The sequence below is a fragment of the Ornithodoros turicata genome, chromosome 1 (genome assembly GCF_037126465.1).
Source record: "Ornithodoros turicata isolate Travis chromosome 1, ASM3712646v1, whole genome shotgun sequence".
Classification (NCBI taxonomy): Eukaryota; Metazoa; Arthropoda; class Arachnida; order Ixodida; family Argasidae; genus Ornithodoros; species Ornithodoros turicata.
Genome location: NC_088201.1, coordinates 28,729,030 through 28,796,431, shown reverse-complemented (window position 1 = coordinate 28,796,431; position 67,402 = coordinate 28,729,030). Strand labels below are relative to the sequence as shown.

Sequence of the window (67,402 nt, the reverse complement as noted above, 5' to 3'; positions counted from 1 at the left end):
TCAAGGAGTTCTTTTGAAAGCAACAGCTGCAGATATGTGCAGTGCTGGAGTGCAACAATAGCAGAAAGAGTGACTGTTTTGCTGTGATTGGTATGTGGTTTCCTTTCTTCTGATTTTCTGGCTGTGTGACTTGTATTTCTGGGAATAGTGCTGTGTGAGATAGCAGTTATTCAGGGAGGGCATCCCTTTTATGCCATGCACTTACAAACTATACCCACTGTGCAAAGCCTCACGTAGAAAATTTTAATTGCATGAAAGCGAATGCTGAGATCCATCTCTGTAGCATAGTGAAAGGTAATGTTTGTGTACCTGAGTGACAGAATTTTTTGTAACAGTGAAACACCCCCTCTTGAAAAAGCTTTCTGGCTGCAGTTAATTGCTTATTCTCTCATGTGTGGCTATTTTACAGCTCTGCTGTATCCATTCAGATTTAGAAGAATTTTTCAACAAATTGCAATAGCTTTGTGTGCACGTGTGGAGTGGGAAGTTGTGGTTATTTCGTTGACCGCCTTGATTGATTGCAAGCAACCATATCTATATTCTGTAGGAGGTAACTCCAGGTTACTTCCAATAATAAGCAGATAAAGTTTTTGCGTGTTTATCTATCAAAGTTTATTAGAGGCACCTTTTGTAATTCTTTTTTGTACAAGTGAGCAAGTTTCAACTGATTTTGCTTTTAAGTCTGTGTGAGCTGTTACATTACATATACAGATTACGATAATACATAATACACACATGCAAAATCAGTACTTTTGAGAATGAATGATTTTTCTGTAAATAGCATTGACATATTAAAACTTTGATGCTAAAATATTGGTTCCAGCTCTTTTTGGCATGTTGCAAAATGCAAAGTACACAATTTGAAATGTACTTAAAGCTAATTGCAACTACCTAGACAGTACTTGAGTACTTGGTACTTCAAGTACTACCTGTCTCTGTGGATGCCCAGTCGCCATGAGAAAATAAGTATGAAGCCCTCAAGTGCCTCATTGACAGGAGAAACGTTAATTTGATGGTTTGGACTGCATGTTCAAGTGCCAGTGATACCAGGCTCAAAAGATGCACAAGAACACACACTTCCCCCTGATGTAGTACAGTTCAGTTGAATTGTTCACAAAACAACACCTGACACTGATAGATGAATGGCCAGTTCTAGGTGAGTTCAGCGTCACACAACTGTTTGTACAGGTTCTTATCCTGACCGCAGCTTGTTGTGAAACGTTATATGCATGTTTGGTACATACTTTTGCCACTGTGTAATACAATGCAATGCAAGCTCAAAAGCTGTTGACACCACGTGTTGGAACAGTACAGTACTCAAAGCACATGGTATAGTTCGTGATAGCGTTGCTGCACACTCACCATACAGATTATTGTAAGCATGTTTGAAGCAAGCACTGTTGAAACTTCACATTTAATTTCCATAGGCATTGAGATATTCTTCCTTATGGTAATATTTCATCCTACTTCTGGCATATACACAAGTTATGTTTGCAAGCAGATGTTCTCGAGGATGTGTATGTGTCTTGTAGTCATTTAGAGATCAACCACACTGTAATCTGCCCTTCATACAGGATGGAAAACTGGTTTTATAGAGGGAACTGTTATTTCATGAATGACCTCTATTTATGAGGGGTGCTGGAAAATTTCTAACCCCACCAAGGAGGATAAGGCCCAGAGTCACAACATATTCACCTCAAACTTGGCACATCATTTTCGTAGTTACCGTAACGCTTCAAAAATTGTTTTTAAAGAGATGTCCGGTCACTAAAATACTACTGCTACACACTGGCTGAGTGGATACAGCATCTGGTCCATGGGTGTTTCCAGAATTTTTTCCAGGGGAAGGCAAACCGTGCAACCAATAGACACTTGAAGGAGGAGGAACCTGAGACACGGAGGAGATTGGGACGGACACTACGGACGGACACAATAGACACTACAGGTTTTCCCGCTCATTTTAATCCATTGGTTACTCAATTTAATCCAGTGGTCAACCAAATTAATCCAAACACCAACAAATTTAATCCAAGCAAGAATATTCATAATGCAGTGTGTCAGACTGAAATTCGCATTAAAATTTGTGGCATTCTTATCATTGGGGGGGGGGGGGGGGGGGGGGGGGGAGACTACAGATTTGATAACTATTGCTATCTGCAATATTCTACACAAGTATTCATGACTACTGCTTGTCATTATGACATTTCATGACTGTTTCCGAGATACAGGTAATAACTCAACTTTGCGCGATTACAGCTGGTTCAAACAGTGTCAGGTGATGATTTCTATTTTAATGATTTCTATTTGATGATTGACTATTTGGTCATTCGGGTCATAACTCGACTTTGCGCAACTACAGCTGGTTGAAAGAGCGTCTTGCGATCATTCATGATTACTGCTTTTCATTATGACATTTCATGACTATTTTGAATGGTCATAACTTGACTTTGCGTGACTACGGCTGGTTCCAACAGTGTCAAGCGATGAATTCTGACTACTGCTTGTGATTATGACGTTTCATGACTGTTTTGGACATACGGCTCATAACTCGACTTCGTGCGACTACAGCTGCTTCGAACTGTCAAGTGATGATTTATGACTACTGCTTGTCATTATGACATTTCATGAGATGCACCATGAATCAATTTAATTGGACTACCACATTTCCAAACAGTGTCATGCAGTGTTTTTATTTATTTTTTATTTACTTATAATACTTCTGGCATGGGGTATGCCGTAGAAGGAGGGGCAGTACATAGCCAAAAACAAATCACCCACACAAAATCAAATCACACCATGCGCGATGAGCATCATCAGTATGTCAAGAACACACAACACGTCGACATTTAAAAAAAAAGTATAAGTGAGACATTAAGCTGAAATGTAGGAGAGAAATGAAGACAGAGTGTCACACATGACAGGCTCATTGGATAATCGATTCCAGTCTGTGATCCCAGTGAGGAAAAAAGAATCTCTTAAACAGTTAGTGCAAAAATGGTATTGTTCTATGTGTTTGGAATGTTTATTGCGAGGTGAACCTTTATACGACATATTGGTGTCATCACTGGGAAGGATACATGTAAGATTATGCAAGATTAACCACAATGTTTTCAGAGGTTGAACTCTAACTCTACGTGCCAGTGCTCGAATTTGAGCCATTTCTAACATACGTGTCGGGGAATCCAACCAGGAATACTTGCTAAACACAAAATGAATGGCTTTTCTTTCTACCTGCTTTATTTGTTTAATTTTTGTAACTCCATCAGGAAACCAAATTATCGAACTATAGTCTACAATGGAACGGACAAGGATTTTATATGCGGTTAACTTAGTTTTGAAATTGGCATCTTTTAAAGTTATCCTTAAAGTAGCATAGAAGTCATTTTTAACACCCTGTTTTCTTCCTATAAAACTGTTAAGTAGGTCACTAAGATGCACCATGAGAAGTAATTCACACCACCGAGTCATAATGATCGCAGAAATTGAATTTAAAGTACACCACAAAAAGCGACCGTGCCCGACGGCGGTGGAGAGCAGTACCGGCCTGTGATCTTCCTGGGACCTCACGCTGACGCTACAGGGGTAACGCTTGCTGATTGGTCCAGAGGAATGCTGTTTGCTACTCGGCTGTTCGGGGTTCTGAAAAAGCATTGCTCATGGCTCGGTCATTATTCGGCCGCTCCTTCTATCCCCAATACTCCGGGAGAACTGGCAAAACTCGTTTACGGCGGGAAAAAAAAAAGGGACAGGGCTCTGACCCCCACTAACCAGCGAATCAGAACGAGTTGCCCCTGTAACGTCATTGGTGACGTGGCATCATATCTTCTCCTCCTGGTTATACTCGGAGTGGCGAGTTAAGGGTGAATGCGCGGAGCCATGTTTATGCCAGTTTTTCTTCTGGGAAACAAATTGCACACATGAAAAACTTTCGCTATTCGGTAAAATGACACACACACTTTCATCAGACGTCTTCATCTGAAAAATTTTTGGATGGCCCTCTGTACTCCTTTAAGTAATATAGACGGCTATTAGCCTTAGCCAAAACATTCTTAATATGGTCGTCCTATTTAAGACAGTCTCTGAAGAGCAAACGTAGGTATTTAAAATGCTTTACCCGAGTGAGACGTCTGCTATTAATCTTGTAATCAAAATCAAACAAGTTTTTCTTTTTTTGAGTAACCGTCATGACAACGCTCTTTTGATCGCTCACAACCATTTGCCATTTGTGGCACCAACCAACAACAGCATCAAGGGACTTTTGTAAATAGATCTGGTCAAATGATGAGCTAATTTCCTTGTACAAAACGCAATCGTCAGCGAAGAGTTTAATATTTACATTTATATTGTCCACAATATCATTTATATATAGCAAGAACAATAATGGTCCCAGAACTGAGCCTTGGAGGACACCCGAAGATACCGGTAGCCGCAAACTGGAACCGATTATTCAGGTACGACGCAAGACAAGCTATTAAATTTCCATTTTCAAATATGCATTGCAGCTTGTACAATAACTTTGAATGAGACACCATGTCAAATGCTTTTTTAAGTCTAAAAATACTACATTTTTTTATGACTATCAGCGGTCAGTATGACATTCCATGACAATTTTCATTGTATGTGCCATGAATCGATTTTATGGGACTACCGCTGCTTCAAACACTGTCATATAGTGTTTTATGACTAGCGATGGCCATTATCACATTCTATGACTATTTTCATGATACAGGTCATGACTCGACTTTATGCAGCTACCAGTGCTTCACACAGTGCCATGCACTGTTTTATGACTGTCGGCGGTCATTATGGTATTAGTCAGAGTTCGAGGTAACTCGTTACTGTAACTAAGTTCCTGTTTTTGGTAACTTGTAACTTAACTCGGTACTTTTGCGCCGTGGTAACTTTCAGAGGAACTCTTTCCTTTTACAGGTAACTTTGCCAAAGTAACTTAAGTTCCAAGTTACTTTTAACTCGCTTTTCACTCACGTCCACATATTTTCTTGCTTTCTCTCCGGTTCCTTCATGGCATTTTTTGCCATAAAACGTGATATTCAATCAATGACAGTATATTTTTTTCAGGAGGTAAGAACCGCTGCCATTGAAATCAAGCTGAACCATTGTGCGCCCACAGGGGGTAAGATGCAAAGCGTTCGAAGAGACCTCTACCAGAGAAACGTCATCATGACATTGGTCGACAGACTGAAACCGAAACAAATCGGAAGGAAGGCTGGGTTCCACGAGTGGGCACTTGTTCGCTGTCTCCCATTGAAAGAAAAGTAGGACCGAGGGTCGCGTCCTTTTAAGGGACCATGTCGTAATCCCCTCAAGACCGTAGCTTTCAGGCGCGACCTTGTTCACCTCTAGCTTCGAGCGTAGTTCAATTCTACCAAATTTTGGCGCTGTCGAACACTATTATGTCATTTATTTACAAGCAGGGAGAAGTCTATTGTTGGACATAAACGAAAACGATCTAAGCGTGTTGCACTCCTCCGCAGGCAACTCACCTGCGTAATGCTATTTTGTGTCAGTAACTTAGAAGTAACTCGTTCTTTATTTAAGTAACTGCGAGTTACATTTCACGCTGAAGAACTCCGTTATTAACTTAGTTACATTTTGCACACGGTAACTTAACTTGTAACGAGTTCTTTTTGACAGGTAACTTCTCAATCTATGGTATTATAGTAGATAGTCAAAAATACTGTATGAAATAATCTGTATGAAGCAGCTGAGTTGCATCAAGTTGGGTCATGGTAGATATCATGAAAATATAATGGAATGTTATAATGACTGTCGGTAGTCATAAAGCACTATATGACACTGTGAAGCAGCGGTAGTTGCATAAAGCCGAGTCATGGCACATATGAAAATAGTCATGGAATGCCATAATGACCGTCGGTATAGTCACAAAAAAGTGTATGACACTGTTTGAAGCAGCGGTAGTTCCATAAAATCGATTCATGACACGTATCATGAAAATATTCATGGAATGTCATATGACCATCGGCAGTCACAAAACACTGTATGACATATTTGAAGCAGCGGTAGTCCCACAAAAGTGACTCATATGGCACATATCATGTAAAGTCATGGAATGTCTATTGGGAAGGCTTCGAAAAAATCGTGCAACGCATGGCTACTTACCAATCAGGCGCACGGAATAAATGTGCGATAAATCCACGTCCAGGAAACTGTTGTTGTGAGCCTGAATTATGAGATCACTACTGAATACTGACGTGTCTCTTTTTAACCTGCCCTGTCTCAAAAGGGCCTAGGCGAACCTGAACCCATGACCGTCGGCAGTCATAAAACACTGTATGACACTATTTGAAGCAGCGATAGTCCCAAAAATCGACTCGTGGCATATATCATGAAAATAGTCATGGAATGTCATCTATGACCAAGATACATGCCCTGTCTCAAAAGGGCCTAGGCGAACCTGAACCCATGACTGTCGACAGTCATACAGTCATAAAACACTGTATGACACTATTTGAAGCAGCCACTGATCTCATAGTATAGGCTGGATCGCGCATAGGGTGCTCCACAGCGTAGTCACCGGCAGCCATATTGGTGGGCCCAACGCATTCTGTCGTCTGCATTTAGTTAAAGCGGGGCTGCCCGTATTTTTAAAAATTTACTTTAAAAGAAAGGGCATGTCATGCCAGTTTGTTGCAGCTTTGAGTACACTTCACACGGACAGAGAAAGAGGGATAATTTTTCACAGGTAAGCTCTTTATTTTGAGGAAAAATCTGTTTATCCGTATGCATCTGACAACTCGGACTTGTTTGCATTGCTACTTCGCTGGTGCCATTACGTACTAAGAAAGTATGTGTGGCTGTTCCTATAAGTCTCAAAACCATGTATTTTCTATCAACAATGCGCTTGTGCTTGCAGGTTCCCGTCACAGTCGCTCAGCTGTGCCGAAGAAGCGGATGCAGAACCTGCGCCAATTTGTTCCACTGTTCTTTTAATTTGTAAGGTACGGTGGAAGTAAATAAACTGCTGTGTTAACCTCGTATGTGCAGTCGCTCCTACAGCGTGTGAAGTCATGCATGTGCATGCTCTTCGTGCACAGCTCTTCGAATTTCTGTAATGAAATACGCTGACAACGCACTCGTGACAATAACGTTATTTTAAGATGAGGAGTGGGGAGTTTCATCGCCAGGGTCACTCCACCCCACTGCTGGTGGTGAGCCCCCTCAGAATAAGGATCGAGGTCTTATTGTAGAATTAACACACACATACACTCGTAGAACATAATACGATAACCACATAATAAAGAACGAGAGCCATACGGAACACAACACGAAAACCGAACAACAAACGAAAACAAACAAAAAAATAGAAAAACGGAAGTACCTTACAATAACAAACAGTGTGAAACCTTTCTGAGCAAAAAGAATTAATTTTATAAGTTGACATTCACCTTCGTGCGTGTGCGCCTTGTGCACGACAGTTAATTACGACCCCCTATTCGGAATACAGGCAGCGGAGAAGAAAAAGAAGGCAATTACCATTAAAACCTACAGGAACACGACTGAAGCACGTTTGGAATACGTCAGCACACTGATTCCTAAGAAAAATGCGTGCTAATCAGCAATGAGGAGCGTTTAAAGCGCAATAAATACTCCAAATCAAACGCTTCCCATTGTTTCCTATGGGAGTAGCCGGCGCCAGTGGGCCCTCCAACATGGCGGCCGGTTGCCGCACCTCTCTCCCACGCGCCCCTCTCCTATGCGCGATCCAGCCTTTATACATAGAGATCAGCGGAAGCAGCCGTGTTCCAAAAAATCGACTCGTTGCACATGGGTGATGACTCAGCTGAAGCCTAGCGTCCCGCGTTTCGTAGTGAAGACAGTGGCTCCCAGTGCCCCTCCATGGTCTCTGTCAAGTCCAGTCACCCGCCTAACTGTTCCTGGCCTGCATGGAAGGAAAAGGGATACAGCCCCGTGTGTCGCCAAGCAGCCCTGGGCATGATGAACGACAACTACACGGCGTCAACGTCAGTTTTCACTGACGGGTCATCTACTTGGGGTGGATCGTCCTCGGCATTTGTCATTCCATCTCAGTCAGCCTCCTGTGGTCACCGTCTTCCTCACAGAACATCGTCTACGTGTGCCGAGCTTTACGCCATTCTATTTGCTATGCAAAAAATATCAGCCAGTCCAGCTCAGTCCTGGGTCGTCTTTACAGACTCAAGACCCGCGCTCCAGTGTGTGGCCAACTTGGGGATACGTGGATTCCTCGGTCCTGTTGTCTTTGACATCCTGCAAGCTTATAAGAAGGCGACCATTGCAGGGCACACTGTAGTATTGCAGTGGATCCCCGGACATGTCGGTATCAGCGGCAACGAAGAAGCAGACAGAGCCGCATTGAGCGCCCATCAGCACGCAGCTTTCCCCGATAATGATGTCGTCGGGCGACCGAAGACACCTCCTCTCGGCACTCACCGGCCCCAAGATGCAGGCTCAGTGGGAACACGACATAGCTCACTCCCTTCTCTCTGATGTAGACCCCACGCTTTCTCTCGTCCTTCCTCCGCGACTACCGCGCCCCTTAAGCTCTCTTCCACCGCATGAGGCTCAACGTTGCCTTTAAACCTGCCTTTCAACACCGTCTCGGCTCCACCTCGTCTTCCCTCTGCCCCACTTGTGGAGTATACGGCGACCTCAGCCACGTCATCCTGGCTTGTGGGCAATACCACCACGAGCGTGCCCTAATGGAAGTATCTATGCAACGCATTGACAAGCGGCCGTTCAACCTAGCGAAGATCCTCAGTCCGTGTCGAACGCTGCCCACCAGACGCAGGGCCTTCGTCTTCTGGCGGAGTACTTGTGCTCCACCGGTCTGGCGACGGCTCTTTGAAAGCCCCCATCACCATCCCTTCATCCTCTCCCAACGCGAAATAGGGCAGTGTACCTCAGTGGGCCTCAGCGGCGGTGAATCGCCCACCCCATCACCATCCAATGTATGTGTGTGTGTGTGGTTGACAAAACGTCTAGAGAAAATGTGGCCGATGAACGGATATCAACATGGACCGCCGTCTACTCCATAGCGCCTTAAGCTACATAAACGAGTAAACATAAGAGAAAACGAGTAGTAAAAGCTTTCTGCTCGGCGACGTAATGCTCTAAGGTGATTAATAGCGGGGGAATGGCCGATATGGCCTGTTACCCTTTTAGACATGACCACCGCGTCCTGAATACCGCGGGTAATTGCTTGAGAGAGAGCCTCTGGGGACATACCGGTGTGCACAGATGTTCTGAGGCCCGCACGAAAACGTCTCCAGTTTGTGAAAGAAATCAGTCCAGCAGTTGCTGAGAGGGGCAGTCTGTCGTGCGAAATATATAGAGGAAAATGATCGCTACCTCTAGTGTCGACGTCCGTAGCGCACGACAAGTGGCTAAATATGTCGGTTGAGGACCACGAGAGGTCCAATACATCAAGTGACATTGGGGATCGCATGTAAGTGGGCTCGCGGTTGTTCAGCAGGCACATGTTATTATTCTCCATTGCCTCTAACAACCTCCTTCCCCTACTGTCCGTCCTTCGGCTTCCCCAGGCCGAGTGATGTGCATTGAAGTCCCCTAGCACAAGCGCCGGGGCTTCCAGAGAACCAAGTAAGCGTTCGAGGTCACTCCACGGGACCTGTACCGCGGGACGGATATAGATACTGACGACCGTTAACAGCATGGGGCCAAGGCGGATCCTGCATGTGACGTAATCATAAGAGCGATGACAAACTGAGCCGATGGGTGCAGCAACGAGGTCATTGCGAACGTATAGCGCTGCTCTACTCTCAGGGGAATGATGAGAGCGATAGATTGTGTATCCACTAACACGATGTGTACAATCCATGCCGTGTTCGCATATAGCTATGAAAGGGAACTTGTACTGTTGGAGATGTAATTTAAAATCTGGGAGCTTGTTACGCAGGCTTCGAGGATTCCACTGCATGGCCAGGGCGCTTTTATACAATTCCGTCATGCTGATGCGAAGATAATGCCTCCAGTGCCAGAAGCGCTTGAACCTCGGGCAGTTGCGACGCACCAGGAAAAGCAGAGACAATGGCCTTAAGGGCAGCGAGTACCGCTGAGAAGAGTCCCAGAGGAGGCATATATTGGGGGGCTGATGAGGGTGCTGGTTCCGTCACACTGGCGTAAGTGTTTGTAATCTGTCTTGATGGACGAGGAGGCGGTGCGCTTGTGATAGGCGTAGCCGCGACTGTGTTCAGCGACCCTCGTTTACCTGGTGCAGATCGAGGGGGTAGTGCAGGAAATTCTTGTGCATTTGTACGAGACGGGAGTGTGGCACTAGCTTCCCTAGGAGCGTCAGACGGAAGTCGTAGGGTTCGGTCTTGGTGCCTCTTGGTGGCGGCGGTCTTGACAGGACATAAAGAAAATGATGCGGGATGGCTGGATTTGCAGTTAGCACACTTTGGCTCTCTTTTATTGTTGCAGTCTGATCTCCGGTGAGGTCCGGCGCAGATGCCACACCGTGTAGAACCTCGGCAATTTCGTGCAATATGGCCAAATCGTTGGCAGTTATAACACTGTATGGGGCCTTCTATGTACTCTTGGACTGTGAAGGTCTGAAACCCAAGGGCAATTCGAGGAGGAAGATGGATTGTAGGTTCAAAAGTCAGGATAACGCTCCGTAACGGGGTGAACACATCACTGCCATCTTCTGCTAGGGAATGCCGAACCTGTCGCCGTGCTGATAAAACCCCTGCGTCTTTAAGATAGAGCACGAGGTCGTCGTTCGAATACTCTCTTGGAACATCATATATCTTGCCCATATTTCTGGCGTACGATTGGGGTATGGATGGTATCACCGGAATGCCAGCTAAGCACTTAGCAGACAAAAGGTTCCGGGCGGCTGCTTCGGACCGTACGGAGACGAAGAGAGAACCATCTCGGTGGAAACGGTGGTGCATAACCTGTTGTTGGGTTAGCAGGCGTATCTCACTAGCGAGCGCATTAGGATTCACCTTCCAGAAGGAGTAGTCAGTAGTTGCTGGTCGAAACAGTATGGGAATACCGCCGGCTCGGTTCTTCTTGTAGGTGACAGTGGTGAACGGGTCATGAAGTGAAGTGGCAAGGTTGCTATCGTTCATCGCATCTGTCTGCTGAGGAGCTGGCGGTGCCGAAGTGTCCATGGTGTTATCGGGAACATTCACGATCTGTGGAATGTTGGGATCACCAGAGGAAGGGCTCCCTACCCGTTGGCGTTTGGCAGGGCTGACGGGGACCTGTTGACCTGTGGTAAGTGTCATAGAGACGTTGGACCTCCCGTCCAGATTACGGCGGGAGGTCCGTGATGGTTCGATTTCTTTTTCGATTTCGGCAATACCTCCGTTTGCGTGCTCACATTCCCCGCCACCCGCTACTCAGGAAAATTCGATACCGCCCTGGAAGCGACTTCTATCGAGTAGTGCAGAGGACACGCCAGACTCTCACTGGCTTCATAACTAAGGACACTATACCGCCGGAAGCCCCCTGGTCTCTACCGGTACCGCCCACTTTTGTACGCCTCCCAAACCTTCTGCAAAGAAGAGATCAGGTCCCCCCTCAAGTCCTCCGAGCCCATTTTCATGCTCTGGTAGACGAGAAGTTTTCTACGTTTACGGCAGCATATACTGATGGCGCATCCCGAAACAACAAGTCCGCCTCAGCCTTCGTCATTCTATCCGAAGGCGTCGTGCACGGAAGACGCCTTTCACATCCAACCTCCTCCACAGCTGCGGAACTCTATGCCATCCTTTTCTTTCTACAACACATCGCTGATTTTCCACCCCGGGAATGGGCAGTCTTTACAGACTCCAAATCTGCACTTCAAGCAATTGAAACTTCCGGCATACGAGGCCCATCCGCACCCCTAGTCACAGACGTGTTAATGGCTTACCACACTATCTACGCCGCAGGGCACAGGCTAGTTCTCCAGTGGGTTCCAGCCCATTGTGGTGTTGTGGGGAACGAGCAGGCCGACAGCGCCGCAGAAGCAGCACTCTCGTCTCGGAACCGGACCCGTATTGTTCTGCTCAGAGGAGACCGCCGTTCAATTCTGCGACGTCTAGTGACACCCCTGGCTTCCCGCCAACGGACAACCGACATTCTTCCCCCCTCTATGTTGAACAGAGTTGATCCCACGCTCGCTTTCCGCATGCCACGAAACACATCTCGTCAGGATGCTGCATTAATCCACCGCATGCGCCTCGATGTGGCCTTTACAGCTCAGTGGCGTTACCGCTTGAGACAAATTGATTCTTCCACCTGCTGCCACTGTGGTGCTCTTGAGGATCTGGAGCACATTCTTCTTCATTGCCCTCACTACGAACCTTCCCGAACCACACTCTCCGAGTCTCTTCGTCAGCTGGACTCTCGCCCCCTCTCCCTACCGAAATTGCTTGGTCCCTGGCCCAATCCAGCCCAGCAACGCTCTGCGCTCAAAGCTCTTCTGACATTTCTGGACACCATCGGACTTCGATCGTTATTGTAAAGGGGCTCGTTATTTTATTCCCCCCATTCCACCAAGCACTGGGGTAGAGTATCGCCTGTTGCGATGAAACTCCCCACTCTCCAAGACCGGAAATAAAGTTGTTGTTGTTTGAGTAGTAAAAATAAACTGAAGAAATAACATTAAACTGAATACATGTTAGAGAATCAACGATAAGACGCAGTGAGCTTGAACTATAGCGGTGCAGGAAGGAGGCTTGACGCTGCACAGCGTCGCAGTCAGGCACTGGCGTCATCGAATGGTTCTGTAGCATTCGCTACAGTTCCACAGTATAAATTCTGCGTCGTGAAGCGTACATTAGAAGTAATTTTGGCATGTGCTACAACGTGTCTGTTTTTGCATGTTCTTGCATGTTTAGGTGTTTTTGGGGGTCTACTATACCTGTCTATTTTCATGGTTCTAGCACGTAAATTTCCGAGTTCTACTTATAAAAGGAAGTAACGTTGTTCTTGAATGCCTAAAACGGTGGGCAAACAGAAATGAGTTGAAAACCAATCATCCAAAGAACCAAGCCAGTCATCTTCCAGACCGAAGATAGAATAACTATAGGAGCGAGAATGTGTCGAGCATGTTGGATGGAGTTCCAGAAAAAAAAATAGTCCCGGAAAAGTTCGTCCCGGGAAAATTGGTCCCTGGTCGCGTGGCGGAAGAAATGGTCCCATGCGGCTCCGTGCGCCCAAAAATACAGCAGCGTCGTTGTGGACATCTGATGAACCGGATCATAGCCAATCAAGTGCTATCATTCTCACTCCTCATTTGTTCGAAATTTGAAGACATGCTTTTTTTAGTTAACATTAATCTTAATGAACAATAAATACTGCACGCCATTTAATGAGGAACATAAAAGCGGTTCCATTTGCAGCACCGCTTGTATTGTACAAATTGCGTCTGTTCTTTCTGTTCCTCTCTTTATTTTGCCGAGTACAGACAACCAAACCAGGTACCAAACGTACCAAACGACAACCAGGTACCAAAACGTTCAGGACACATTTTAGAAGAAAATGGATTGTCTTTTTCTGCTATTCGCTTCAGAAGTCCAAGGTCAATTTTTGGCTATTTTCCACACGTTCTATAACGTCTCAACGAAAAATCCAAGCGAAAATTGAAAATTTGAAAAATCCATTTTCTCATAATTGTTAAAAGCTATCAAATGAGACCGATATCATGAAGATCGGACGAGTATTTATCGAGAAAAATGGAAAAGTTTGCCCCATAGAAAGTACATGGGGCCGCGACGGGTGATATCCCCTCTTAACGTGACTTCAGACCTCTTCAGGTGACTTCAGACGTCTTTAGGTGACTCCGTGTGCCTTCAGGTGACTCCAGACGTCTTCAGGTGAGTTAAGGTGACTTCAGACGTCTTCAGGTAGCTTGACGTGACTTCAGACCTATTCGGGTGACTAGACGTCTTCACATGACTTCCGGTGACTCCGGACGTCTTCAGGTGATTTAAGGTGACGTCATGTGACACCAGACATCGTCAGGTGAATTCAGGGGCCGAAGACGTCTTTATGTAACTCCAGACGTCTTTTGGTGACTTAAGGTGACGGGAGACGTCTTCAGGTGACTCAAGACGCTTCGAGTGATTCCATACGTCTTCACGTGGCTTCAAGTGACTCTAGACGTCTTCAGGTGACTCCAGATGACTCCAGACGTCTTCAGATGAGTTAACGTGACTTCAGACCTCCTCATGTGAGCCTAAACGTCTTCACATGACTTCAGGTGAATCCATACGACTTCATGTGACTCCATATGTTTTCAGATGACTTCAGGTGACCCTAGACGTTTTCCGGTGACTTAAGGTGACGTCATGTGATACCAGACGTCTTCAGCTGATTTCATTTGACTCAAGACATCTTCAGGTCATTCCAGGTGATTTCGGACGTCTTCAGTTGACTTCGGGTTAGTTCAGACATGTTTGGGTGACTCCATGTGACTCCAGACGTCTTCAGGTCACTCTAGACCCCGTCAGGTGACTCCAGGTGACTCAGACACCTTCAGAAAACTTTAGGCGAGTCCAGACGTCTTCACATGAGTGGAGACACATGGAGTCACCCGAAGCGTCTAGAGTCACCTGACGTCACCGGAAGACGTATTGAGTCACCTTAAGTGACTTGAAGATGACTAGAATCACCTTAAGTCTTCAGAAGACTTAAGGTGATTCTAGTCATCTTCAAGTCACTTAAGGTGACTCAATACGTCTTCCGGTGACGTCAGGTGACTCTAGACGCTTCGGGTGACTCCATGTGTCTCCAGACGTCTTGAGGTGATTTCAGGTGACCTCAGTCGTCTTCACATGACTTCAGATGACTCCAGTCGACTTCAGGTGACTCCAAACGTCTTCAGATGACTTCGGGTGACTTCAGACGTCTTCAGGTGACTTAACGTGACTTCAGACATCTCGAGGTGACTCTAGACGTCTTCACGTGACTTCAGGTGACTCCTGACGGGTTCAGGTGACTTCAGCTGACTCAAGACGTCTTCAGGTTACTTCGGGTGACTCCAGACGCCTTCAGGTGAGTTAAGGTGACTTAACGTGGCTTCAGACTCTTCATGTGACTGTAGACGTCTTCAGATGACTTCAGGTGACTCCAGACGTCTTTAGGTGACTTCAGGTGACTTCAAACATTCAAACCACAGACACCTTCAGATGACTTCAAGTCTTCACATGACTCCAGACGTCTTCAGGTGATTTCAGCTGAAAAGACGTCTTCGTGTGACTTAAGGTGACTCTAGATGTCTTCTGGTGACTACAGATGACTCTAGACGTCTTTAGGTGACTTCACACGTCTTCAAGTGACATACGGTGACTTCAGTTGGCTCAAGACGTCTTCAGGTCACTTCAGGTGACTTCAGACGCCTTCACGTCACTTCAGGTGACTCCAGACGGCTTCAGACGTCTTCGGGTGACCACCTGACTCCAGACGTCATCACGTGACTTAAGGTTAGTTGAAACGTCTTCAGGTGACTTACGGTGACTTGAGACGTCTTCAGGTGGCTTAACGTGACTTCAGACCTCTTCGGGTGACTCTAGACGTCTTCAAGTGACATCAGGTGACCCATGACGTCGTCAGGTCACTCCAAAAGTCTTCAGATGACTTCAGGTGAGTTCAGACGTCTTCACATGACTCCAGACGTATTCAGGTGACTCAACGTTACAACAGACGTCTTCAGGTGACTCTAGACTGCTTCAGGTGACTTCAGACCTCTTCATGCCTCTTCAGGTGACTCCAGACGTCTTCAGGTGACTTTAAGTAACTCCAGACGTCCTCAGGTGACTCCAAACATCTTCAGATGACTTCAGGTGACTCCAGACGTCTTCATGGGGCTTCAGGTGACTCTAGACGTCCTCAGGTGACTCCAGGCTTCTTCAGGTGACTCCATACTTCAAGTGACTTCAGACCTCTCCAGGTGACTTCAGGTAACTTCAAGAGACCTCAGACGTCTTCAGGTGGCCCCATGTGACTGCAGACCTCTTCAGGTGACTCTAGACGTCTTCACGTGACTTCGAGTGACTTCAGACGACTTTAGGTGACTTCAGACGTCTTCACGTGACCTCAGGTTACTCCAGATCTCTTCAGATGACTTAAGGCGACTTTAGGTGTCTTCAGGTGACTTCAGGTGACTCCAGAGTTCTTCATGTGACTTCAAACTGCTTCAGGTGACTTCACCTAACTTCAAGAGACTTTAGACGCCTTCAGGTGACTCCAGACGTATCCAGACGTCGTCAGGTGATTCCAGACATCTTCAGGAGACTCCAGACATCCTCAGGTGACTCCACATAACTTCAACAGACTTCAGACGACTTCGGGTGACTCCAAACGTGTTCACGTGACTTGACACGTCTTCAGAGGACTTCAGACGTCTTTAGGTGACTCCGGACGTCTTCATGTGATTAAGGTGGCTCTAGATGTCTTCTGGTGACTCCAGACCTCTACAGGTGACTTCATGTAACTTCAAGAGATTTCAGAGGGTTTTGGGTGGCTCCAGTTCACTTCAGACGCCTTCATGTGATGCCAGACGTCTTCAGGTGACTTCAAGTGACGCGAAACCTCCTCGGGTGAGTCCAGACGTCTTTAGGTGACTTCAGGTGACTCCAAACATTTTCAGGTGACTTGAGACGTCTTTAGGTGACTACAGACGTCTTCAGGTGACTTCAAGTCTTCACAAGCCTTCAGGTGACTTGAGGTGACTTCATGTGACTGCAGACGTCTTCAGGTGACTTCATGTGACTGCAGACGTCTTCAGGTGACTTCAGCTGAAAGGTGTCATCATGTGACCTAAAGTTACTCTAGATGTCTTCAGGTGACTTCATGTGACTTTAAACGACCCCAGACGTCTTCAGGTGACCCCAAACATCTTCAGATGACTTCAAGTTACGTCTGACGTCTTCACGTGGCTCCAGACGCCTTCAGATGACTCCAGAGTTCTTCAAATGACTTCAGACCTCTTCAGGTGACTTCAAGAGACTTCAGACGTCTTTAGGTGGCTCCAGGTGTCTTGAGACGCATTCAGATGAACTCAGGCGACTTCAAGTGACTCCAAATGTCTGCAGGTGACTTGAGGTGACTTCATATCTCTTCAGGTGACTTCAAACATCTTCACGGGACTCCAGGTGTGTTTGGGTGACTCCAGACGTCTTTAGGTGACTTCATGTGACTCCAGACGTCTTCAGGTGACTTCAGGAAACTCCAGACGTCAGACGTCTTCACGGGACTTCAGACGTCTTCATGGGACCTAAGGTGAATGTAGACGTCTTCAGGTGACTCCAGACTTCTTCAGGTGACTCGAGACTGCTTCAAGTGACTTCAGACGTCTTCAGGTGATTTCAGGTAACTTGAAGAGACTTTAGGCGTCTTCAGGTGGCTCCAGGTGAATTTAGACGCCTTCAGGTGACTCCAAACGTCTTCAAATGACTTGAGGTGACTTCAGACGTCTTCAGGTGACCTCAAGTTACTTCAGGCGCCTTCAAGTGACTCCAGACATATTTGGGTAACTCCATGTGACTCTAGACGTCTTCAGGTGACTTTAGATGTCTTCAGATGACTTCAGGTGGCTCCAAACTTCTTCAAGTGATTTCACTTCAAGAGTCTTCAGACGTCATCAGGTGACTCCAGGTGACTTTAGACGCCTTCAGGTGACTTCAGGCGACTCCAAACGTCTCAGATGACTTCAAGTGACTTCAGACGTCTTCAGGTGACTCCAGACGTCTTTGGGTGACTCCATGTGACTTCAGACGTCTTCAGGTGGCTCCAGGTGACTTTAGACGCCTTCAGGTGACTTCAAGTGACTTCAGACGGCTTCAGCTGACTCCAGACGTCTTTGGGTGACTCCATGTGACTCCAGACGTCTTCAGAGGACTTCAAGTGACTCCAAACGTTTTCAGGTGACTTCAGATGTCTTCAGGTAACTCCAGACGTTTTCAGGTGACTCCAGACGTCAGACATCTTCACGTGACTCGAGACATTTTCTTGTGACTTAAGGTGACTCCAGACGTCAGACGTCTTCGTTTGATTCCAGACGTTTTCAGGTGGTATCACGTGACTCTAGACGTCTTAAGGTGGCTTCACTTGACTCCAGACGTCTTCAGGTGACTTTTAGGTGTCTCGAGACGTCTTCAGGCGGCCTAACGTGACCTTAAACCTGTTCGGGTGGCTCTGGACGTTTTCACGTGATTTCAGGTGACAGCAGACGACTTCAGGTGACTTCAAACTTCTTCAGACGATTTCACGTGACCTAACATGACTTCAAACCTCTTGAGGTGACTCCAGACCTAATGACCTCCTGGCCTAATGTGACTTCAGACGTCTTCAGGTGGCTTGACGTGATTTCAGAAGTCTTCAGGTAACTCTAGACGTCTTCACGTGACTTCAGATGACTTCATGCGACTCCAGACGTCTTCGTGTGACTTAAGGTGACTCAATACCTCTTCAGGTGGCTTAACGTGACTTCATACCTCTTCGGATGACTCTAGACGTCTTCACTTGACTTCAGGTGACACCAAACGACTTCAGGTGACTCCAGACATTTTCAGGTGATTCCAAACGTCTTCAGATGACTTCAGGCAACTACAGATGTTTTTTCAGGTGACTTAAGGTTACCTCAGGTGACTCCAGATGACTCCAGACGCCTTCAGGTGACTGCAGACCACTTCAGGTGATTTCAGGCAACTTCAAGCGTCTTCAGACGTCTTCACGTGGCTCAAGGTGAATTCAGACGTCTTCTGATGACTCTAAACGTCTTCGGGTGACGTCTTTTTGTGACTTCATAGTCATAAGGTGACTCCAGACGTCTTCAGGTGATTTTCCAGTGACTCCAAACCTGTTTAGCTGACTCTAGCCATCTTCATGTGACTTCAGGTGACTCCAGACGTGTTCAGGTGGCTTAAGGTGACTTCATGTGACTCCAGACGTCTTCAGGTGGCTTCAGGTGACTCCAAACGTCTTCAAATGACTTGAGGTGAACCAGAAGTCTTCAGGTGACCCCAGACGTCTCTGGGTGGCCTAAGGTGACTTCAGACGTCTTCAGGTGGCCTGACGTGACTTCAGACGTCTTTAGTTGACTCTAGACGTCCTCACGTGACTTCAGATGACTTCATGCGACTCCAGACGTTTTCATGTCACTTAAGGTGGCTGGAGATGTCTTCGGGTGACTCTGTGTGACTCCAAACGTCTTCAGGTGACTTCAAGTGGCTCCAGGTGATTTCAAGTGACTCCAAACCTGTTTAGCTGACTCCAGCCATCTTCATATGACTTCAGGTGACTCCAGACGTGTTCAGGTGACATCAGACGTGTTCAGGTGACATCAGACGTCTTCAGGTGAAATCAGGCGTCTTCAGGTAATTGTAAACTTCTTCAGATGACTTCAAGTGACTCCAGACATCTTCATGTGACTGAAGGTGACTCAAGACCTCTTCAGGTGACTCTGTGTGACTCCAGACGTCTTTGGGTGACTCCAGATGATTCCAGACGTCTTTAGGTGACTCCAGACGTTTACAGGTTACTTAAGGTGACTTCATGTGATTCCAGACATGTTCAGGTGACTGAAGGTAACTGAAGACCTCTTCAGGTGACTCCAGACGTCTTCGGGTGACTCCATGTGACCCAAGACGTCTTCAAGTGACCTCAGGTGACTCTAGACGTCTCCAGGTGCCTCCAGATGACTCTAAACGTCTTAAGGTGGCTTAATGTGACTTGAGACCTCTTCAGGTGACTCTAGACGTCTTCACGTGGCTTCAGGTGACTCAAGACGACTTCAGGTGACTCAAGACGTCTTCAGGTAGCTGCAGGTTACTCCAGACGTCTTCAGGTGGCTTCAGTTGACTCCAGACGTCTTCAGGTGTGTTAAGGTGACTTCAGACCAGTTGGCTTAACGTGCCCTCAGACCTCTTCGGGTAGCTGTGGAAGTCACTGACTTCAGGTGACACCAGACGACTTCAGGTGACTCCAGAGATCTTCAGGTGACTCTAAACGTCTTCAGACGACTTCAGGTGACTTAAGACGTCTTCAGGTCACTTCAGGAGACTCTAGACGTCTTCAGGTGACTCCACATGACTCCAGATGTCTTCAGGTACTCCAGATGTCTTCAGGTACTCCAGATGACTCCAGAATTCTTCAGGTGACTTAAGGTGACTTTAGACGTCTTCAGGTGCCTTAACGTGACTTCAGACCTCTTCAGGTGACTGTAGACGTCTTCACGTGACTTCAGGTGACCCCAGCCGGCTTAAGATGACTTCAGGTGATTTCAGTTTTCTTCAGGTTACTTAAGGGGACTTTATGTGACTCCAGACGTGCTGATGTCTCCACACGTCTTCAAGTCACTTCAGGTGACTTCAGACGTCTTCACGTGACTTAAGGAGACGCTAGACATCTTCAGGTGACTTTAGGTGACTCCAGACGTCTTCAGGTGACTTCAGACCTTTTTAGGTGTCTTCAGGTAACTCCAAGAGACTTCAGACGTCTTCAGGTGACTACAAACATTTTTGGATGACTTGAGGTGAATTCACGTGACTTCAGACGTTTTCAAGCAACTTCAGACGTCTTCGGGTGGCTCCATGTGACTCCAGACGTATTCAGGTGTCTTCAGACGTCTTCAGGTGACTCCACCTTGTTAGCTAGAATCTTACACGTATAAGCTATGTGGATTTAGCCGGTTGGTTGCTATCGGTTTATTACTCACCGAGTTATCGCGTCATGAAATTTTGCATAATTTCGTTGCATCGTAAATTTTGACCTGGCTACCAAACCGAACTTACAGACGTTTTCACGTCAAAAAGAGATAGAAAGAGAACTGAAGGTGCCTCCGTGATGCTTAATACAACCGGTGCAGCGAATGTAATCGCTTTTATGTTCCTCATTGAACGTTGAGTGGCGTGCAGCTTTTATTGTTCATTAACATCAATGTAGATTAAAAAGCCTATGTCTCCTAATATCAACAAATCAGCCGAATGGCACTTGGTCGGCTATAATCCGTTTCATCGTCTGTCTACAACGACGCTCCTGTATTTTAGGGCGCACGGAACCCCGCGGGACAACTATTTCCGCCCGCGCAACCAGGGACAATTTGTTTCCGGGACGAAATTTTCCGGGACCTTTTTTCTGGAACCCTGTCGTAAACGCAAGCAAGCTGGTGAATCACATCCATGATGAATAGAGCATGAGTGTGGGAAACGAAGAAACACGACACACAGACGAGAGCTCAAACCTGCAATGATTTATTGGACACGGAAAACAAACATAAATATTCACAACGAACCCCAAAACCGAGTCTGGTTCCAAGAAAAGGCTAAAAGAAGGCTTATTTACAACACGTGAGAAACAGGTCAAGCCGAGTCCACCAGCCATTTTAAGGACGGGTAAAGTCTTGCACGACAGCCCAAGAAGAACCGCACATATTAAGGCGCGAATTTTTAAATGCAACTTTTCTTTAGGATCCCTCTTTCTCTTCGAAAGAGAATACGAAAGATCAGCTCCCAGCGTACAACGAGTGCGCAATGCAACACTGTGATTTCTTAATATTGTCTATTCAATCGTACGTTCAGAAGCACACGTAATAAAGGTATAAATTACTTTTACGTTCAAAATTAAGGACGGTAGCTTGTCTTTATGATATAGTTTTGTAGTTAGACTCTGTACGCTCGCTAACAGACGCGCTGCTGGAAGCACTCAGGTTAGGAAAGCATGAGCCGCGTTCAAAACTGCTAAAGAAGGCGACCTTCTGACGAGCTTTGTGAGTTCCTAAGGAAAGGAACGAAACCAGCGGAAGGAAAGTCGCATTCAAAATTCTGGGCTTAGTTCATTGAGAAGATGTCGTGCCGCGAGTACATTTGCTTGCGTTGACACGGACTCGAGGAGTTTCGCCTTCGCAGTTCCACACCTTTTACCTTGCAGTGCAGTGGCTTTTTAGCGACTACACGACGCGTTTCTGTCGAGCGTGCAACTCGATGGCATGTGGCCGGCAGGCGTCGCGACTAAATAATAAAAAGTCAGTGGCGATTTAGCGGTAAATGCGAGAGAAATGCGTTAGCATTAAGCGCCTTTTTCCGGCCCATACTTGACTTCAGGGAATCCACTTTCGGTTTAAACCCGACTTCCGGTTGTCCAACTCCGGTCTATACTTGACTTCCGGTTCGACACTTTCAATTATTATATGTAAGTCCATTTAATATACCTTTAATTAGCCTCAGTTACTTTCAATTACCCTGTAATTACCTTTAATTATCGAAGGTAACCGCAGGTTAGACGTGAAGTGGAGAACCGGAAGTCGAGTTGTACCGGAAGTGGATACCGGAAGTCAAGTATAGACGGGAAGTGGACAACCGGAAGTCGGGTTTAGACCGGAAGTGGATACCCGGAAGTCAAGTATGGACCGGAAAAGGGGTTTAATGCTCACGCATTTCTCTCGCATTTACCGCTAAATCGCTACTGACTTTTTATTATTTCTTCGAAACGCCTGCCGGCCACACGCCGTCGAGTTGCGGGAATTTTTAGTGTACCGCACGCTATCGCCTTTGCGTACGTAAGGGATAGCGTTGATGGCTCTGCGCACGCCCATAACAGACAGAGATCTTCGCGCAGTGCGCAGAACCACCAATGCTATCTGTTACGTACGCTATCGCCTTTGCGTACCATGTAATAAAACACTCTAATGAGAAGCAAACAGGAATGTGCTAGCGAGTTCTGTTATGTCGAGTGACAACAATGTAGCTGTGTCTTTGAAATCCAGAGAATGACTCATGCGTCATGGCCCCTTTTGCTTCACCCCCCCCCCTCCCCGTACAGAGGACGCCCACGAGCTGCCTTCAGCGTTTTCGTATGAGGAGGAACTGGTCATTTGGGTCATAAAATCAGAACAGGCGATAAATCCATTTTCACTGTTACTGGAGGACAGTGGTGTAACCAGGGGGGTTCGGGGATTCAGGCCCCACCTCGCGCCGAGCTTGTACATTCGGTAGTGCATCTGGAAAGAGTAAAGGGGTGATACTCTCTTCCCCGTGCAAAATTCCCATACCTCTCCCAAAATATTTTTCTTTCTACGCTGCTGCTGGAGAAGTAAGGTCTACTTAACTCATAGCTTGACTAGGACAAGCCATGGGACCAAACCTCTCGTAAATAGGAATAGAACTCTTTTTGACACTCGCGGTGGAAACAAACAAAAAGCATAAAGCTGAACTGAACCTACCTACGCGCCAGGCATGAAACAAGACAAATGCGAATGAAACGCGCAAAGCACCTCGGTACAGAACACCAGAACGGCACAGGCGGCGCACATGTAACTGGAAGAAAGTTCGATGTCGGACGGGAACATAAACTGCCATTAACTATCAGTGGCAAGGTTTCAGTTAACAAATATAATGCCTTTACATCAAAACACTGCTCCAACATAGCGCACTAAATATGCAAGAATGCCAGAAATGTGAAAAAAAAAGTCTATTAGGAAAAAAAAAACTTTGTAAACTGGGCATGCGGCAGTTTCACTAATTGCAACTCGTGAGGAGAATGCGGATCTTGCGATTACGTCTTAGTGAATGACGTTGCATGTGATATCTCTTCGTTGTTAACGCACGTGTCTGAAGCAAACGAAGGAAAATTACGAGGAAACGCATTATCCACTCACGCTAAAAACGTCACGAGGTGCGCTTCCGACGCGACGGTTATTTTACAAATCTGAAACAATTGCACGTAAGCTGTGCCAAGAAGGAACAACGTCTCGTGGGACGTCTGTCGTCATCCATTCTAAACCAACGACGAGGTGCAACAATTCCCGGGATGCTATACCACATCCAGAACTTAGTTTTGAGAAACGAGATTATCCTTCGCGTGGTCTCACAACATGTTCTAAGTGCACACAAAATATCCTACGTAGCTGTCAGAGAATTCATGAAAGCGATTTATCCGAACAGTTGTCCACCGTTCTTTTCTGACAATGATATATTGTATGTATATATGGTTCTCTTTATTCTGTGTTAGCGCCGCGAAGCAACTGTGGGTATGGGCGGCGAACAGACGTGGACGTGGGCTGGAATACGGGTTAGTGTGCGTCCTGGGCCGACTTCAGGGGGAAATGTGCCGACAATCGTCTGAAAAGTATGCAGTAAGCTCAGGGAAAACTTCCTGCACCAGAGAGTCGAACCGAACCCGAACCTGAACCGAAAACCGTTATTAAACATTAATTTTAGCGGAACCGGAACTGAACCGAAGCGAACCTATTGGCGCCATCTTAGAGCTGAACCTGAACTGAACCGTTAAAAAATTTGGTAACCGGTTCAAATAATGATTCACACCTACCCAAATTACCCACTGTGGGAGAATTTTAAATTATGCTACGTAGAGTGTCGCCAATGTATGCCAACGATTTCATATGCCACACTATAAGAAAAAAATGAGTTGTAGCATCACAAAGGAGCGTCGAAAAGGACGATGCACAAAGGACTAAATTTACTCTGTGCGAGAAAATTTATAGTCCTTTTGAATTGCCACAACCATAATTAGTCCATTTCTGGACTAAATGCATGGGGTTAACTGAATGTCACAGAGTGGGAACTGCATGTCACGATTTGTCCTCACAGTCCTTACATAATCCATGTGCATGAGTGAAAATACTTTTAATTAAACAGTGAAATTTTATCTAGCAAGATAAAATCTTGTGACATGCAAAAGACACAATTTGCCAAGGAAGAACCATCAAATTCACAAAGAGACGTAATCTGTTGCATTTGCAAAGTTCAGTAACTATTTGATTCCTGGGGAGTACATTTCAGGGCCAGAAGACTAAAACGGGGAGTAACTGTAATGTATGGGGAACTAGAAGCTGCAATTACTCCCCAGTTTAGTCCTTTTTTTCTTAGTTCTGTTTTTCTGACTCTCTCAATTCACACGTGATGGTGGTGCTGATTTTAAGCAGATGGTGGTGGTCTTTGCCATTGGTTGGTTCATGGGCACAGCCTCACCGCTTAGTACGCCCAGGACCGATCACTACGGAGGTGAAAGTTACATGTTATGAGGGTGCCAGCGCAAATTGAAAGGATCAAAGTTATGTTTGCGATTTGCTACAAAAACAGAGCATACGCTTTTCACTCACAATTAAAATACATGCAAAATGTCAAATAATGGTACAGCCCCTGTTCTCAACCTCACAGATGAAATTCTAATTGGCACTTAAACCTGATCGTGGTAGAGAACATCTGATTTAATAGTGAACGTTCCTCGTCCTCCGTGTAACACCATCCCAAAAATCCGCGATCGCCCCCGAGCAACATGGCGCCAAGCAGGTAGGCAGACCGTTCGGCTATAACACGCTACCACCACCATCAAAAATCCGCCGTGAGCATTGCAATGTCATGTCCAAGACCAAACATGGTGCTGCGCAATCCACGTATATACCGCGGATAATTTTGCGACATTCCGATGGAACCGGTTCTAAAGAATCCAAGTTATGTAGCTTAAGAATTCTACAATATTCATAATAGTACCGTCTCCCTATAGGTACCTATCAAAGTAAATACGGATAAACCTCAGTTGCACATTTTTAATGCGCGAAGAGAGAACGTATCCAATACTATTCCTAGCCACATAGCAATATTCAAGCCTAGAAACACACCCTTGAAGCGCACCAGGCCCTGGGATCCATGAGAGCGAATCCAGAATACGGCTGTCATTCTCAATAGCCTTGGTAGCGCTTCCTGCTGGCACAGCGAGCACGTACTCCACGTACTCGTACAGCCGGCAAACGCACGTACAGTGCCACGGCGTACAGTGCCGTACAGCCGGCAAAGGGACGGAGGGAACCTTGATCCTATACAAAAAAAATACAGGTGTACAAATACAAATTGAATGATTTTAATGGATACTCCATGCACTGGGTTCAATGTGCGAGAAAATATACCTTGCTAGTTCTTTCATTGTGATCTTGTTGCCATGAACATCCGAGCAAGGTCCCTGACGAGATGCTACAGGGAGCATTTCCGTGGAAGATACAGAAAGGTGATGGCATATTACAGCGCGTGCTTGACTTTCGATGGATGTTTTAAATCAATTAAGTGGGAAACACGGACGTCACCTTGGTTGTAACCTAATACTCGAAGGAATTCGTCACTGCAGTGTTGCTTATACATGAATTTGAATGAAACTTAGGTACCTCACTCTTCGTTTTGACTGAGATGCTAGGAGGACTCCCACATGCCGGAGTTTGCAAGACAAACAATATATAGTAAGAAGGGAGTTGCCTCAGGACAGAAGCCGCCGATATTTCGAACAGAGACTGTTCTTCTTCTGGGCACCGTCCTCATCATTGGCATGGTATTTAAAGGGTTAGGTGTGACGTGTTTAAAGGTTCATGCGAATTGTTGACCCACAATTCGCATGACACAGCGAGCATGTGCTCAATGCACAGCCGAGACTGTTGAGAGGGTTTCTTGAAGCGCACTAGGCTCTATAGCGATCACGGAGCGCGGAGTCAGAACCCGGTGGTCCTTCTCATTAGCCTTGATATCGCTTCCTTCATGTGTAGCGAGCGTGTGTTCAATGCACAGCCGATGTTATTGCGAGGGTTCCTTGAAGAGCACTGGGCTCTAGGAATCCCTGAGGACGAAGCCAGATTATCCCTCTTCTTCTCAGTAGCCATGGTAGCGCTTCCTGCTGGCACAGCGAGCACGTGCTCAATGCACTAGTGAGACTGTTGAGAGGGCTCCTTGAGCACACTAGGCTCTAGGGATTCCTGAGGACGAAGCCAGAATACCGCTCTTCTTTTCAGTAGCCTTGGTAGCGCTTCCTGCTGGCACAGCGAGCACGTACTCAATGCACTGTCGAGGCTGTTGAGTGGTCTTCTTGGAGCGCTCTAGGCTCTAAGGATCCCTGAGGGCGGATCCAGAATACGGCTGTTCTTCTCAACAACTTTGGTAGCGCCTCCTGCACGTGCAACGCAGAGCCATTTATAGGGAGAGTTTGGCCATTCTTTGATCTTTTGCCGCCTCATGGGAGGAGCTTATTTTGACGTCAGAGTCGTCGTTGCGCCGCCCTAAAAGCCTGAATCCGAGCGGAATCCGCTTACCAGCCATCTAGTCCGCGCCATATTGATGCTGTCCGCCAGCTGGTCGGCAGCTTCGTGGTCGCGTTGAATGTAATCTACAGGAATAACCGGCTTATGACCCACCGGCCCCGGTAGTAGCTCATAAGCACCAAATGCTCATAACCTCCAAACGCTCAAAACCTCCAAACGCTCATATGCACCGAAAAAAAGTTGGTGGTTTTGAGCGTTTGGTGGAAATGAGCAGGAGGGGAGAAGCTGCTCATAAGCACCAAACGTCCAGAACATCCGAATGCTCATATGCACCGAAAGGCGGGAGACCACAAAGGCCGGGTCTTCCTCTCCCGCATTTGGAACAAGGTCATAGGGTGAGAAAGGTGGAATGAATGGCGATTACCAAGGCCGCTTAATCTGTCAGTTTGAAGTTTATGTAACAGCTTGGTCCTGCTTGTATGTAGTCAGAAAGAATTTTTATGGAAGTTTATTTTTATCTATCGTGAGTCAATGGGTGTTTGAACGCCGTAGTGTCCGCCCATTTGGTCGAACGCCGTTTGGTCAAATGACGTTTGATCGAAGGCGTTTGATCGAACGCCGCTTGGTCGAAAACCGTTTGATCGAAAGCCGGTTGATCGACGCCGTTTGTTCGAAAGACGTTTGTTCGAAGGGAGTTCAAAACTGCATCCACTGTGTTATCCGCACCTCTTTTTCTGTAACTTTTGACTCGAGCATACGGAGCTGGCAAACAGGGTACTCTGCTTTTTTTTTTTTTTCATTTTTATATTTCTTATTTCTTTTTCTTTCCTTTTTTTTTTCTTTTTTTGCAGGGAGACCGCTGGTTACTTGCAGACGTTTGTAATTTACGAACCAGTCCGACACATGTTGAAGAAAGTTGCCCCAGGTTGGGAGCAGCCGATAGTCTGTGTTTCTTCTGAGCACCCTTCTCATTGCTGGTGACATATTTAAAGGGAACGGTCTGAAACGGGATAGCCATATGTGCGCGAAAGCCACTCGAAGTTTGTGGATGCTAAGAAGGAAATTTCGCCATGGCACAACGAAAGATATTAAATTAACAGCATATAAAACCTTAGTTCAACCTCGTTTAGTGTATGCATCTGCAATCTGGGTCACTACACATGCACGCTATCCGAAAAAATAGAGAAAGTACAAAGATCTGCTGCCCTGCTTATCTTGTCTAGGTTTCGAAGGACTTCTTCGGTTACATGTCTGTTGCAAGAACTAAATTTAGATTCACCTGCACATAGGCGAAAAGTAAATAAACTAAAACTGTTCTTTCTCCTATACAATGGTCAGTTGATTGTCAGAAACAATAATACATTGTTAAAATTTATTCACATTCAACAGGAATAAATAATCGAAAAATGTCATTAATTTATTTTTTATTTATTTGCCAAGAATGTTTAATACTTGAAATCAATTATTATTTGACAAAGTGGGTTAGCATGAGGAATGTGTTTACGAGCAAACGGGTTACACGCAGTTAAATGTTGCTTAGGATAACGGCATTTAGAACTCCGGCGCTCAACACTCCAAGTGAACCAATAAAAAATCGATCAAACGACCGCTGCCGTTTCGATCTTCGATGAAATGTCTTTCGACCAAATCATATGTTGGCACAGTTCCTATAGAAGTCGACCAGGATGCACATTCCCCCAGGCCGTCAGTCGTGACGTTGCCCACCTCTGTGAGGCCAACAACGGCGAGACCTTTCATCGTCACCACAGTGAATTAAATTCGCCTACCTGAGGTAGAGTGTGGTTGACAAAACGTGTAAGAGAAAATGTGGCCGATGAACGGATATCAACATGGAACGCCGTCTACTCCATAGCGCCTTAAGCTACATAAACGAGTAAACACAAGAGAAAACTAGTAGTAAAAATAAACTGAAGAAATAACATTAAACTGAATATATGTTAGAGGTTCAACGATAACACCCAGTGAGCTTGAACTAGCGGTGCAGAAAGGAGGATTGACGCTGCACAGCGTCGCAGTCAGGCTCTGGCGTCATCGAATGGTTCTGTAGCATTCGCTACAGTTCCACAGTATAAAGTCTGCGTCGTGAAGCGTACATTAGAAGTAGTTTTGGCATGTGCTACAACGTGTCTGTTTTTGCATGTTCTTGCCTGTTTAGGTATTTTTTGGGGGGTCTAAATATCTGTCTATTTTCATGGTTTTGGCACGTAAATTTCCGAGTTCTACTTATAAGAGGAAGTAATGTTGTTCTTGAATGCCTAAAACGGTGGGCAAACAGAAATGAGTTGAAAACCAATCATCCAAAGAACCAAGCCTTCCATCTTCCAGACCGAAGGTAGAATAACTATATAGGAGCGAGAATGTGTAGAGCATGTTGGATGGAGTTTCGGAAAAAAATAGTCCCGGAAAAGTTCGTCCCGGAAAAATTGGTCCCTGGTTGCGTGGCGGAAGAAATGGTCCCGCGCGGTTCCGTGCGCCCAAAAATACAGGAGCGTCGTTGTGGAAACCTGATAAACCGAGTCATAGCCAATCAAGTGCTATCATTCGCACTCCTCATTTGTTCGAAATTGGAAGACATGCTTTTTTAAATTAACATTAATCTTAATGAACAATAAATGCTGCACGCCATTTAATGAGGAACATAAAAGCGGTTCCATTTGCTGCACCGCTTGTATTGTACAAATTGCGTCTGTTCTTTCTGTTCCTCTCTTTATTTTGCGGAGTACAGACAACGCAACAAGATCATGAAGCAGTTCTGCAATGTCTGCTACCTTCTCCAAAAAGTGAAAAATAAATAAATAAATAAATAGTAAATAAAAAGGAAGAGTCGTCTTTCTGCAGAACGAAAATTCAAATCTTAGTTCTTTCTTATTCTCCCTGATCAGGCCATATCTTGTGTTTTGTCGACCAACTCGTGGAGTGGTAAAAGTTTTTGGATTTCTGTAAAACGCTAACAACTTGGGGCAGTGTCAATGGGAACTTGAACTGGAGAATCGCAGCAAAAATTTTGAAGTAAAAATGGTAGACATCGATGCCAGCGAACTTATAATGGAATATCCTTTTGTGTCATTGAGAAAAAGAGAGGACGCCAAACAATTTTTAACGTACACATACAAGAAAGCCTCCAGGAGATATATCTGGATCCTTGCATTTGCGTCAGCATTCTATTTTCTGACCACACCAGCTACTGTCGCTGATGCTGAAAGAAGTCTCAGCACAATGAAACTGACCGATCAAGAATATCCTGCGCTCAATTAACCATAAGAGATGTCAGGCTTTCTGAGTTCGTAGTCAACCGAAAACATGATTACCATATCTCTGGACTATGACGCATTGATTAACCAACTTGCGAAGAACAAGGCTTGAAAGAAGGGTTTTGCGCAAATGTTCACTGCAGGCCTAACCCTATATAAATATCGTATTCCAGCTTCTGCACCGTAAGTGAACCCGGACATATGTTCGGAGGGGACCACGCTCTTTGTTGCTATAGCCCTGGAAGTCGAGTGCCTTTCGGGCTAGAATCAAGTCTTTTGTCCTAGGCTGCCTCCATGTCTATGAAAATAAAGCTCAAATTGAAATCCATAAACGAGAAGGCGCTATTCGTTCTGGCTACATACAAGCTGGACCAAGCTGTTACATAAACTTCAAACTGACAGATTAAGCGGCCTTGGTAATCGCCATTCATTCCACCTTTCTCACCCTATGACCTTGTTCCAAATGCGGGAGAGGAAGACCCGGCCTTTGTGGTCGCCCGCCTTTCGGTGCATATGAGCATTCGGATGTTCTGGACGTTTGGTGCTTATGAGCAGCTTCTCCCCTCCTGCTCATTTACACCAAACGCTCAAAACCACCAAATTTTTTTCGGTGCATATGAGCGTTTGGAGGTTTTGAGCGTTTGGAGGTTATGAGCATTTGGTGCATATGAGGCACAACCACCGGCCCCGGCCCCAGGGATAAGGGGGGGCTTTGTTGTCGAACTGAAAGAGTTCAAGGACGAAAGGCTTTCGAAGCAAGTACGCACGTGTCTTCTCTCCTTGGATTGTAAACAAGGATCAGCATCAATATGGCGTCGGCGACCGGTTGACGACTGAATAACAATGGAGCACGACGAGGGAGGTCTTTCAGCCGTGACGTCGCATGACGCGCTTCAAGTTAGGCTCCTCCTAATGGCCAAACTCTCTCTATAAACGGCTCTGGTGCAACGAAAGTGTGTTCAATGCACATCCGAGGCCATTAAGAGGACTCCTTGAAGCGCACTAGGTTCTAGGGATCCTTAAGGGCGGATTCAGAATACGGCGGTCCTTCTCAAGGGCCTTGGTAACGAATCCTGCACGTGCAGCGAGCGTCTGTTCAACGCACAGCCGAGGCTATATACGAGCTCCTTGAAGCGCACTAGGTTCTAGGGATCCCTGAGAGCGGAGACAGAATACGGCGGTACTTCTCAACAGCCATGGTCACGAATCCTGCACAAGCAGCGAGCGTCTGTTCCACGCACAGCCGAGGTTATATAAGGGCTCCTTGAGGCGCACTAGGTTCTAATAATACCTGAGAGCGGAGACAGAATACGGCGGTCCTTCTCAACAGCCTTGGTAGCGGCTCCTGCACGTGCAGCGAGCGTGTGTTCAATGCACAGCCGACGTTTTTGAGAGGGCTCCTTGAAGCGCACTAGGCTCCTATAGGGGTCCCTGAGGGCGGAGCCAGAATACGGGGTTCATTCTCAATAAACTTGGTAGCGCTTCCTGGACGTGCAGCGAGCGTGTGTTCAATGCAAGGCCGAGGCTATTAAGAGGGCTCCTTGAAGCGCACTAGGTTCGAGGGATCTTTGAGGGCGGACCCAGAATACTGCAGTCTTTCTCAAGAGCCTGGGTAACGCTTCCTGCACGTGCAGCGAGCGCGTGTTCAATGCACAGCCGAGGCTATTGAGGTGGACCCTTGAAGCGCACTAGGTCCTAAGGATCCTTAAAGTGACTATCGCGTCCATGCCGATCGATTCCGAAATATCAGTACCATGATATTCCTCGGTGATCGCTGACAACATCAGCGAAAGCCCCAAAAGTGAACAGGTTGCATACCGTATTACCGCGTATTATCCGGCATGCCGGATTAAAGCGAGGTTGACCTGCATGCCGGGAAACCCCGTATTTCCCTGCATGCCGGCAAATGCGAGAATCGGGGACGTAGTCTTCCAGGAGTCAACCGAGGTCCTTCACAACAGTTCAATGACACACGCGGGGAAAGTCCAGGGAAGGATGACGTCACGGAACGAACCCTGGTTCTTGCTCTACTGTTCCCTCCGGAGGATGAAAGCCCATTCATTGTGCTAATATTATCTTCACTGGACAATCTTGACCTGCTTACGGCCGCTTGGGTCTTGCTCTGGCATTACTGAGCCTGCCACCATGGATGAAGGTCCGACTCCGGCTCGTACGCACACGCGTAGTTACACGATCTCGTTCAAACTGGACGTGCTGAAGAAGCTGTCCAAACTTCATGGTAACATCAGCGCAACAGCACGATTTTTCTGCATTCCTCGTTCGTGTGTGCAGGACTGGTTGAGGCAGCAGGACAAGCTCGAAGCGTGCAGGACCGACGACGACTTGGTCATCAGGAAACGTAGGTGCATACCTTCTTCCGAGGACACCGCAAAGAAACGTGCAAGGTACCCTGCGATGGAGGAAAGCCTTGCTAGCTGGATATCCGAAGAACGAAAACAAGGTATTCCTGTTTCTGCATCCCACATCAAGGCGCGGGCCGAAGACTTACTAAGCAAGAGCGACGGTGCAACGAACTTCAAGGCAAGCAATGGTTGGTTGGAAAGGTTCACCAAAAGGTACAAAGTTGTCAACAGGTCAGTCACCAGTGTTGGGCAAAAGGTTCCGGACAATGCGCGTGAGCTGTGCCATTGTTTTTTCAAGTTTCACGAATCAGTAATTGGAGGAATTGAACTGAAGAACATTGGAAACATGGACGAGACGCCGATGTATTTTGACTTGCCACAGAATAAGACGTACGACTTTAAGGGAGTCAAGCACGTAACATGCAGGACAACCGGCAAGGACAAGCTTCGATACACTGTTGTTCTCAGCGCAATGGCCGATGGTACAAAACTGAAGCCGATGATAATATTCAAAGGACTCAAGAACGTGCCAAAGGTTGACTTCCCTAAAGAAATTGTTGTTTCCGTGGCAATGAAAGGGAGCATGACTGCTGAGCTTATGAACACCTACAAGCAAAAGGTCTGGGCTGCACGACCGGGTGCCTTCTTCAAACCCAAATCAGTGCTGGTGATGGACAGTGCGCCAGCGCATCTGAAGACTACAACAAAATCAAGCTTCAAGCAGCATTACGCCACCTGCCTCTCGATTATTCCTGGTGGACTCACACCACTTCTTCAGCCTGCCGACGTAGCTTGGAATCGCAACTTCAAGACAGCGATGAGGAGCCTGTGGACGGAATGGTTGAGGAATGGAGAAGTGGAGCACACGAAGTCGGGAAAACGCCGCTCCGCTTCATATGCCACCATTGCACAATGGGTCAAAGAGGCATGGAGTCAAGTTCCCGAGGAGCTGATTCGTCAATCTTTTATCAAGTGTGGACTTGTGGCAGAAGCAGACTCCAGTAGTCTACATGGACGTTTAGCTGATGTTCTGACGACGGGCACGATGGAGCCCAGCCCGATCCACGACGAAGAAAACGGGTCTGGACTCACTGACGCGGAAAGTTGCGATTCTTCTGATGACGAGGACATAAATGCCTTATAAGTTTGTTGTACTATTGCATATAGCCTTCTGTTTGTGATAGCATGTCGTTGTACAATAAAGGTTTTGTAAGAATTACTTGTCTCAGTCATTCTGTACCACGTGCCGGCGACCTCGTTTAATCCGGCATGCCGGGATAGACCAGGCAGGCAGATCGCGAAAGTTGGTCGACCTCGGAAAATCCGGCATGCCGGATAATACGCGGTAATACGGTACGTACTGAGCAATCTGATGAAATGCATCGCAAGAGCAGACGACGGATTGCGGAAGTCCCTCTCCACAAAAAAACCGAAAACGTCACGCGTAATTGCACCAATGAGAGCACGTCTTCTCGCACAGCTGATCGGCGGGCGTCAGAAAGGCGAACGAGCCGGCAAGTGGCGGTTATGTCGGGATCGTCGGAATCGGAAGGCGGCGGCGCTTCGCTTGCAAGCAATTCTGAGGAGTACAGCAGTGATGGAATTGTGCTAGATGATGAAAATTACTCCATACACCCTCTGCTACTCCATCCTGTCGCATGTGAAGGTGCAGGTACTACGAACGAACAGTTCCGATGACACTTTCGTGTGCGCTTCACATTTGATCGTTCAGCCAATCGGTTTACCGTTACTTGAACGTGAAAGATGCCTCTGTGCCCCAGTAGAACCTGACGAACACCTATGCTGTAGTTCTGCTAGCTAGGTGTCAGCTGTATTTGACGTGTGTCTGTGGACGGAGCTCCTGCTGACTTACGCTACGCACCTATCTTTTGTCGCGGTGAGCGTAGCATGTGTCTTCTTGAACCACATGGCAGCGATTTTGAATATCGCAACAAGCGTTACGGGGCTGTCCCCAAACATTTACGTGCGCGGTGTTTGGTGGAAGTGGGATGGTATGAGGATTGTAGATAAATCAGCTGGTGTTCTACCTGCCCAACATGCCGTGCATGCATTCCTGTTTCCAGACACGAATGATGAACAAAATCCTACTGGAAAGCGTGGCGTAGTGGACTGTCGTATATCCTTTTGCGGGGACTTCGTTCGGGATAAACCTAAAACAAACGCCCACACGCATGTGGTACGTGTGGTTTCCATTAGCTCTTGGAACAATGCGGGCATAGTCGGGCTTCAGCCACTTTCTTTTTGCAGTCAGCCCCATACGGCTTTGCAGTAAATCCGCTTGCACACACGCTTCGTTGGTAAAATACGAGGTATACAAAGATGCCGAACGCGCAATCATTCTGCATCGACAGGAAGCCTGGCGGCGATTGCTGCTTCCCGTTTTCGCTGGTGTCCCTGTTTTTGGGTCCGTGAAATGTCAATTCTTGGTTAGCCACAGACGATTTTTGCAGTCAGGGTACAACTGCGTTCCTCCGTTCCGCCTCATGTCGCAATTTCACTATTGAGCGAAACTCACAGCAATTTCGAGGAAACAGGTTCTTTCATACACGAAGTCATGCACGACGTCATGCTCGGAGAGAAAATGGGGGAGCACAGCGCTGCCCTCGCATTGGTCGAATTATATCATGCGTCACGATTATGTCATCGCTCCTTTTCTCAGGGGTTGCGCAGACCGAAAAAACTCGTATTAGATACCCAAGCATTTCTCAGCAGAAAAAAATTTATCGCAGCTCTTGAGGTTAAGTTATGCACCACTGTTTTTATTTTCCACACATAGTACTTCCTTCAGGTAGCACTCCTATCCGGGTTCGTGAAGTCGTTGCGAAGTCTTTGTGAAATCGTTGTCCCTTTGCTGAGGCACAGCCCGGTTAAGTCTGTAGCGCGACTCAATGCCACGTATACCAACTTTTGCGGATGACACTTGGCATAGGAGTACACTACTTTTCATACGTGTGATTTTGCGGCCAGTTTTTGGCCACGGTTCCAGTCGCAAATTTGGAGCCAAGCTCACCGAACTGCAACCAAATGCGTTCCGGCTTCCCATGAAGGAACGAAAGAGAGGAGGAGTCCTATTGCTCTGAGAAGCGAACCCGAGACTGGGGGCCACTCCAGTGACATCACCGCTCGCTTTCCGATCCCTATGGGAGCCCCCAACGCATAGTTTCGGAATACTTGGAGAAGTGTTGTGGTAGCGCGCCAAAGTGGCCCCAAAGTGGCGCGTGCAAAGCGACCTCATTGGGCTATTCATGTAACGTGACCCCCGCGTGGCTCCAAAGAAGCTGCAGCTCATCCTATCCTTACGTCACTTGCCCCACGCTTCTCTCTTCTGTCCTTCTGTCGAAGATCCGTTGGGGCGCCTCCTTTTCTTCTTTCCTCCATGCAGCTCCCCAAGAGTGCCCTCCTTCTTCGCTTTCCTCCTTGCGCCCTCTTCATTCTCGCCGTACGCTTCCCCTCTGCTAGCCACACCCACATCACAATCTATGCAGATGACATTTGTATTTGGACCTCTGCTCTTCGTCGTGATGTGATCCAACGTCGTCTACAACGCTCCTTGGACACAATCTCCCACTATCTTGCCGACCGCGGCCTAGCCATCTCACCCGCCAAAACTGTCGCCATGGCCTTTTCGCGGCGATCGTTCCACAAATATCCACTCTTCATCGACGGTTCGCCCTTAACCTTTGTCAAAACCTGCCGTTACCTGGGCTTCACAATTGACCAAGGCCTCACATGGTCATATCTCACGTGAACACGCTTGCTACGAAAGCCTCCGGCCAGGTCAATGTCCTCCAACGTATCGCATGTGCGTCCTGGGGCCCGTGTTGCCAGGACCTCCACCGAGTTCATACGGCTCTTGTTTTGGGCACACTGCGATACAGCCTCCCGATCCTTCATGCCCTCAGCTGCACCCGAGAGCAGGAGCTCCTCAACCTCCAAGCCCGCAGTCTCCGTGTTTGTCTTGGTGTCCCTCGAACAACGGAGACATATTCCGTACTCGCCGAAGCTCGGGAGCAGCCTATACCCATTCTGCGGGACTCAGCCACCCTTCGCGTCTACGCCCGCTGTCTGACGCAACCCTCTCATCCTCTTCGCCGCATTGCTGTGAGCTGCCCTGCATCCGCTTTTGCCAAAGCAGTTGCCCGCTTACGAGACTGTCTCCCGTCCTCGACACCTGCCACTTCCTTTGCGCCAGTAATGTGGACCTTAAAACGGCATCGCATTCACGCCACTATACCAGACTTTCCCCGAAAACAGGCAATCAGCCCTGTGGTAGCCCAACAACTCGCTTTGGCCCATCTCACCTCTACCCATCCCCATTGCCGACAAATCTTCACCGATGCTTCCGTAATGTCTGACGCATCGGGCGCGGCCTTTTACGTTGCCGATACAGATCATGAACAGGCCTACAAACTGCCCTACCCCATGTCGTCTACCGAGGCTGAACTGTTCGCCATTCTTGCCGGCATACAATACATTACTGACTTGCCACCTGGGAAATGGGTCATCCTCATCGACAGCAAGGCGTCCCTCCTCCGCTTGATGTCGGCCCGCCCCAACCTCATACAGGATATACCCAGCATGATCATTCAGATGTATAACAGACCCCGTGCCAATGGTCATGCTTTGTCCCTTTAGTGGGTGCCCGGTCATGTGGGCCTGACCGGTAACACACGCGCAGACGCGGCTGCAAGACCAGCCGCCGTAGCTGCTACTCCTGCCACTGCACGTCCACCACTTACACTTTCGGCTTGCCATTTAGCTATTCGCCGCCGGTGTGCAGCCCGTGCCCAAGCATTTAGATCTCAGGCCGTCGCCACAACAGCCACGTGCAGTCCATCGACCCCTCGGTTACCTTTTTCTTTGCGTGTCGCTGCAGTCGTCAGGAGGAATCATTGCTGCACCGCCTCCGTCTCAACGTTGCCCGCACCCCATTGCTTCTGTACAAAATGGGCCAATCCAGCTCCCCCTTGTGTTCCAGCTGTGGCGAGGTGGGCGACATTCCTCATTGTCTTCTGCACTGCCAGCAGCACATTCCCCAACGGCAAGCCCTCCATCGCCGTCTAATACAGCTGGGCTGCAACACATTGTCCATGGTCACCCTCCTCGGTCCCGTCCCTCGGCCTACTCAGTGGGCCATCACCACAGCCCTGCTCCGCTTCTTAAATGACTCTGGCCTTGCGTCTGCCCTCTGACTGGACATTCTTGGAACTTCCTTCGTGCCTGTACTGCAGTGCACTGCGTGCCTGTTTTTCTTTCATCTTTTCCTTTCCTTTATTTCTTTTGTTTATTCCCAGTTCATTTCTTCATCTTTTTATTTGTTTATCTTCTTTGTTTATCTCTATTTGTTTCTATTTGTTCATCCTTCTATTGTTCCTTTCTTTTTCTTTCCTTTAGTTTCTTTTGCGGAATACGGAATTTGACAATAGCCTGGCTGACATTTCCGTTTTCTTTTTTTTTTCACTCTATTAAACATATCCCCCCCCCTTCTGCTTTACTGTTCACGCTCTCCTGTACTTTCGTCCTTCGCTTCGCTCCTCGTTCGCTCTGCCTGTTACATCGCCGACACTGCTCAACGCAGGAACAGGCGCCTAAGAGCTGCACTCTAAAGATGGCGAAATGGAATATCCAATGGTGCAAAGTGGTCTCTAACTGTTTCCTACCCATTTGTCCGGATGCGATTCATGCACGTGCAGCGAGCGTGCCTTCAGTGCACAACCGAGGCTATTTAGGTGGCTCCTTGAGCACACTAGGCTCTAGGGATCCCTGAGGACGAAGCAAGAATACCGCTCTTGAAGGGCGGATTCAGAATACGGCGGTCCTGGTCCACACGTTCCTGCTGGCAGAGCGAGCATGTGCTCAACGCACTGCCAAGACTGTTGAGAGGGCTTCTTGAAGCGCACTAGACTCTATAGGAATCCCTGAGGGCGGAACCAGAATACGGCGGTCCCAATAGCCTTGGTATCACTTCCTCCACGTGCAGTGAGCGTGTGTTCAATGCACAGCCGAGGCTATTGAGAGGGCTCATTGAAGCGCACTAGGTTCTAGAGACCCTGAGGGTGGAGACAGAATATGCGGTACTTCTCAATTGCCTTGGTAGCGCTTCCTGCACGTGCAGCGAGGGTGTGTTCAATGTACAGCCGAGGCTATATTTCGAGGGCTCCTTGAAGCGCTCTAGGGATCCCTGAGGGTGGAGCCAGAATACGGCAGTCTTTCTCAAGAGCCTAGGTAATGCTTCCTGCACGTACAGCGAGCGTGCACAACCGTGGCTATTTAGATGGCTCCTTGAAGCGCACTAGTGAGGGAGGAGGCAGATTACGGCTGTCCTTCTCCATAGCCTTGGTAGCGCTTCCCGCACGTGCACCTGGCGTGTGTTCAAAGCACAGCCGAGCCTATTGAGAGGCCTCGTCGAAGCGCACTAGGTTCTAGGGATCCGGGCGGAGTCAGAATACGGCGGTCCTTCTCAATAGCCTTGGTAGTGCTTCCTGCACGTGCAGCGACCGCGCGTTTAATGCATTGTCTAGGCTATTGTGAGGGCTCCTTGTTGCGACGATCAAAGTTGATCTGGCTCCCTGAGGGTGATGCCAGTATACAGCTGTCACAGCCGTATTCTGGCTTCGCCCTCAGGGATCCCTATGGCGTAGTGCGCTTCAAAGAGCCCTCTCAATAGCCTCGGCAATTCATTGAACATACGCTCAGTGCACGGCGGGAAGCGCTACCACGATCTGTTGCGAATGACAGCCGTATTCTGTCTTCACACTGAGGGACTCCTAGGGCCTAGTGTGCGTCAAGGGGCCATCTCAGTAGCCTCGGCAATGCATTGAACACGCGCTCGGTGCACGTACAGAAAGTGCTACCATGGCTGTTGAGGAGGACCGCCGTGATCTGGCTTCCCCCCCCCAGGGATCCATAGCGCTTAGTGCACTTCAAGATGCCCTCTCAACAGTCTCGGCAGTGCATTGAGCACGTGCTCCAGCAGGAAGCGCTGCCAAGGCTATTGAGAATGACCGCCATATTCTCGGTCCGTCCTCAGGGATCCCCAGAGCCTAGTCTGCTTCAAGGGGCCCTCCCTATAGCCTCAGCAGTGCATTGCAAGTGCAGAAAGCGCCGCCAAGGCTATTCACCGCTCTATTCTCAGTCCGCCCTAAGGGATCCCTAGAACCTAGTGCTCTTCAATGGGCCTTCTCAACAGTTTCGACAATGCGTTGCACGTGCAGGAAGAGCTGCTAAGGCTATTGAGAATTAATTGAGACCGCCGTGTTCTGAGTCCGCCCTCGGGGATTCCTAGAGCCCACTGCTCTTAAAGGGGCATTTTCAATAGCCTCGGTAGTGCATTGGACACACACTCGCAGTTCGTGCAGCTCGTGTAGGGATCCCTAAAGTGCAGTGCACACGAAGCGGCCCTCTCAATAGCCTGTGTAATGCATTGTGCATGTTCTTGCTGGGCGTACAGGAAGCGCTGCCAAAACTATTGGGAGGGCCAGGGGTATTGATGGGTGATCCGAATGAACTATTCCGAAGTGCGGCGGGTCGGCGAGCGCGCAGAACGGCCGGAGTGAAACAGCACTTTTCTTTGTGAATTTCATGTAGTCTGCAATCCGGAACGCACGTGCTGCCGCAGTGAGACAGGTTATGGAAGACACAAGGCACTCACCTACCAGTGCGGAAGGAAAGTAATAGGTCGCGTGAAAATTAAACAATACTGACGTAAAGTATGACAAATCCGTTTCTCTTCAGCCAGCAGGATAATTCAAGCTATATCTCTCTCGGTTTGGAGCGACTGCTACAGTTGTATTCACATATCGGATTGTCAATTTGGATTTGATAAGGCTCCCTTTCAGTACGTCCGGTGAACCGAAATTCTAACCCAGCAAAAACAACGAAGTCGGACCCATATTATATTGGTACCCGGAAATCCTAACCAGAACACTAAACGCTACGGCACCTCAAGCATCCTCTCGGAGGACTGGTGGTATCACAACCATGTGTCCTACAGTGAGGTCCTAACGCACGAATTAACGGACATCATCGGCACGTACGACTATCAAGCGTCGAATGAATTGAGACGCTCCCAGTGGGCCGCAAGAGATCCTGCAAGATGGCTACATGTTTCTCTCTCCAAAAGGCATCCGGTTTGGCAGGTTCCTTTCCAGAAAGTCACTTGACCCCCTCCCCCTTTACGTTTCCTCCTGCATGGTCGAACGCGTGCGCACGCACTGCTCGACTTCCTCGGGCCACGCGACGCCCTAACCCCATTTCGTCACAGGCCATCCACGCCGCAAAGCACGGGACTTTAATATCTCCACTGGGTTCCTTCTGTGTTGACACTCTGTACGTGCCACGGTTCTGTCGCTGTTTACTCCCGTAGTTTAATCGATCGCTTCGTTAGCGTGGAATACAACATTTCGTCAAGCTGTCGCCCAAAAGGAACAAGGGTGCCACCGGAAGGTTGGCAGGTGAGTACGGATGCTTGCAACGTGCACTCAAAGTGTTCGATTCTGTGCCTTTGATTCGATTCGATTCTGTGCGATTCTTTTCGATGTGCACCGTTATCTGTGCGAATTATGAAACGTTGCGCTGGGTGCCGTTGTCAGCATAGCCTCCTGAATACGTCTTATTCAGTAGACTTTGCTATCATTTTTTAAATCGTTGTTGAGCGAATGAGGTTACGTAGTGCTTTTTTTTTTTTTACATTCCTACTAAGCGTTACGTCAACAGTGTTCCACATAGGGCAGAGCATTTTCGAACACATGACTTTGAGCACGCAGAACTGTTCTATAAATAATCGACGCATATTATATCACGGTAGCTAATAAACCAGTTTTGTTCTTGTTTTGTGTTTATAAGCTTTTTTGGCAGGGGTGCGCAACTGAGCGTGAATGGGCAACACAATGCTTTCATTATTGTCCACTCTTTATGATCCTAATTTCTACAGATAATATCGATTTTTGTCAAAATAACACCAGCGCACACACTTTTATGAAGAACTTTTTTTTTTATATCCCGTCTAGACTAGTGGACTAGCGTTTCTTGGCTAGGATCGATTATACTGTTTATGAATTGCTATTTCACGGAAGGGCCTCTACAGTATACTATGGTTACAGTATTCTTGATGCTACACCAACTAGCCCAAAAACGAGCCCTGTTGAAAGTACAGTATATGCTCGTATAAAGTACAATTTTACAATATGTGTAGAAGTGGGTCATATTTCTTTTTGTTGTGCAAAATGTTCCACAGTCATGGATTTGCTCGGTGATTTTCTTCGTTCATTCTTTTTTACTTCTTCTTCACGCAAGACTTTTGCCGAGTGAGGAAAAAGCACAATTTTCCTTATGTACAGACGTGGGGAGAAAAGCGTTTCGCAACCTCTTTTGTTTTAAATAATTATGTCTTCCTTGAACGTTGAAGTATTCTTATGGACAAGAACAAAGGTTCTCTTAGAAATTATGCGGCGGAAGCCCATTGGATAAGCCTCCAGGCGCGTTTACAAAAGCTTTTGTAAGAGGAACTCTCAAGATATTTCAGACCTCACATAATGCCAGTCTGCTGTCCAAGTTCAAGCTCTGAATACACGTTATTTCTAGGGTGTTTTGTGATACTTGCAGAGAAGACTTTCGCATCTTGCTCTGAACGCTGAGCAGTGAGGCGAACATTGTTCATAACTAGAAATCCCAGAGTTCGGACGAAAAAAAAAAAAAAAGATCACACGAACAAGTTGTATGTTGTTCGTGTTAGTTTTTCTTGACGCCCCTAGTTTCGAGTTTTTCGTAACGAATCTTTGTTGCCAACGCGTTTGCTTTTTAACCATTCTTTCTGTGCAAAAATTGTGTCTTCGCTAGTCATCCTATCCCCTGCAGCAAATCGTGTTTTTAAACTTTACGTCGTTATTTCGCAGTCCTCCGACCCATTCTCTAACATTATTTTGTCAACCGCTCGCAGCTATGGAGCTTCATAAAACGCTAATTCGTCTGATCGGTTTTTAGGTATATGTGGTATAATAGGGACAGTTAATTAGGCACTCTTACGTTGGGCGATAGAAATAGTTTAAATTGGTTGCATAATAATTATAAAATCCTAGACTTTGCCGTTGCCATACCGGATATTGACTTTCTCAATCACTCTGCGACCTAACAAAACGCACCAAGTAAAAAAATAATAATAAACGTACTAAAACCAGCTTACCTACAACAGGATAAAAACTCCCTCTGAGATCTAGTACATTGCAGATGCTCATTCCGGGGCACACACGGGATTTAATTCGTTGCTTATGCAGAACTTTGCATCAGTTAGGTTTCTCGTTAACTAAAATATTGGCATGGCCTTAATCAAGTATTTGTAGGGCACCACGAATAATTTTCGCCATTTCCACGAACATTTAAAGCCCACCAGCTTTTTTTATGAATGTAACATGAGGGAAGAGTAAAAAAAAAAAAGTTAAGTTCCTGTCCCCCTGCCACTCTTGAGGTATTTTTCGCGCAACCTCCTAAGCTGAGTCTCAAAAGGGTGACTCGAAGTAGTAAGTTAAGAATAAAGCGTAACAGAACGATGTATATCTCCACTTTCTTTTCATTCTTCTTCTTTTTTCGTTGGAGTGTACTGCAACACAAGTTTTGCTTGAATGACTGAGACGCAGGCGAACCTTTAGCACGACGGCTATGATGAGCTGCAGTAGAACTGGGGGAGGAGGAGGGGGGGGGGGGTTACAGCCCATGAAGAGCATTTTTCGGGATCTTCAGGCATATATTCTTTCTGTGTACGCAGTGGCGGATCCAGGGGGGGCCGGTTGGGCCATCGCCCCCCCCCCAAAGAAAAGACCTCAGTTTATACATTGGATTTCCCTCTCTCCCCACTAAGCTCTCCGACAAAGGAACCCCCCCCCCCCCCCCCCCCCAAAAACCGAGGGTCTGGTACCGCCCCTGTGCGTACGTGAGAACATTACTTGCAGCGGCACCAAATAGCAGCCCCGAACCCCCGCCCCCCTTCTGACTGCGCCACTGAATTCAAGTTTCCCATGCTTCCACACATGGAAGGCGCAAGGTGGAATTCTTTGGCCCACGTGGCTTTGGACTTTGGCCGACCGAAATTGAAAAATCGGAAGCGGAAAATACTAAGCGCCGCCTATTGCCATGGGAGAGGCGAAAACAGTAAAGACCTGGCTGAAGATTTTTTTACTAGTATTCTATTGGTATTTTGATTTACTTCCTTGTGACTTTTAATGTGTCCCAGAGGCCGCTGCAAGTCTTCTCTTGGAAGTTGAGCACAACCTGACACGAAGGGGACAAACAACCAAAACAACTCTGCTTCTTCTACAGATCTACACTTCCTGCTGGACTGGTAGAAGGTAGAAGCAGTAGAAGTAGACTTGTCCTATCACCTTTACTAGTACTATGTGCTACTGAAGCAGATGATGACATGACATGGTCTGTGATAAAATGTATTGGGAGCGAGTAGTACTGACTTTCTTATTGCTACGTCACGACAACGTTTGAAAAATATAATAAACTCCAACACAGACTATAGTGAGCACAGTTCGAGTCACAGGTGAGACATGCCTTTTCAATGCAATGTCTGTCTTGGGCGAATCGCCCTGTACCTGTAACTCGCCACTTGGGATTCGTGGTAGCGATGCGAGGAATCCTACAGGTTGCGGGTTTTCTGTTTGCCGTTTTGAGGTCGCCGGCAGGTGTCCGCAAGTGCCTGCGTCCCGACGTGCCACGCACATACGCACATGTAGGCAATATGGTGACGGGAATTATGTTCATGAAGTTGTGTCATTTGAAAGCTGCGCTTGCTACCTTTAGGTTAGATTCTACAAACCTATGCTGTGCATATAGACGTTCACACTGCAGGCCATATTCTGAGCTATCTTCGTATTTGCGAAAACGAGACGGTTAGGCTTATTTTTACTTCACGTCCCCGTGCATTTCACAGGCAGTGGAGGCAGCGGCTGCAGCGTGCATTTTCACCGCGATGTAGGACAGTATCTGTTTTCGATTGGGTTGCATTTTGTGAATTGGTTCGAATAGTGCATATTCCGGCGATTCGGTAGGAAAAAAATGTCGTTGAAGTGCAGAACGAGTTCACGAAAATGCTGCATTTTCCTTCGACGTCCGTGCAAAGTTTCGTGCAGGTGACGGAAAAAAGAAGCCGTCTAATGCTGTGCTTGTTTTTGTTTTACCATCGGTGCACACCGGAAAGCAATTTGTGAAGATAGGTAGCGACAGTCTGCGACACAGAGCAGACGACTATGACAACCGATCTTTGGCTTACACTTTTCTATTTGATTGTGGTTTAGTCCATTTTGCACATAGGCTCCGTGTACGGGGTGTGCAGGAAAAAACAGGAGTGGGGTCTCGCAAAACATCGGGGTGGGGTCCGGATCACTGGCACACATGTCTCGCATTTGGTTTGTACTAGTGTCATACTTACTGAGCTGTTTGCCTACCCGATATGATGCGTGACGGGGATCATGCTTCCTAGGCTGACTTCATAGGAACTGTGTCGCGTGTGTCTGACCAAAACACATGGAACACTGCACAGCTGGTGCCAGTAATTGAACCTTGCTGCAACAAAAACAATACTCCTTTACACAGCCCCATGCACTTGGCAAATTGAAGACAGCTTGTAACTTGCTTGCAGGGTCAACACATTCATTTTTTTCTTACGGCGTATGTTGTGCTTCCCTAAATGTTGTGTCGTATTTCTGAAAGAGTGGGTCAATATGCAGAAATAAAATGCTGACTCTTGGAATTTCCATCCTATTTCCTCGAGCATAAGATGCGCTGCTTAATATTAGGATGACCCATCATTCTGAAGATGCATTTGTGCTGTAGCTCTGTGCAGCTGCACACAATTGTGTCATGTACTTATAATGTAGAGCTTTGTGGTAACAATATGATCTAAGACTGATATTCTGTGTGTTTTGCATGTGTTCTGTAGTAATGTTGTGTCCTGTACCTTGTAAGGAATTCTGGCTCTCTCTTTCAGCCATGACAGCGCCACCATGGAAGGAGGCTGCCAGTCTCATAGTTGTGAGTCGTGCACCCATCCGCGATGTGGTTGGAAAGGACTTGGCTTCAGCAATGATAGCCACCACATGGAACAATCAGACGTCACATAAAATATCTCGATGTGATTACCGCATTCTTATGGTGAAACGTTCCAGTCTCAGTTCATATATGGCCAATGCTTACGTCTATCCTGGTGGACTGTGTGAGAGGTGCGACTTTTCCTCTGATTGGTGGCAAGTGTTTGAACGTGCTGGAGCAACTAAGGAATCCCTCCTTCGAGACCTCTGTAGCAATGCCCGAGGTGTTAGGCCACCAATGATTGCAAAGCCTTTGACGTTGACGCACAATAACTTGAACCCCGAAGAGCATCTGCCAGGTGATTTGGCGTATCGCATCTCTGCCATCCGCGAAACTTTTGAAGAAACAGGTGTGTTACTGCTAACTGACAAGGCAGCTTCTGGGACCGTCGTCACAACACAAGTATTGGCTAATGTAAGTTGAATGACATTGTGCTATAAACTACTAGTTGTCAAAGTGGTAAGGTGCACTCAGAATTTTAGTACTGCAGTTTACCTAGACGATGTGCTGGTCCGTGTTGAACTGTGTTCCTTTCATTGCCGATATTGGATTTGGGAGTGCTCACTGACCAACCTCATTCTTCAGTCATTGAATGCTCTCACGTTTGTTGAAAATTCCATTGTCAACAAATTCCATTGAGAACCTTTTTTTGGTTGTTTCATACTATTTGGTCTCTTGTTTGTGACCTTGCATGCTGTTTTATATATAGGAATATCTTGCACTACTTCTACAAGGAAAATACAAATTCCCGAGCACGAAGCAATTTCAGTGTGTAGTCAAATGTTGTTCTTTTTATTTGTTTCCATTGCCAACTCTAACTTAGGCAACAAAACCTGTTGATGAATGTTAAAATGTCCCCAAAACTAATGCTGCAACATTGCATCATCAGTGACTTGCAAAAGAGTGTGGAATCATGACGTGTGAAGTATACATACATCACGACACATGTGAAGTATATAGAATTCAAATTTACATTCTGTAGGCCTGGCTACCTATTCTGCCACTGGTTTAAGCAAGTGTTTTGACCTGTAATAATCCTGTTTTCTGCTGGGTGGTCCTAAATTGAACTACAGCCTAATCTGTGATTTAGCTCTAAACTGCAGCTCACAAATCCTCAATTCCTGTCAACCACTGGAAATTTGTTGTTTGAAACTGTTTCGACTTGACTGCGTGTCATTTTTCTGTGATAAAAAAATTGTTACATGCACATGGTTAACACAAAAAAGTATTGTGGCCAAAGGCAATGCCCTTTTAAATAACTTGCAGAGATTGTATTGTGCGAATGTACCAAATGTTTCAGCTCCCTGATCACTTCTGGGGTGGTCATGTCCTTGGAATAACTTGTATTTAAAAACTCGATGGTATGCCACTGGCACAAAGTTTCAATGACCGACACTCTGTGACACCTGTATTTTATTTTGTCTGTTGGAAGTTATTGCCTCAGTAGTAAAACTCTGCAGTCATTACTCCTGCAGGGCCACAAAATCGATGTTGCAGAATGGCGCAAGCGTTTGCGTGAGGACCCAGCCAACTTTCTTAACCTATGTCGGGGTTCTGGGTTGTGCCCTAACATATGGGCTCTCCACGAATGGTGGGATTGGCTGACTCCTGTGTCTGTAGGCCACCGGCGATATGACACCATGTTCTACCTCTGCTGCCTCGATCGACAGCCCAATGTTGTGCTGGACCAGAGTGAAGTTATTACACTAAAGGCAAGGCATAATTTGGAAAGGTTACAGACAGTCACAGTGCATGCCTTATCTTGTTTGTAGTGGTGCACGCCTGAGAGCATGCTGGAGGAATACAGCACTGGAGCCCTGTTCCTGGCACCCCCACAAGTATACGAGACAGCTCGTTTACTCAACATTTCTAGCTTCAATACTTTAAGCAAGTTTGCAGCAAGTAGGAGTGTGGAGGGATGTCAGCAGTGGATGCCTGTTATTGCTTCAGCAATCGATGGGGCGGTGTCTTTACTTCCAGGTTAGTCCGATTTGATGTATTATATGCACATTCTGTCCGATAAGTGGATGTAGAGGGCTTGGATTGGTTATCAGTGAAATTTTCCTGGTGATTCTTATCACCTGTTATGTAGGGTAACATTCTGCTGTAAGGTATGGCAATGTTTGTACAGCAGAACAGTATACAGGGTATTTTTTGAATCCATTACAGATTTAAAGAAAAACGAGTAGCACTGATGCCATTTTTGCGGGCGAGTTATGCAGCAAGGCGGATGTTTTGTGGGAATGAGCATGTGTCTACTGGATGACTAATGACCTAAAGTTCATTAATTAAATTTTTAAGTACCGTAATTTCACGCGTATAAGCCGCACCGCAGATAAGCCGCAGGACGCGTTTTTTGGGACGTTTTGAAAATTTTCTGGCAGATAAGCCGCACCCGCAGATAAGCCGCGGGCAATACGAGACGACTGATTTGTGCGACAAAGGAGACCATAGAGAAGGCCATAAACCCTGTGGTCCATACTCCGGGATCGGCACAGTGTACAACAGAGGAGGTCAGTTCTGGAGTTCTACCAAGATCGGATTGTGCCCTTGTCGGATGTTTTTCGTGGGCTGATGGGTCAGTGATCTTCCAGAAGACGTGAATCACTGTCACCACTTTCCTTAAAGCTGCTTGGGGGAATGCACCAGGAAGATCAATCTACTCGAATGTGGACCCGTCCCTGTTACGCACTGTTCGTGCATCGGCAGGGCAGTGCTGTTCCAGAGACACTGTTGGCCCTTTCGTTAAAATCGGCGTATGCGGAAAATACCAGGAAAAAATAGTCATCAGATAAGCCGCACCGGTGGATAAGCCGCAGGGCGCCCGTGAGAAAAAAAATCGCGGATAAGCCGCGGCTAATACGCGTGAAAATACGGTACATAGATATTGAAAATGTGAGACAGTAGAATACGCTACGACAGTACGTCTCTGTGCATGAGAGAAAGAAAAAGTTGGAAAAAATACATGACAAAGCATCTGTCCACTGAGAAAGCAGCCATAAGGGGTCATTCGCAGACGGACCTCAACACTACAGTGAAAAAGATGAAGCAACGTGGACCTTATGTGCAGTTGTTGTGGTACCTTATTTAAGAGCGATCTAATGAGACCATCGTATGTGCACGAGGGAAAAGGGAAAAGCTGACCTATTTGCATAGCGTATTGGAGGTGGCCATTCCACCCTCTTTCTCAAAAATCCTGAAATGAACAGAAACTGAGATATATATCACCACACTTTGGTATGCAAATTAGGCGAAACCAGAACTACGCACTTCTTGAGCGCAGAAACGACATGGCTTCGTTTTAAGTGGGCCAGACAGACCGCTTTCTGGCCCACATAAAACGATGCAATGTCGTGTCTGGCCAGAAAGCGGTCTGTCTGGCCAACAGATCACCGTTTATTCCAATCCGCTTGATTGCTACAAAACTTGACCTTCTAACACAAACGCCCTTTCCTTTTTGTGCCCGAGAAGTGCGTAGCCATTAAGTTTTTTAAAATTCTGAAACTGACACATATGTTGAAATATCCACCGAAGAAGTTTTTGTGCAAATGAACTGAAACTGTGAGCCTCAGATGACCTTCACCGTCTGAGGCTTATTTGGGCTGCAGAGCGGTTCGTCCAGCCAGCAGATCAGCACCTATGCCGCTTATCTCCATCACTCCAAAGCACATAGTCTTCTGATGTGGAATGAGCGCTGCCCTCCCTGTGCTCCTGATCTGCGCGGTTTCAGGTTTCGGTTCGTTCCAGGATTTAAAAAAAAATAGAATGGCTTTTAGCAAAGATTGTGTCCCAGTCTGCTATATCACTTTTGTTCAAAAGCACCTAAGTAAAGAGTTAATGAATTTTAGGTAATTAGCCCTCTAGTAGTTGCACATACTCTTTGAGGGAATATCCGCCTGGTTGTATAACACACCAGCAAAAACAGTATGTATGCAGCTCTCACAGTTTTTCTTTCTTTTTAGTTTGGTGCATCTGAAAAAAACACCCTGTATAGTGAAGACGCACATATAGTGAAGTTTTTTAGTTGTCCAACGAGCTTTACTATAAAGATGCCTAGTAGGTTAAAATAATTGGACATCTGGAGTTTCATTGTAACCTATCATCATTGATATCTGGAATGCACTAATACAAATTGTGTCTAGTGGTAGCGGCACGTTCATGCTGCAGCCAGATGACTTTTGCAGTGTGATGATGATGATGATGCAAAACTGGAAATAAAAACAAGCTTTACCAGGTTTGACCCTAAAACAGGAGGCAGCATGTGTGCTATATACAGATACATATGATCATGTGTAACTTTTAGCCATTGTTTTGTTCTGTGAGGCTTTCTTATGGTGCTGCACTAACATCTGCCAGAGAGCTTCCCATCTTTTGAGCTCTTCGCTGCCAAACAATATTTAAATGAACAATGCAAACCTCTTCATACATTTCCCTCCTTTAGTTGTGGGTTATATTATTGTATGTATTCTTGTGTACCTATTATGTTTGCACACTTTGAAGATAAGAATTTGACGATGTCATTGCCTTTTTCCGGTGGTGATCATGATGGAACTATTAGCTATGTGGTAACTTTTGAGCCTATCACAGTACTTTATGTGCATTATCCTCATCTCTAGTGCACAGAATATCCATACTAGCTCCTTCAGTGTATTGCACATTCTGTAGAGACAAGGCAAACCTGAAGCATATTCTTCCATATTCAACTTCCAGGCGACGACCTATATCCCGAGGAGCCAGACTACTTTGGTCGAGGTCCTGGACCTGAACTTCCCTTTACCCTCGAAGAACTTCGTCACCGAGCTCAGAACATGCACCGTATGGAAGTGCAGGGCCCATTCTGTACAGCCTATAGCAACATCACTCCTCCATGTGGTCAGTTGAAGCCTGTCACCTTTACTGGATCTGATGCACATTTGCCATCAATGCTCTGATTTTTTTTAGTCATGAGCTATACTGTTGAGTAAAAATAAGAGGGCTCTCCTTTGAGGATGTTTGGAGCATGTATTCTTTTGGTGCACTGTTATAGAAATTTGTGCATGAAATATAGCCATATTATAGTAGCGTAATACCGTGGAGAAGCTCATGTGGAGCACTGACAGCTTGCAGTGTGATCAATCTCATCAAGGTATTGGGCTATGATTATGTACTACCAGCTTGCCTGCTCCTACTTCCCTTCCCTTAATGAAATATATTTGCACTGTGGGCAAATAGTTGTACAGATTTAGTTACAGTGCCTCAGGTATATGAAGTCGTGAAGGTTACAAGCAATTATCAAGGTCACTTTCCTGGAAGTTACGCAGGCCTGGTCTATTCTTTGTGGTATGAGCATGTTGAGCTCTAGTGCTTCACCATTAGAGCAGGCATATCACTCAGGAGTATTTATAGGTTGTATTAATTGTTCGGTACAAATTACTCTGGTGGATGTGTAACCTTGGTGAGTAGATAAAGCTTTAACAATAGTTCACAGCTAGTAATGGTCAGCAAAAATAAGTAAGCAGTGCCTTATCAGTACAATTGTCTTGTGTGTTTTTGAATCCAGATTGCTTTAGCTGTTATGCACTAGCTACTGTACCAGTTGTTATGCAGCGTAATTCAAAAGAGAGAGAACCTGCCTGAACCTTTTTGGAGGTTAACCCTCTAAAATAAAGTGCCTACAGCATTGAAATATGATGCAGGTGACATTTTGAAATCTTCCTATTTGACAGCCTTTACTAACCTGTTTGAAATCATAATTTGCTATCTAGCTCAGTCAAGGACCACTACTAATTACTTGCTGCACTAATTTTAAATACTCTTCCAAAGAGGATGAATCAGAGTTTGACTGACATGCCAACAATTTCTCAACTATTTTGTTCTCTGTACAACCACCTTTGGTGGCATCATGTTTAATTGGTGATTTGCAGAGTTTAAAATGGGTGCCATCCTGCACATATGGAAAGTAAAGTATCTACAAGTCATACATGTCCCGGATGCATAGAAAAAATACTGTACTGTTTCTCACCTGATTTAAACCTTGCACACCAATGATATTTTTTTATTTTGTATGTTTTGTGACAGAGAAATAACAAAAGCAATGTAAATCACCATATTTTTTTATGAGGCGAGGCACTGTCTGTGTTGGTATGGTGACCCCTAGGTGGCACAACATACAAATTGAACAGAAGTTATTCATGCTGAACATATCCACCTAGCAACCATAATATGAACAAGAGAAATGGTACTAATGTACAAGATAGTCATTTGGGGCAGCATTTTCAGCAGTCAGGAGTTGGTTGTATGGCTTGGGTGAGTCGCTCTACATGGGAGCGCATGTGATCTAGGAGATCTTGACAGCATGCACTCTATGTTACAGTTTAGTGCGTCGCATGGCAAGAAAGTGTCACAAGGTTATTTAATAATGTGTGGGGACTTTTGACAACATTTTGTGTTTCTCCTACGTGTGACAGAATAGCAATGGCAGAAATCTGTGCTGCAATGGCAGTCAATACAAATTACATAGTAATGTTTCAAATACTATTAGAGTTAGTGTTAAGCAGTACCCCTTGCGTTGAGCAGTTACTTTTTTTTTTTCTTCTGTTTGTTATTTCCAAACAGGGTGGCACATATAGCAAATAGAAGAAAGAGCGTGGGTATACTGTTAGCAGATAACATGAAAATTATATGAAGCAGTGCTTTGTCTATCAATCAAAACGCACTCCTGAGCGCATCTGATTCAAAGAACAACATCCATCAGGTTTATTGATGCTGTAGGAGGCATAAATTCCAATTGAGGAAAATCACATGTGCTCGATGGTCAGGGATCTGTTTCCACCTCCCACCATGATCCTTCGTATAAGAGAACACATTAGTATTGGCAGTGGTTTGTCAAAAAAATGAGCACTCGCCTGGTATTTCCATTGTGTTCAGAAACTCTGGTTTACGCAGAGTTTCAATATTTTGGTGTTGCAGTGCCTTATATGTTGGAGACCTCAAGTGCCTGAAGGGGAATATTTGTGAGAATAAATGTAGAGAATATATGTAGAGATGTCTTGGAAGAATGAAATTCCTACGCGTTCCACATGTCCTCACTCTCCCAAATCTCGTAGACCGCATACGTGCTGATGTCCTTGTATAACCGTACTGTGATTCTGAAAGAGTTTCAAGGAGATTTAAGAATTTCTTCAGCACAAATTGTCTGAGAATAATATTGAATCTCATATAAATTGGTGTTTTGCAGTTTCATTGTATGCACCGCTTGAAGGGAAAAAATAGTTTCTGTTGCTGAAATGACTTAGAACAGTGATTCTCAATGGGGGTTCAGAAGAACCCTTGGGATTTACATAGTTCATCCTCCAATTCCACAAACTTGATAGTGTTGAGCTCACATTACACAAGTGCACCTGCTGATGTGTAGTATTTGAGTGTTACTTTTAAACCTTGGCATAATGAAGTTGCAAAGTATGCGATTTTGCATGGTAAATTGCTGTCCTCTGCTTAACATTAAGCATGTCAATGCCATGCATATGGCATGTCAGCAGTAGCATCACAGACCATCCACTTGCCAAAACTGCTTAATGCAGCTCTTTTGTGGTTTTCTGACTAACGGGCCTCATGTAGATGAGGTACATCAGTGGCGTGTGTCACCTCAGCTCTTGCCATGTTGGTGTCATTCATGTCTAAGCTCACTTTCACCATCGGGATCCTCACAATATCTCTAGACAATTCCATGGTCATTGTTTTCTCCTCATCATCAACACACACGTGGTGCACTCTTGTAAAACTATTGGGCACTAGTCTTTCTACGGTATTGCAGTCATTGTCTTGCAAATGCCCTCGACGCAGGTCTTGTTGGAACCCCTTCTAGCCAATTTGTACCACTGAGACAATAGTGAGCTTTGCTCGATTGTCCTTTTGTTTTTGTGACACACTCATGTCCACAATAACAAACATCTGCTCCATGATTGAGGACGGAATGGGGAAAGCAACACTGGTATGCCGCAATACAAGAAAGAAAGAAGGAAGGGGTGAAGATACTAGAGGAGATCTATCACCGGGGGGCGGTGCTTCATTGCAGAAACTTCGTTAAATTTAATGTGGCTAACAAAGCGACATTGTTGCATCCAGACACAAGTACACTTGCTACAATGGGAGAAAGATCTGGGAAACTGAAACCTGTGTCGTGTCTTTGCAGAATTTGATACACTCAGGTTTAAATGTACATCGTAAGTTCCTTGAAGTCGTGTTGGTAAGACCATAAGTTCTGTCAAATAATACGAGTATATATTTTAAAGCCTGAAATTTTAGGGTTTAACCCGTTTCTTCCCAGAATTTGCACCCCGAATTGAAGGTTGCCTCTTCAGGGTGAAACCAGATTTTTACCCGGCAAATTGCCCTCACTGAAATGCCTGTAGGAATGCACACTAGCTGGTTTGGCAGCAAATGCAATTACATCACCGTTTGTACCAAACCAGTAGAGTTTGTTTGAGTAATAGAGCCCAATTTCCCCCGAATTTAGAATACATACTGCAAGTTTTTCCGCACGAATTCGCATGAATTTAGAGCACATGTTGATTTCCCTGACTTTTACCCCCCGAATTGGGAAAATAATATTTCCCAAAAACTTCAGGCTCTATATATTATTGTGAGTCGCCCAAAGTTTCCACATCTACAATTTATTGTTTCGTAGTGGTCAGTGGTGTTCCTGCAAGTTGCAACAAAAATTGATACTACTCACAAAAGGCACCCAAGGCATGACGCAGTCTTCGTTGTGTAATGCTCCAGAGAGCTTTTGTAGCACTCTAGTTGCTGTTCATCAACAGGAAGGGTTTGCTGCACAAGGAATATCTTGCAAGGGGAGGATTAGTCGGTGGTGGAGGTTCTAGAGAAAATCAGCTTACCAAGTTTTCCTCAGTTATATCCAGTTCCTGCTGTTGTGGCCTTTTCAGTCGGGGCTGAGAAAGTAAAGCAAGTTTTCTGTATAGGCAATGTACAAGTGCACACCTGTTTGGAGATGTACCTACTTGATTCGCTAGTTTTTCCACAATTGTTTCAAGCTTCTTGATCTGCGTGTTCAACTCTTGACTTGAGCCTATGGCAAATAGGCATTCCACATTACTTGGACTATTTGCTATCTCAAAGACTTTGTATGTGCTGACCTTCTAAATCAATAGACGTTTGTGTGACAACCTGCTTCCTAACACGAACTGGGTGTCGTAGACTTTGACAAGCTTTGTATACACTTAAGCATTTCTGTGGCTGTGACACTGGGAGTCTGAAAAGCAAGAGATGCCACAAGGAAACTGTCAAATGAAGTTTTTTCAAATTTAATTAAATATGAATGCTATCGTGAACTTAGGTTATCACATTCTGATGCTGGATTCACTCCAGTATGAGGGAAAAATAAATTATCAAACAGCAACACAAAAATAAATGTATCTATAATGCCTCAGTTCACTGTTCAAAAAGAACCTCTGCTTTCCTAGCAAATGCTACAGCCCCTTTTGGTGACTCTTTTTAAGTCTGGCTGTAAAGATATTTTGACCCAACTACTTTTGCATAGATTCAGTTCATTTCTTCGCATCATTCATTGTGCAGAAACAATTTGATGACTGGATTAAAGAAAAATTTGTGGTAGCTCCACACAGTGTTGTATGTCATAACCTGGGTAATACAGTTAATAAGTCTAATAGTAGTTAATTATTAAGGAACTTATTTGGGGGACACAGTTATTCCTACACATATGCGTTAACAAGGGTGACAAGCCATTCGTTAGGTACGGAAAATGAAAAGAATGACATACAAACCATTTACTGAAAACAGGCAAAGGGTACATGCGCACATGCAATGGTTTACCCAGGATTTCGTTCTTGGGGGAGTGTTGGGCTTCGCAAGGGGATGTCTTTACATGATTTTGACGAAATATTGTGCAATCTCACAAAAATTTGGGGGGTCTCCTGCAGATTTTGGGGGAGGTAGGAGGGGGGGGGGGGTCTGGATAAATCACTGCGCACATGAGTGCAAGCCAAACGTCCTTCTGGAAACAATGTTTGGCACACTTTTGTAGTTGTATAAATACTTTTTCCTTGCAGCTGAAATCTATAACTAAACACATATTTGCATCTCTGCGTCTTGCTGCATGATTGAGGAAATAGCCCCCTCTCAGCCAATGGTAGTAATCTTGCTTTTGGCCCCTTTTTATTTGCATCACAGTAGCAAGGCCACGAGTGTGCTCAAGGTGAATCACATTGTCAAGGTGCTAGGTTGAAAATGGATTGTGGTTTAATTAACTCATTTTAGGCAAACTACATGAACTGCTGAAAGACACAGCTGGCATTAGTGCTGCCAGTAAATCAAGATGACACTTTTTTACTCGCATTAAATACTTTGGTCATACTCACTCAACATCGTCGTCGTCATCACTGCCATCGATGAGAGGGATACCGTTCTCTTGGAATTTCCTTTGTGCTGCTTCGAGTACGTTGAGCTGCTTGGAGAGTTGAAACGCGGCTTCTCTGATAAGGAACCTGATGACGAACTGGTTTTGTAGGCTGCTCTGGTCGTACGACTAAGAGAGACGTTGTATTGTAAACATTTTCTTGCACTGGATTGACACCTACCTTTTCGACATAATGGAGCCCTTTGGTGGTCTCTGCACTCATATCTTCTAATGAGGCTAGCAGCCCTGAGAGCCCCCCCAGGTGTTGCCAAACAAAAGAACTAAGTTCTGCAGCATCAATAAATCTAAGAGAAAAATAGCTTCTGGTGTTCACACATCGAGAAACGAAGCGTGCAGAATACAAACCCTGTTTTGTGAATGTTGATGCTGTCAAATACTTCGCATAGTTCATCCTCAGTAAGAATTGCGTCCCAAAAGAAATTTAAAAACTCTTCTTTCGCAAGTACGCCATCACCTATGGAGAAATATGGTCGTAATACACAGGGATGTTCCCAGAAAGTTTTTGCCAAAATTTGTGTGTTTTGTTCTAGTTATGTTGCCTACTCAGGCAAAAATCAGAGCTGGAATCTCAAGTAGGACCACTTGGGAAACAAAATGGAATCGTTTTGTTTTTCAAGTGGTTCCACTTGGGATTCAACTCAAATTTCTACCTGGGTAGGTTACTAATTAGGCTACTTTAGCATAGAAAATCGTTAAAACTTGCAAACGAACTCCGCATGTTTCTAAGAGCTATAGTGAAACAGCAGTGAGGCATCCCATCTTCCGTCGGGGACTCGATTTTGGCGTATTATGTTTGAGAGAATGGACAGCATTCTAGAAAACAGCGACTTACAGGGCAGGTAGAACTTGGTTCAACTTTCAGAAGTCGCGACAGTACGTCGTCTTTTTCCTTTTTTATTTTATTGCCGCAAAAGTGCTCGTTTTCTTTTTGGAAAAGGATAGGTTAGACCGAATACCCTACCAATGAAATGCAAACATACAAATGGTCAGGTGTTAAACTGGTCCGCGATGTTCAAATTCTCAAAACGGTCCTCACCATTCGTGTCGGCTCTGTTTAATACCTGTATCGTTGAAGGAATGAAAGGGTGTCAGTCTTGTAACGACGAATGAGTCTGTGCCTTACATTAAGAAGCACTGAGGTTCCTTTCTGGAGCCGCAGAAACGGGCTAGCAAGGTCCACCATCGCAGAACATAGGATAGATGTTGCTCCGAGCGAGGCTCAACGTGCAAGTCCGCCCCTTGACGCTATTTTTAATCGTCTGGTATTCGAAGTAGGGAGACGCTCCAACCCCACCGAGTGTTTCACGAGACATCTTTTCAGCAGCACAAACGGTTTTCTATTCATACTTTTGGAACGTGGTATGATACTCTTGTTGTTCTGGCAGCTTTTATTGTATTAATACGTGCAACCACAGATATTATATTTGCTGATCATGTACTTTCTGGCTTTGTACTGCGGCCTTCACAGGTGTTGGCAACGCCTTTGCGCCGACCCGAAAGCGTGTGACGTGAATATCTCTGTGACGTATGGTACAGAGAGTTTCCCATTGAAGGGTCCTCATTACCGATTCTCCGCGAAGTTCAACGTCTTCAACAAACGCGTGATGGCGTGTCCTTCAACCGACTGTCTGATTCAGTGCTGCGGTTTGCCTTCACGTGTAGACGCGCCGTATTCTCGATCCGCACTCGGGGGTCCCTTGAGCCTAGTGCGCTTCAGGGGTCCTCTCCTATTCTCGAAGCGCATTCTATCGTTCCCTTCACTCAAGGGCGCGCTGGACCACCTTCTATTAGCCCCTGAGTGATCGGAATGAGCTTCAAACACAGCGGACGACTGTGGCGACATCGTTGTTGAGTGTGTGGGATACATCCGATACATCATTAGGTTAAGAGAACATAGACTGGTTGTACAACGAAGGCAGCTGCGTGACTGAAGAAGTACCTTTGAAGCTCAGTTTGGTTCTCTGGATCCCCGAGGGCAGCGGGGTACCCTTCTGTTCTCCCTGAAGAATACCACGAGGCCTGCTAGATCCCAGAGACATTTCCCATCGCCTTGTTGTCAAGCGACTCAAGAACAAAGGATTGAAGCTCTTTGAGGATGACAAGGAAAGAAAGCACATTTGTGGTCATGGACAGCTCCCCCTTTTCACCTAGTGCCTTACCAGCATGCAATCGGGGACATTTCCCCCCCCCCCTTAAAAATTCCCCTCAGCATGGCCTTCATAAAAGGGTTTGTGACATCCTGTCCTCACAGGACCACATCCCCTTTCTAAATAAAACGACGAATGATACCGTGACGGCGGTCTGCTGCTTTGGTCTTCGTCGTCATAAGATCCATGACGACGAAGACCAAAGCAGCAGCTTGCCTGCGTGCAGGGCCGGCGTCTGCATTTGTCGCCCCAGCGGGAGGGACAGGTTAGCTTCGTCCTGCCGGGGAGGTGTCTTTCCCGCGCCTTTTCAGGGGGGCAATCCCCCCCCCCCTCCGTAGACGCCGGACACTGCCTGCGTGTATGCTATTTTCACAAGGATGGGATACCCTTCTGTTGCGTAATATCGAAAAAATTGGCAAAAAGTTCGACTGCCTTGAAACCCACTTCGGCGAACTTCGCCTAGTACACCCATGCCCACTACCCCCATCCAAAAAGAAAAAAAAGGACAGACTGCATCTTCTCATTCATGCCCTTTCATAACTCCAGAAGACGTTTTTTTTTTTTTTTTTTTTGCTTGTGGCACTTCATCCACCGGGCGATACCATCCATTTTCATGCCTTGATCTCAGTCGTCTCGCGACGTAAACCCCCAATTATTCAATTCAATTTTCATGCCATCTTTTCCGCCGCGTCATGCCATCCATCGGGACGAAGCATCCACTGTCCCACCTTATCCACAGCAAGGGAACGCCCACCGTGTCTCGTCACCCGCGACATCGGTAGACAAAGAAAGAAAAAAGGATAACGATAGCGTCACACGTTGCCACACGTCAACGTTTCGCCATGGATCTCAATGCACCGAAATTGGTTCCGTACCCAGAAAGCCAGTGGCACTGTACGCGAGCCGTCGATGGCCAGGATGCGTCCTTCGGTACAGTAGGTAGTACTGTCGATCGTCGGCATGAAGGTGAGTGATCGCCCGTAGCTCATGCTACCTTGCGGAATGGCAGCTTGGCAACTGACCCAGACGACCCAACTACAGCCAAATCCTGCGATCTGATGCCTAGCAAGCAGTTAGCTGCTGATGTCCTGTCAAAACACTACGTGTGCGAACTGAAATAAGGAAAGCGAACGAGCATGAAAGTAGAATGCAAACAAGTTGGTACAGGTTCGAATAAGGCATGGAATAAGGTAACATTTTCTCGAGTTCGTGTTTTGTCTTGTGCAGTCCCTCAAACTCGAGGAAATGTTACCTTATCCGAACAAACGACCGCGTGATGCTCGCAACACCGCTCTTGCGACCGCGAACAGGAACGAGTCAGCCCTTTTGCCTGGTCAGTACTTTTCATGGTGCTTCATAAGGATAAATTACGGCCAGGTCTATAGACCTCGGTGCGACTATTCCGTGCGATATACCGGGTGTTTCAGTTAAATCCCCTGGCTAAATATTTCACGAACGGGAGCACCAATCCACGAACTTGTCTTTTTACAAGTATCTGTCCGATACCACCTACAAGCTGCGCACCGTGTGAATGAGTGGGAGGCGCTCATTATTAAAATAAAAATGCAAATGAGTTTCGTCAAAAAGCGTAACTTCTAAAGCAGGGCGCTGTCGGCATTAAAATGGGTACTACCCCTTTTGGGACCTTCAGTGGACACCTTTTAGGGAAAAAACTGCCACCGAAGCGGGTCATTTGTTGCAGTAATTAATTGGTTTCGGTTTACGTATTTTTGTCGCAGCTGGTCGCGGCGAAGCGCAAAAGGGCGTATTTCATTGGTGTAATTCATTGGTGTAAGGACGTAATTCATTGATGGGTAAGGGAATGAAAGAGCGTCCTTTTGCCCTACCGTCCAGAGACTGGAGCTATTAAAAACGTGAAAGATTCTCGCGTGATTGAGGAACCTGTCTTGGAGGGGGGGAAATGTTATCTATCAGTAGGCACTTATTGCGAGAATGTACCTTGTTTAGACATTTGTGGGTGTAAAAAAAGCAAGCTCGAATGAGTACGAATGGGCCTACATATTCGTATGTGGCACCGTCGCAACGCGAAAATCATCCTTTATTCCGACGCTTGATCTGTGTTCCGAAGAAACGGTTATGTAATTAACGAAATTAAACAGAGAAATATGGTAGACGCGTTTGGAAAATGCGCGGGTAAAACAATCGAAGAAAAAGCTCGAAAAAAAAAAGAAGAAAGAAAAACACTACTTGCTTCCTCGCTGGCTAGGAGCATTGGTCGGATTTTTGGCGAATTTAGCATGCGATGTGTTTGCGTAATTCTTTCAGAGAAGGGTGCTACTTTCTGCCACTTTCTTCTAGTTCAGTGCCACGAGGAAACTTGCTGGGGTTTTGGGAAAGTGTTGGGGGGTACCTGTCGTTGTCACTGCTTGCTACGAGATTCATTTTTATTTCTGCGGCCAGTGTTCCTAATGAAATGATGTCCTCTTTTGCGAATCAAGACCAAAAGGTAACGGCTGCGTCCACTCAAGTCTTCTGTCACTAAAGAATACGGCAATGTAACGTTCTTTGCCCAGAAAGAAAAAGTTTTTCATGTCGGAATTGTCCCATTCTATTACGAAGTAACATTCCCTACTACAATGGTAATACAATAAGCCCAGGAAATGAAGCACTCTTTGAAATAAAACTTTAATATTGCCACGAATCATCATCGAGAAACTTCCGGGCAGGCACGAAACGGTACATCTCATCCCGGCGCATGCTGAAGAAGAAGCAAGAAGCTTCCAGACACATCGCCTGCTCTCTGGCAAACGCACGTGCTGTTTCTAGAGCATTCATTACCAGCTCCGGTGGCGCAGCGGTAACGCGTGCGCTTGGAGACTGGGAGGTCCGCGGTTCGAATCCGCGGGCCGGCTGTGCCGTCTGGGGTTTTTCCTGGGTTTCCCTCAGATGTGTAATAGGCGTATGCCGGCACAGTTCCCCTGAAGTCGGCCCATGGACGCAGCTATCCTCCCCCCGAGCGGATTCCGCTCGGTCTTCCACTTCACCCTTTCCTCTCTTCCTTTCCACCACCTTTCCCTTCCCGAGAAACATGCCGCCTAATCAGGCAGGCAGACCTCTCGGGTTCCTCCCAACGACACTCCTCCTCCTCCTCCTCCTCGGAGCATTCATTACCAGCTCCGGTGGCGCAGCGGTAACGCGTGCGCTTGGAGACTGGGAGGTCCGCGGTTCGAATCCGCGGGCCGGCTGTGCCGTCTGGGGTTTTTCCTGGGTTTCCCTCAGATGTGTAATAGTTCCCCTGAAGTCGGCCCATGGACGCAGCTATCCTCCCCCCGAGCGGATTCCGCTCGGTCTTCCACTTCACCCTTTCCTCTCCTCTTCTCCACCACCTTTCCCTTCCCCAGAAACATGCCGCCTAATCAGGCAGGCAGACCTCTCGGGTTCCTCCCAACGACACTCCTCCTCCTCCCTCGGAGCATTCATTCTTTGGACTCAGTTGTGTTCAGAGAGCTATCACTCTTGTGTTTTGCTACCAAGTAGTCTAATAAACCGTTCGCTGTTTATTCGACGACTCGCCGACTCATTTCGTTTCGTGACATTTCTGGTGGAGATGCAGTGTAATTTGCGATGGCCGCCGTCTTCTCGGGGCGTACGCCGTCGCTGCTCACGAGATGGCCGAGAAATCTGAGTTCCTCGTAGCCGAATCGACACTTCTGAGGCTTCAACGTCAGCCCTGCAGTTCTGATAGCCTCGAGGACTTGCTTTAGCCGTTCAACATGTTCTTCGAATGTTCTTGCGAAGACGACAACATCGTCGAGGTACACTAGGCAGGTTTGCCACTTCAACCCGGCGAGAACTGTATCCATAACACGCTGCAACGTCGCTGGTGCTGTGCAAAGGCCGAAAGGCATGACCTTGAATTCGAAAAGTCCATTCGGAGTGACGAAGGCTATCTTCTCACGGTCCCGTTCGTCGACTTCAATTTGCCAGTACCCTGTCTTGAGGTCCATGGAAGAGAAAAATTTTGCGTTTTGAAGGCGATCGAGCGTGTTGTCGATGCGCGGTAACGGGTAGACGTCCTTCTTCGTTATCTCATTGAGTTTCCGGTAGTCGACGCCCACTCTTAAAAATGAACTTCACCGCATAGCACGCTCCTAGCCAACCATAATCTCGAATGATATCATTACCTGCCCTGATTTGCTCAAAACGGTAGCCGTACGCCTTTTTGTGACACTTATGCGGTTCATAATTGTCACAAAAATGGCGTACGACTCCAGTTTTCAGCAAATCAGGGCAGGTAATGGTATCATTCGAGATTATGGTTGGCTACGAGCGCGCTATGAGGTGAAGTTCATTTCTAAGAGTGCAGAACCTGAGTGTTCCGTCCTTCTTCTTCACTAGTACCACCGGCGATGCCCACGGACTGGTCGACGGCTGGGTAATGTCATCTCTTAGCATTTCTTCTACTTGCGTTCGGATCGTTTCTCGCTCTTTGCAGGAGACCCGGTACGGCATGCGGTGAATTGGACGGGCCTTTTCGTCGACGATGATGCGGTGCTTCGCAATGGGCGTTTGTCTTACTTTTGACGATGCAGCGAAGCAGTCACTGAAATCGTTGAGTATCTGGAGAAGGGTTTGCTTGTATTGAGTTGAGGGTTTACGTTGAAATGTCCGGCCTCGTGTTCCGTGGTGACCGCGATGCGAGCAGTGTCCATCAGGCAAACATCCGTGGTGGAGTATTGGTCTATGATGACTGCTATCTTCGTGCCGTTCGCCAGGTGTTGTGGCTCCGGGCGAAAATTTGTGACCAGGAGTTCGAATATTCCGTTTCTTACGGGCACAATTCCTCTTGCTATCCCAATTCCTCGTTCGAGGAGAAGTTGCGTGTTGCCTTCAGCCAACAAACAGCCAGTCGGTGCTCTGTCGCACGTAGCGGTCACAAGGACTGACGACAAGGGAGGCAGCTTTGACGTGCTGAGTCGTCACGGCGGTTACGTCCGTGTTTGCGCGTTTCTCCGGGGTTATTCGTGCCCACCACTTGTCTTCTGCTGTTTCCGGCGTTTTAAAAGAGGTAACTCCATTTGTGAAGTCGATGATTGCTTCGTTTTCGACTAGAAAGTAAATTCCGAGTATTACATCCCGTGGGCAGTTCGGCAAGACGGCAAAGCTGACGACGTACTGGATGCCACGTCTACGGAGGGGGCAATGCCACGAATCGTCATCGAGAAACTTCCGTGCAGGCACGAAACGGTACATCTCATCCCGGCGCATGCTGAAGAAGAAGCAATAAGCTTCCAGTTGCTTCCACGTGCTGTTTCTAGACTTTTCGGCGCGACGCTTAAATGCTTGTGTGCTCCAAGCTGGAGCATTCATTCTTTGGACTCAGTTGTGTTCAGAGAGCTATCACTCTTGTGTTTTGCTACCAAGTAGTCTAATAAACCGTTCGCTGTTTATTTGACGACTCGCCGACTCATTTCGCTTCGTGACAATATACACAAGCTTTTGTGCAGAACCTGCACTTCATCAGGTGAAGATACAAATAAACGTACAGCAGAACCGGGCTATTATAGTCTCACACAGAGGCGGAGGGTTTTCATTTTCCCAGGGGGGGGGGGGGGGGGGGGCAAGGGCGCACCGCGGGCGGGGGGGGGGGATATGTTTATTAAGAGAAAAAAAAAGAAAGGAAAAGAAAGCCAGATGGGATGTCGGCTTGTTATTCCAACAAAAAAGTGAAAGGGGGAAGAAAAAGGCAAAGAAAAGAAGAAAGGGCAAAAGAAAACAAAACGAAGGAAAAAAGAGAAATGAACAACACAAAACTAAAGTTGAAGAATCACACACTCCGGCGAGATCCTATGATGTATGCAGAACTGGTATAGAAATAAGAGGAAGGAACAACAGAAAAAACAAAAGAAAAAAACAGAACGTAAACAGTGAACATGTGCACAACTGAAGGCATTACGCCTTTGAGAACTGAGTGCAAAAGGAACAAAATGCATTGAATCCTCGGTGTTTGACCCGAAATGCGCGCAATATATGGTCAATGAAATGGAGCAGCGGGAGTTGAACCCGCTCCCAACGGATATGCGTTCCGAAGATCCTACCGTTACACCTCGCAGCTGCTGGTACCTTTTCGACTGCTTCGTTTCATTGATCTGATTGCTTTGGGCGAAATTCAGTCTATGTGTTGTGTCATCCTCCGTGTTTCTTCGCCGCACCGTCTACTGTGATAATGAGTATGGTGGGCGGATACATATTTTACAAATTGCAAGATGCATTTTTTGGGTTGGTGCCTCTTCGCTCTTTTGACCCGGGCGCGCCGAGCCCCAAAGGTTGGTGTCAGTCTCTTAGCGGGACTTCCCGGGGGAGGCGGCGCCCCCCCTAGTTCATGTTCCGGGGGGGCAAGGGCCCCCGCGCCCCCCCGCAGTCGGCGCCTATGGTCTCACACATGCCTAGTTACCCGCCTCTTTATGTTAATTATCTATCCCCCCACGTGCGACGGCACACTTGACAGGACCCCAAACCTAGAATTTATTACCACCCTCTGTGTCCCCAGGAACACAGGAAATGCCACACATCGTCTTAACACCCCGCCAGCGTCTTTGGGCCTCCGATTGACTGTGCTTCACTTGACAAGGAACAGACCTCGTTCGAAATGTTGATGTTTGTGTAACTGCTTTCCCTGTATGTCCATACGTAAGTGGAAATGGTGGCATAGGAAAAAAGTTAATTATACAATCCTGTGTCAGTGAACAAATGATGAAACTACTAAGATTACAAAACACTAACCATGAACAAGCACAGTTGTTTCAGCATAATTGAAAAAAAGGAAGAAAGGATGGTGGTTTAAGGTTTTTTTTTTTATACAATACAATACAATATAAAGGGAGACAGATCAGTTCGTGCAACCGATACAGCTGAGGCACAGGTGTGAGAACGAATTAGGTAGAAGACACGGTAGCATTAACCGGAGGGGTATTAGGTGTATCCTTCTCCATTATCTGGTAAAGTGGGCCTCTATAAACATTAATACCACGAGGTGCTAAACAGTTAAATTTAGCAATCAAGAATGACTCTCGATTTTTGCGTTTAGAGTTATTCACAAAGCCGGACTCTAAAACAATAATTTTTAGATCTGCATTAAAGTCATGATTGGGGAGATTGAAGTGTGTAGATACAGGGGGTAGGACGTTTATGAATTATATTTCCCTTGTGACCATAAAATCTTTCTCGCATAGAATTGGAAGATTCACCGACGTACTGAATTCCACATTTCTCACAGAAAATCATATAACATATATTGAAAGAATTACAGTTCAAAGATTGTCTTATTTTCAAATTAAAATTGACGGCATAACTATGGACTGATGTGGACGGAAAAATAAATTTACAAGTTTTGCATCTCATTCTGCTGCAAGGGCCACATCCTGGAGATTGTTTCTGTACATTAGGACAAACAAGCAAGTTACGTATGTTGCGCTGACGCCGAAATGTCACAGAAGGTGCGTGAGGGAACACGTCTTTTAATTTACTATCTGTGTGTAGGATATTAACGTGGCTATTTAGAATTGATTTGCAGTTGCTGAGGGCTTTGGAATACTGAGTAGCAAAAACTACGTTGGAGCATTCAGGCTTTGCGGCTGTTCTAAGAAGGAAATTTCTGTCTCTCTCTTTAGCCTTTTCAAGAGCATCGGAAATTAGCGACCGTGGGTAACCCCGTTTTAAAAAATCGGCGGACATCTCGCGAGCGTGTCTGGAGAAATCGTCATGATCAGAGCAGATTCGTTTTAGTCGCAAGAGCTGGCCAGCTCTTTGCATTTGGGAGAGAGAAACAAGTGGAAATCGTCCTCCCCCATGTAAAGCCCCATACAACCCCTCACCAAATACTTATTTTCTTTTCTCTCTTCCTTTCTTTTTTTTTTTTTTTTTTTTTTGCTACGAAACTGGTTCCCAGTCTCACATTTTTCTTTCTGGATGTATGATACCGCAGCTTTCTAAAGGCGAATTTGGGTGGTCATTTCGTGGCAACTTTTTTTGCCAGATCCCGAGCAGCCATGTTCGCTTGGTCAAAGCGAAGCGATCTCACATGTTCGCGTGGCGCTTTTCCGAGCGCCAGAAATTTGCCATCTAGCACTTTTTCGCCCGGTCTCGAAACGCTCGAGCAGCGGGTTGCGCAACTATATCCGGGTCGTCACATCCGCACTGCAACGGTGGCGTGTGCTCTGATTGGCCCGCACGTCGAAGTTCATGTGGATTAGCAGACGACGGAACCCGAAGACGGGCGACCACGGTGCCCCTAGCGTGATCCAAGTGACTAAAACCGCTAGATTCCTAGCATTCATGGGTGCGTTCCACAACTAACCCTCGAGTAGGAGTTGGTCTCGTGACAGAGTTGTACCACGTGACCATGGGGTAGGGTAACCCTGGGGTAGGCTGTGGAACGGGCGCGAGTACGATTCTTAACATGGCGACAGCGGCGACAGCAGACGACATTGACATTTGGGCCCCGCGACATAAGAACCGCTGTCCGCTGCTTCGCTTTAGTGTGACGCTGTTGACTTTGGCATGGGGACACCTGCGTGGGTTCGTAAAGCATTCACGCCACGAATTAGGGGTATTTACCGCACGTTCCAAGAAAGGGTAGCGCTCTTCTCGTCCGCAGCTAGCTCTAAAACGCATAGAAACAGGTTTCGACCCTCACATGCAACGATCTGATGTGTGTTGTATGTATGGTTCCGTGCATGTTGCACTGAAGAAAACATCAGGTCGCAAAATCGGCACTGAAAACTTCCCTGCATCCTTTATGATGCTGCCGAGACAAGCAGCAGCAAAAGCAGACGACCGTAGATTTCAATGCAGACGACAGCTCTGACGTCACTACCCTTACCTACTCCCGTCTGATAGGGGGTAGAGCGAGTCGACCTCGGGTAGCTACTATCGAGCAGGCAACCCGCTTTTGGAACGGGGGTCGCGACGTCATCGAGTAGGTTTTGGAACGCGGAGAGTAGCTGCTCCCTACTCTCGGGTCGACCCGGGTGAGTTCTGGAACGCAGCCCATGTTCGGGTGGCAGCAGTCACGTGATGCAGCTCGGGCGGCGAGCGTTAGACCG

At 46.5% G+C, this 67,402-nt stretch overlaps 2 protein-coding genes and 1 long non-coding RNA gene across 17 annotated transcripts; 2 read left to right on the top strand and 1 right to left on the bottom strand.

Annotated features, from left to right (window-relative positions):
• Nucleotides 1-15,666: 15,666 nt before the first annotated feature.
• LOC135397911 (uncharacterized) lies at nucleotides 15,667-20,984 on the top strand. Of its 4 annotated transcripts, XR_010423877.1 has the most exons (4): nucleotides 15,667-18,218; nucleotides 18,279-18,551; nucleotides 18,604-18,815; nucleotides 18,877-20,984. It is a non-coding gene; the product is annotated as an uncharacterized LOC135397911 (long non-coding RNA). The 4 variants fall into 4 exon arrangements; XR_010423884.1 differs by having other exon boundaries at nucleotides 15,667-18,531; XR_010423888.1 differs by having other exon boundaries at nucleotides 15,667-18,551; nucleotides 18,604-18,723.
• Nucleotides 20,985-40,852: 19,868 nt separating this feature from the next.
• On the top strand, nucleotides 40,853-52,775 carry LOC135377798 (acyl-coenzyme A diphosphatase NUDT19-like). 8 transcript variants are annotated; one of them, XM_064610471.1, is made up of 5 exons: nucleotides 40,853-41,122; nucleotides 45,655-46,169; nucleotides 47,231-47,467; nucleotides 47,528-47,735; nucleotides 50,466-52,775. In XM_064610471.1, the coding sequence occupies exons 2-5, from the start codon at nucleotides 45,657-45,659 to the stop codon at nucleotides 50,684-50,686; spliced, it is 1,179 nt and encodes a 392-aa protein (XP_064466541.1). In that variant the 5' UTR covers nucleotides 40,853-41,122; nucleotides 45,655-45,656; the 3' UTR covers nucleotides 50,687-52,775. The 8 variants fall into 8 exon arrangements, with proteins under 8 accessions (XP_064466541.1, XP_064466547.1, XP_064466545.1 ...); XM_064610477.1 differs by lacking the exon at nucleotides 40,853-41,122 and adding an exon at nucleotides 43,910-44,008; XM_064610475.1 differs by lacking the exon at nucleotides 40,853-41,122 and adding an exon at nucleotides 44,027-44,208.
• Nucleotides 52,464-57,451, bottom strand: LOC135377799 (N-terminal EF-hand calcium-binding protein 1-like). 5 transcript variants are annotated; one of them, XM_064610481.1, is made up of 13 exons: nucleotides 57,314-57,378; nucleotides 57,227-57,251; nucleotides 57,023-57,147; nucleotides 56,536-56,644; nucleotides 56,351-56,457; nucleotides 56,132-56,298; nucleotides 54,890-55,005; nucleotides 54,755-54,822; nucleotides 54,632-54,685; nucleotides 54,469-54,578; nucleotides 52,805-52,882; nucleotides 52,640-52,731; nucleotides 52,464-52,580 (listed from the first exon to the last, which is right to left on the bottom strand). In XM_064610481.1, exons 4-13 carry the CDS (start codon nucleotides 56,579-56,581, stop codon nucleotides 52,549-52,551), a joined length of 870 nt encoding a protein of 289 aa, XP_064466551.1. In that variant the 5' UTR covers nucleotides 56,582-56,644; nucleotides 57,023-57,147; nucleotides 57,227-57,251; nucleotides 57,314-57,378; the 3' UTR covers nucleotides 52,464-52,548. The 5 variants fall into 5 exon arrangements, with proteins under 5 accessions (XP_064466551.1, XP_064466549.1, XP_064466550.1 ...); XM_064610479.1 differs by lacking the exon at nucleotides 57,023-57,147 and having other exon boundaries at nucleotides 56,351-56,474; nucleotides 57,314-57,451; XM_064610480.1 differs by lacking the exon at nucleotides 57,023-57,147 and having other exon boundaries at nucleotides 54,469-54,563; nucleotides 56,351-56,474; nucleotides 57,314-57,451.
• Nucleotides 57,452-67,402: the final 9,951 nt, after the last annotated feature.

Excerpts from the sequence above, each read along its gene's own strand:
- LOC135377798 (XM_064610471.1), top strand. The coding sequence starts at position 45,657 with ATGACAGCGCCACCATGGAAGGAGGCTGCCAGTCTCATAGTTGTGAGT. Across the intron at positions 47,468-47,527 it reads GTGAAGTTATTACACTAAAG|TGGTGCACGCCTGAGAGCAT; the intron begins GCAAGGCATAAT and ends TCTTGTTTGTAG. Across the intron at positions 47,736-50,465 it reads GGCGGTGTCTTTACTTCCAG|GCGACGACCTATATCCCGAG; the intron begins GTTAGTCCGATT and ends TTCAACTTCCAG.
- LOC135377799 (XM_064610479.1), bottom strand. The coding sequence starts at position 57,373 with ATGGTGGACCTTGCTAGCCCGTTTCTGCGGCTCCAGAAAGGAACCTCA. Across the intron at positions 55,006-56,131 it reads GATGACGACGACGATGTTGA|ACTCCCAGTGTCACAGCCAC; the intron begins GTGAGTATGACC and ends CTTGCTTTTCAG. Across the intron at positions 54,823-54,889 it reads AACGTCTATTGATTTAGAAG|GCTCAAGTCAAGAGTTGAAC; the intron begins GTCAGCACATAC and ends TATTTGCCATAG.